Source organism: Malus domestica, chromosome 06 (genome assembly GCF_042453785.1).
Source record: "Malus domestica chromosome 06, GDT2T_hap1".
In the NCBI taxonomy this organism is placed as follows: domain Eukaryota; kingdom Viridiplantae; phylum Streptophyta; class Magnoliopsida; order Rosales; family Rosaceae; genus Malus; species Malus domestica.
The window spans coordinates 8,365,547-8,437,635 of NC_091666.1; the positions used below are offsets into that span (position 1 = coordinate 8,365,547).

The 72,089-nt window shown below is 37.4% G+C and overlaps 3 protein-coding genes, 1 long non-coding RNA gene and 2 other non-coding genes across 7 annotated transcripts in view; 3 read left to right on the forward strand and 3 right to left on the reverse strand.

Annotated features, from left to right (window-relative positions):
- Positions 1–3,756, reverse strand: part of LOC114820429 (uncharacterized) — a 5,572-nt gene extending 1,816 nt beyond the window's left edge. Inside the window, exons 1-2 of the mRNA XM_070823435.1 lie at positions 3,117–3,756; positions 1–2,075 (exon numbers count right to left, since the gene is read on the reverse strand). The exon at positions 1–2,075 is cut by the window's left edge and continues 1,816 nt beyond it. Coding sequence (XP_070679536.1) covers positions 188–1,870 — 1,683 coding nt within the window. The 5' untranslated portion in view covers positions 1,871–2,075; positions 3,117–3,756 and the 3' untranslated portion in view covers positions 1–187. The remainder of the gene's footprint in view (positions 2,076–3,116) is intronic.
- On the forward strand, positions 1,379–1,483 carry LOC139197271 (small nucleolar RNA R71). The gene has a single exon (XR_011582510.1). It is a non-coding gene; the product is annotated as a small nucleolar RNA R71 (small nucleolar RNA).
- A 4,633-nt stretch (positions 3,757–8,389) lies between the features above and the next one.
- On the forward strand, positions 8,390–14,162 carry LOC139196770 (uncharacterized). Its single transcript, XM_070823112.1, has 10 exons — positions 8,390–8,738; positions 8,920–9,041; positions 9,102–9,368; positions 9,474–10,851; positions 11,251–11,287; positions 11,833–11,945; positions 12,127–12,246; positions 12,877–13,018; positions 13,547–13,968; positions 14,032–14,162. The coding sequence occupies exons 1-10, from the start codon at positions 8,390–8,392 to the stop codon at positions 14,160–14,162; spliced, it is 3,081 nt and encodes a 1,026-aa protein (XP_070679213.1).
- A 29,904-nt stretch (positions 14,163–44,066) lies between these two features.
- Positions 44,067–46,049, forward strand: LOC139196771 (uncharacterized). The gene has a single exon (XM_070823113.1). The coding sequence runs from the start codon at positions 44,067–44,069 to the stop codon at positions 46,047–46,049; it is 1,983 nt and encodes a 660-aa protein (XP_070679214.1).
- On the reverse strand, positions 44,319–44,425 carry LOC139197272 (small nucleolar RNA R71). The gene has a single exon (XR_011582511.1). It is a non-coding gene; the product is annotated as a small nucleolar RNA R71 (small nucleolar RNA).
- Positions 46,050–67,550: 21,501 nt separating the features above from the next.
- Positions 67,551–70,742, reverse strand: LOC139197258 (uncharacterized). Of its 2 annotated transcripts, none has more exons than XR_011582495.1 (4): positions 70,601–70,742; positions 69,359–69,434; positions 68,563–68,662; positions 67,551–67,749 (listed from the first exon to the last, which is right to left on the reverse strand). It is a non-coding gene; the product is annotated as an uncharacterized lncRNA (long non-coding RNA). The 2 variants fall into 2 exon arrangements; XR_011582496.1 differs by having other exon boundaries at positions 67,551–67,754.
- Between the last annotated feature and the right edge of the window lie 1,347 nt (positions 70,743–72,089).

Sequence of the window (72,089 nt, forward strand, 5' to 3'; positions counted from 1 at the left end):
CAACCTTCACAATAACATCTTCAATGACTCCTCTAGGGTAGGTAATTGAACGGTCAGCCAATTAAATAATACTGGAGGTTGGCTTCAGCTCCCCTTCACCTAAACGTTTGAAAACAGAATATGGCATTAAGTTTACACTAGCACCTAAATCAATTAAAGCACTACTAAAATCACAATTTCCAATGGTTCAAGAGATAGTAAAACTCCCTGGATCTTTTTTCTTTGGAGGCAATTTATGTAACAAGACTGCACTGCATTGTTCTGTAAGAATCACTTTTTCAAAATCAACAAGCTTCTTTTTCTTTGTGCAAACATCCTTCAAACATTTGGCATAAGATGGAATGTTCTTGATTGCATCAATTAACGGTAGATTAATTTGAACTTTAGCCAAAGTTTTCATAAAATCTGTTAACTGTTGATCTTTAGCTTTAGGTCTCAACCTTTCTGGATAAGGCATAGGGGGCTCGTAAACACGTTCTGCAGTATTTTCGGATCTGTCTTGGGACTGCCCAGAATCTGCAGAAATTGCAGATTTAGTTTGGGGTAGTTCTGCTGCCTGTGAATTCCCAATAGAATTTTCATGTCTGTTGTAACTTTTGCCAGACCGTAGAGTCCGTATAGCATTGCATTCTTCTCGTCCTCTTGGATTAGGTACTGTTTGACTAGGAAATGTACCCGGAGCTCTTTCTGAAACCTGTAAAGCAATCTGCCCCATTTGTTTTTCCATGTTTTTCACTGCTGCCTGTAGATTTTGAATTTCTTGAGTGGTAGTATTTGCCAATTTTTCAATTGCAACCTTCCAAGCAGCCTTAGGTGCAGCAGGTTGTTGTACCTGCTGTTGAAATTGAGGCCTAGTGTGTTGTTCCTTGTCCCACCTTAGATTAGGATGATCTCTCCAACCTGGGTTGTAGAAATTAGAATACGGGTCATATCTGGGACGTGGAAAATTATTAAATGAATTAACCTGCTCTGCTGTAAACTCCGGATAAGCATCTTTATGTGGACAGCTCAAAAAATCATGATTTGTCAAGCTGCAAATGCTGCAGGTAGCTTGTAAAGGCTGCTGTACAGCAACCTGTGAGCCTGAAATTCTTTGTAATAACATGTCAAATTTTGCATCAAATCTTTCAAGCTTTTTCTCCATTTTTTCAATTTGTGCCGACACGTATGGTGAACCATTTGACATCTCAAAAACAGACCTAGATTGTGGCTGCTCAACTGCCCACTGTTGAGTATCTACTGCCATTTTTTCAAATAACAAATAAGCCTCTTGTGCATTTTTATCTTTGTACGAACCTCCGCATGAAGCGTTGACAAGAGTTTTTGTAGTTATATTCAAACCTCTGAAAAATATGTGCATTTGATCAGTAGTATTAATACCCGAATGTGGACATTTTCTAATCAACTCTTTAAACCGCTCCCACGCCTCGTGAAACTCTTCATTTGGTTTTTGGGCAAACGATAAAATTTGAGTTCTCATATCAAGAGTCTTAGAAGCTGGATAATACTTGTTTAAAAATTTTTCACTGAGTTGGGCCCAAGTTGTAATGCTTCCAGATGGGAGTGTGAGGAGCCATCTCCTTGCCTGATCTTTTAGAGTGTATGGAAACAACCGCAGCTTAATAGATTCGGTTGAAAATCCCGTCACCAAAATGTTTTTGCACCCCATTAAAAATTCTGCAATGTGCATGTTAGGATCATCAGATGACAACCCATGAAACGTAGGTAGAATATTCAACATGTGCTGTTTTATTTCAAATGCAGTCCCTTCCTCCACTGCCGGATATGTAATGCAACTGGGTATATTTGTGGTATGGGCAGTCAGTGAATCACCCAGGGGCAGACCTGCCTCTGGAATTACAAACGCCATTTTTTCTTTTTTGTGCAGGTCCCCAGGAAAGACTGATTGCAGAAATGTCTCTTGCAGAGGACGAACCCGCTGCAAATTTTGCTCCCTGCGTTTTCTCCTTAAATTCTGCTCAAGTTTTGGATCAAGTGGAATCAATTTCTGCACTATTGAACGGGTGCTGACCGTGCACAGATTTCTGAAATCTGTGCTGCTGTACTGATGTAATCTGTAAAAATAAAATAAAAAAGAAAATTAAATGTTTTTTTATATGTATAAACAACAATAACTAATTGTAAATCTGATTAGTAGGGATTATTTTAAATAATCCCCGGCAACGGCGCCATTTTCTTGATAGGATTTTTACTACTTATGTGAACAGGCTTAAATCTCCTATTTTACTTGCAAGAATCACAAGGTTATTGTAGTATAAACGGATTTCGCAAGGTCATCTCCACAGGGATTAATAAATAATTCGAACTAATCAGATTCCATTTAATTATTGTAAAGTAGAAATTGAAGTGATTGATTTTATAACTTAATTAAAATAAAAAACGAATTTAATGAATTAAAATAAACAATCTGCAATATTAGGACTAGAGAGAAGAAAACAGTTCTGAGAAAATCAAATTAAGACAGCACTAGGGTTCCACCATCACCTAGCAATCCTATGAATTTTTACCAATTACTTATAATCTAAACATGCCACTTTGAAGGTTAGATTTTCCTAATTCATATTCTACTTGGAACCTCCAACATAGAACGTATATCTAACATGCAACCCGTCCGGACGTTCGGATCAAATCTAAACATGAAAGACTCATTATGCTTTATGAAAATCCTTTAAAAAACCATGCAATCCTTAAGACGTGATATTCATCCTAAGAGAAATTACAATTATTAATCACAAGAAGCCAGCGTCAATTTCAGGGAACCTTCCGACCAAAATTGCATCAAATTACTTTTCTAAAGATCCTAATGGTGATCAGGCATTATGACAATTAGATAGTTTTTATCCCAGTGATTAACAACTCAAAGTACGCATGCAATCAATCATAAGAAATTAAATAAAAATCACATATTCATGCTAAGGCTCAAGGCTTCGCCCTAGCAAAATAAATTAGTTCCGCATATTCATAATTGAAATCATAGAAAATATTATTAAGAAAAGGATTGAAAACACCTTCAAGCAGAAAAAAAAAAAAAAGAGAAAAAAAAATTGAAAAGAAAAAGAAAAAGAAAAAAAAAAAAGGACGAGGGCGATGATTACCTTTGAGGGGCGTGTGGAGCTTCATTGTACCATCTTTTCCATGGCAGAGTTGTGGGTGTGGTTGGCTAAGGGTACGACGGGGCGATATTTTTCATTTTACGAGGCGATGCTGTGAATGAGCGGGTTGCGTGGGTTGAGGAAAATGGACGGTTTGTAAGAAAGAGAGAACGAAGGCTCTTGAGTTTTTGAGAGAACTGATAACATTTTCTGCTACTAAAGAGAGAGAGAGGTTGAATGAGTTGTTGTGAAATGGAGGTTTGAATGGTTGGCTGAGCTTGAGAGTTTTGCAAATGGGAAGAGATCCGCGAGAGTCTATTTGGTTTGTCTAAAGATAGAGAAGGTTTTTGCATTTTTGGGAGTAATGAAGGAGAGAGCAGAGATATGGGGTCTAAGAGAAAAAAAAGAGGGAGTAGAGATGAAATGGGGAAATGAGAGAAGACAATAGAGAGATTAAAAACCTTTTCAAATTTTCTAGAGAGAGGACGATGGGCATATGGGGTTGATATTAACCCTTGATTTGGAATCCTATGGAGCTTCTCTTTCCGATGCATGACAAGTGGGTGCATCCTCCTCTTTTAGGCTCCCTAGGACACGGTTTGAAGAGAGGGGAGAGAGCCGTTTGGGCTCTGTGTTTGATGATTGACAGAGACATCAACCTGACGCCAGCTGCACGCCACTTTGACACGGCATGCCCACTGCATGCTTTTCAAACAAAGGAATCCAATGTTCCTATTGGACTTTTGTTTGCGAGTTGGGCTCAAATACAAGCCAGGTGTTCTTTTCTCTTTGATTTTTGTTTTGTTTGTTATTTTATTTTATTTTATTTTTTATTATTATTTTTATTATTTTTTATTTCTTCTTATAGTGTTGTCGTTTTTTTTTAAAAGTGTCCACTAGATTTTTTGTGTTTTACTTTTAGTTTTCTTTTTGTTTCCACACCTTGAGGACAAAGTGTGCAATAAGTTTGGGGGTGGGAAAGTAAAATTTTAGGTTTTTAATTTTTTTTTATGTCAGTTAAAAGTTTTCATTATTTTTAAGTTAATATCCATATATTATTTTAAACGTTAGAACAAATGGACATGGTAAAGATTAATCCCACATTAGAGTCTTTGCTATTTATCGTTGCTTAGACACTAATTCATGAATTATACTTTGAACTTTGCACATCACACCAACATGGTTTGTGGGGAGTGAGATTGAAACACTTGCTTTTAGTCTAAGTTTATTTTTAATTTTTAATTTTTGTTTTAAGTAAAGTCAGTTATTATTATGAATAAAGTCATAATTGTCTCACCCGAGGTTTTGCCTAGTAACTGGGCCAGTCATGCCTAATCAGCAGTGATTCTCGCGTCAAACGGTAGAGTTTTGGCATGGGGCAGGGTGGTTAGTTGGTTTTGTAGCCTTTTCAACTCGAGTTAATAAGTCCTTAGGGGTGTTCTACACCTAGTGCCCTAAAGCCCTAGTGGTTTGGGAGTCATTGACCTAAAGCTCGCTGCATGGGTTGGATCGAAAGCTTAAGTAAACCGACATTGCACGACCACTACTGTTACTGAAAAAAAAAAAAAAAAAAAAGAGAAAAAAAAAATTGAAAAGAAAAAGAAAAAGACAAATAGTTATATTTAAAGTTAGTATGTGTGAAATAAAGAAGGACGAGAGGTAAGAGTTTTAGTCGAGTCTCTTTAACTATGTTGGTTCACTTTACACCAAAGGAAGTTTGTGAATTCTTTTCTAATTGATTCTAAATAGCTTAAACTATGTGGTGGGATTAGTTGGAACTTTTGAAAAGATGTTCTAGTTTTTCAAATTTGCTATGGATTGCAACTTTGAAGGTGAAAATTTTTGTCAGTTAATTTTAGCTAGTTAGTTTGTTAAGTTTTTATTTTTGTTTGAGTCTTGTTTTGCTTGAAGACAAGCAAAAAGATAAGTTTGGGGGTATTTGATGAGTAGATTTTATATTATATATTTTACCCTAATCTTAGTATATTTTGGTTAATATATTGGAAGAATTTTGATACTTTGAATTGTATTTTCAATATAGGACTTCCGACTTCCTCTGGAGCAAAACAGGATCAAATGGACGAATTTTGGAGTAATTCTAGTTGGAAGACGTTTGTGAGTCACTTAGCTTGATCGTATCAAAATTTGGGATTTTTGCACCAAGCGGTTATTTTCTGGCGATGAAATAAAGAAGCAGTGCGCAGTGCTGGAAAATGACGTTTTTGGGCTTAAATTGCGTTTTTGGAGCCCAAGATGACCTCAAATGGGTTCATGGCCTTCTAGAAAAGTGTTCAGAATATTCCAAACATTAAATCCAGCTATATTGGGCCAGTTTTGGATCAGCTTATGGGTCAAAAACGTGGCTGTTCAGATTTTGGACAAATTTTGCTAATTTTATTTAGGGTTTTTATTAATTTTAGTTGGCTAGGGTTTGTGGGAGGCTTAGCAAATATATTGCTTAGACGCTTTATTTTATGCAATATTGGAGACAGAGAGAAGTGCTAGGGTTTTGAAGATTTTCTGCTTGAAGGTGTTTTCAATCCTTTTCTTAATAATATTTTCTATGATTTCAATTATGAATATGCGGAACTAATTTCTTTTGCTAGGGCGAAGCCTTGAGCCTTAGCATGAATATGTGATTTTTATTTAATTTCTTATGATTGATTGCATGCGTACTTTGAATTGTTAATCACTAGGATAAAAACAATCTAATTGTCGTAATGCCTGATCACCATTAGGATCTTTAGAAAAGTAATTTGATGCAATTTTGGTCGGAAGGTTCCCTGAAATTGACGCTGGCTTCTTGTGATTAATAATTGTAATTTCTCTTAGGATGAATATCACGTCTTAAGGATTGCATGGTTTTTCAAAGGATTTTCATAAAGCATAATGAGTCTTTCATGTTTAGATTTGATCCGAACGTCCGGACGGGTTGCATGTTAGATATACGTTCTATGTTGGAGGTTCCAAGTAGAATATGAATTAGGAAAATCTAACCTTCAAAGTGGCATGTTTAGATTATAAGTAATTGGTAAAAATTCATAGGATTGCTAGGTGATGGTGGAACCCCAGTGTTGTCTTAATTTGATTTTCTCAGAACTGTTTTCTTCTCTCTAGTCCTAATATTGCAAATTGTTTATTTTAATTCATTAAATTTGTTTTTTATTTTAATTAAGTTATAAAATCAATCACTTCAATTTCTACTTTACAATAATTAAATGGAATCTGATTAGTTCGAATTATTTATTAATCCCTGTGGAGATGACCTTGCGAAATCCGTTTATACTACAATAACCTTGTGATTCTTGCAAGTAAAATAGGAGATTTAAGCCTATTCACATAAGTAGTAAAAATCCTATCAGGGGGTATTTGATCACTCATATATTTCATGCATTTATACCATCAATTTCTAAAGTCTTTGTGATGTTTTTGTTTTAAAATTGTGGCATTTTACCTTACCTTGTGTTAATGTACAGTTAATTTTGTTTTAGGATCAATTTCAAGCAAAATGGAATAAAGAAAATAGAAAAAACAAATAAAAGAATTAGAGGATGGCACACGGGACAAAAAGAAGTGGACGGATAAAAGAAAAGAAAGCAGGGAGTGGGGGACACGGACAGCACAAGCAGAGAAAGAAAAACAGAAAATAAAGAAGTGGAGGACACGGACTGAGTGGAAGAATAAAAGAAAGAGCAGTGGGAAGGCAGAATAATAGAAAAATCCCACAAAGGATGGAAAGAGAGAGACTGACAGGGGACTGATAGAGAATAATAAAAGAAAGAGAGCATGCGATAGAAGAGAAAAAAGAGTGGGGAGTGGAAAGAAAAGAGAAGGCAGGCGCAGGGAAGTGGGCGGAAAAAGAAATAAAAAGGAGAGGAAGAAGCAGAGGGCGCAGGAGCAGAGACGCAGCAGAAGCAGAGGGCGCAGAGGGAGAGAGACTGACGTGAGGGCAGAAGCACAGAAGCATGTCAGATCTTCTTTTCTTGGTTTTATCTTCTCAAACCCATGTTTTACTTTTGGTTTAATTTGAGAATAATGTGTAACTAATTTTTAGTAGTTAGGGGCTGTTTTGAAGCCCCGAATATGATTGTAAGTTTGTTGTGATATTTTGTTTGAATGACTTTTATGAAATGATGAAAATTGTTTCACTACTTATGTCATTGATAAATTCTTTATGTGTTTCTATGGATGCATACATAGTGAGCATATCTAGGATTTTAATGCTATGAATATATGTTTACCTGCCCTTGTTGAATGAGGACCTACATAAGTTCTAGAGTAGCACTTGTTAATTGTGGTTAACATGTGAACCGATTTCTAGGATAAATAAGACAACGCACTTACGATGCCTTGTGATGACTCAAACTCTTTTTATTCTTAATGATTTCTACTTGTTAAATCTATGAACACGCCATTCTAGATTGCATGTTAGGAACTAAGTTAAGTTGAAAACGCCATTCTCTTAACATACTACGTAAGAAAGAGTAATAGGTTGTGTTCTAACATTGAGCCAACTTGAGCATCTTCATCCGGAAATAAAAGGAATTTGAATGAAACATAACATGTTTGCATGATTATTTGGTGGTGGATAACAATTCCCCCTAACTCGTTTTCTTAACTTGTGAATTAAAATCTATTGGTATTATTTAAAACTTGTTGAGGTCCTGTTTTGTCCGATTTAATTTAAATAGCTAATCAACTCCAAAAATCCCAAATATTTGTGTGAGCATAGCTTGGTGTGTCTAGTTTATGTATATAACATTTCGTTGCATTTGGATAAGTGTAAGTTAGTCTAATAATTATTGTTCGGTGGCTGGTCAGTGGAGACAGCCACCCCGTTTTTGTGACATTTTAAGTATTTTGATAAAACAATCTTCTGCGGGAAAGACCCTTATTTTCATATGCTACAATCGATAAATTTTAGTGTTAATAAGGAAAATTAATAGGATATTTGTGTGCTACTTTGTGGTGTGTTTTTTTATGCCTACCAAATTTTGGCGCCGTGTCGCCGAGGATTGTTATTTCTAAATTACTTATTTTTCTATTGTTTTCTTTTCTTGTCCAATTAGTGTTTTTGTTTTTATTTCAGGTACTCTTTGTAGTACATGCATACTCGAAAGTCTAAGAGCATTGATCTAGCTTCCTACGATCCAGAGATTGAACGAACATTTCGAAAGCTTCAGAGAAAAATCAAGCAAAAGTGTGCATCGGTGTCTTTACCACCATCTTCTCCACCACATTTAAGTTCGGAAGAGGAGTAGGAACCACAAGAAGGCATGGCTGATAACCGTACATTGAGGGAGTTGGCAATGCCAAATACGGATCAACAACCATTGTGCATCATATATCCAAATGCAGAAGGAGGATTTGAGCTTAAGTCCGGCATGATTCACTACTTGCCTAAGTTCCATGGCTTCTCAACAGAGGATGCCAACAAGCATCTCATGGAGTTTCACGTGGTATGCTCAGGAATGAGACCAGCAAATGTGGATGAGGAGCAAGTCAAGTTGAGGGCATTCCCATTTACATTAGAAGCTAAGGCAAATGAGTGGCTTTACAATTTACCTCCGGGATCAATGAACACATGGAACCAGGTGAAGCACGCATTTTCCGGCCACAAAAGTTGTAAGCATAAGGAAAGACATATGTGCAATCCGACAACAACATGGAGAACCCTTTGGAGATTACTATGAGCGGTTCACACATTTGGTTGCATCTTGTCCTAACCATCAGATTTCAGAGCATCTTTTAATACAGTATTTTTATGAGGGATTGTATGGTACTGATCGTGTAATGCTTGATGCAGCAAGTGGCGGAGCATTCATGGACAAGACGCCTACTAATGCTAAGGCATTATTAAAGAACATTGATGGCAATACACGACAATTTGGAGGGAGAGATGAGCTACCTTTTAAGAAAGTTAACGAGGTAAGTGCTAATTCTAGTATTGAATTACAATTAGCTAACTTGACTAATCTTGTGCAACAGGTTATTGTGGCTCCAAAACAGGTGTGTGGTGTATGTTCAATGATGGGACATGCCACAGACATGTGCCCTTCGTCAATGGATCAAGGTGGTCTTGAGCAAGCTAATGCATTAGGAGGATTTCAAGGGCAACAAAGGCAAAAGTATGATCCCTATTCCAACAACTATAATACAGGATGGCGCGATCATCCACACTTAAAGTGGAACAATCAAGACAATGGACAACAATCTGTTCCCAACAACTATAATCGTCCGCCTGGCTTCTTTCAAGCAAGACCGCATGCACCATTTCAGCCTCAACAATAACAAGTTCCAAGTAAGTCTCTTGACGATTTAATTGCTTCTTTAGCTAACTCTACTCAATCTCATCAACAGAAAACAGACAAAGCAATTGAAAACCTTGAGCGCCAAATGAGTCAGTTAGCAAGTTTGATGGGGCAACAACACCAACCAGGAAGGTTGCCTAGCCAAACCGTGGTGAATCCAAATGCGGAGCAGATGAATGTTGTGACTTTAAGGAGTGGAAAAGAAGTTTTTGAGCAAGATGAGGCTTCAACAGAAACTGAAAAGTCTCCTAAAAATACAGAATTGAACAAAAAAGATTCTGATAAGGTAAGTAAAGAAGTTCAAAATTTATTTAACTCATGTGTCCCTATTCCTTTTCCTCGTAGGTTTATGAAGTCTAAGAAAGAGCAAACTGATAAGGAAATCTTGGATACTTTCCGGAAAGTCCAAGTGAACTTACCTCTTTTAGATGCCATAAAACAAGTGCCCAAGTATGCAAAGTTCCTTAAAGAGCTTTGTACGAACAAGAGGAGATTCAATGATCAAGAAACTGTGGCATTAAGCGAGGAAGTATCAGCTGTTTTGCAGAGAAAGCTGCCACCGAAGTTGAAAGATGCTGGTAGCTTTACCATTCCATGTGTAATTGGAGGCAAAGAGTTTGGGAGAGCATTGTGTGATTTGGGGGCATCCATCAATCTGATGCCATATTCAGTGTATGAGTCATTGAACCTTGGAGACTTGAAGGAAACAAAGGTAGTAATCCAGTTGGCAGATCGTTCAAATAGATATCCCAAAGGCCTATTGGAGGATGTACTTGTGCAAGTGAATGAGCTCATTTTTCCGGCTGACTTTTTTGTTCTTGAGATGGAACATGATCTTATGCCTACTGCACTTCCTCTTATATTGGGAAGACCATTCCTTAGAACAACACAGACGAAGATTGATGTCTACGATGGTACCTTAACCATGGAAATTGAGGGGGAAAGCGTCAAGTTCAGAATCTTCAATGCTATGAGGTATCCTAGTGAATTAGAATCTTGTTTGTCTATTGATGTGTTTGACTATTTTGTGCAGGATTGTTTTAATGAAGGTGTGGGACAAGATAATTTAGAGAAGGCATTAGTGCATAGCATTACACATGGAAATTTTAATTATTCAGAGCACATTGAAGAAGAATTAATCCAAACAGTGGCCTCTCTTGAGTCTCTTTCACCAATTCGTGGTAAGTGTTCTTCCCATTTTATTTCTCTTCCTACTTCTAACGAAAAAACTCTTCCTTCTGTGATTCAGGCACCCAAATTGGAGCTTAAACCAATTCCTAAACATTTGAAGTATGCATTTTTTGGAGAGGATGAAACATTACCAGTCATCATATCGTCACAACTGACAGCAGAAGAGGGGGAAAAACTGATCCGGGTACTGAAGGATCACAAAACTGCCATAGCTTGGAGCATTGCAGATATCAAAGGTATAAATCCAGCTACATGCATGCATAGGATTCTGTTGGAGGAAGGTGCAAAACCAACAAGGGAAGCTTAACGCCGTTTAAACCCACTCATGATGGAAGTCGTAAAAAAAGAGGTTATCAAACTTCTTGATGTTGGCATCATATATCCTATTTCAGATAGCAAGTGGGTAAGCCCTATCCCTATATCAAGCCCCGACGGCCCTTTGGATCAACGACGTCAACAAATCCGCACAACTGTTTATCCCAAGATCAAGCCCCGACGGCCCTTTGGATCAACAACATCAAATCTACCCATTACAAAGATAGAATCAGAGGCTAAATTTGTAGAAGAGATTGTAACCCCTAAATCATTAATACAAATATTATTTTGTACACGTGTTCTTGTCTTGTTCATCGCAGGAATTTCCGTGTTTACAGAAGTAACCCCAAATATATGGTAAGCCCAGTTCCTCCAATATTCTTATTACATTGATTGCTTCAGCATCTGCTTCAATGTCTGTTTTGCGATTATAGAGCAAAGGAGAGCTACACTCTACCGAAGAAGAGATTATTGCGATCGGCTCAAATAATTAAGGAGCACGATGCTAAGCTAGGCGGCACCTACCAAGATATGACCTCTCAATAGTCTCGAAAATTATATTTTGGAACTCTTGCATTTCGATACTTCTCTTTCAAGATATATTTGTCTGCCACCGTACATAGAAGAGTTTTCTTGAAAATATGTTGCTAAATCTCACACCTCACACTAGTTTCTCATCCCTAAACGATCTGGAGTCACAGTTGTTAAGAATGAAGCTAATGAGCTAATGCCTACACGTGTGCAAAATAGTTGGAGAGTATGTACAGACTATCGAAAGATAAATAGCACCACACGCAAGGATCACTTTCCACTCCCATTCATTGATCAAATGTTAGAAAGGCTAACTGGTCATTCTCATTATTGTTTTCTTGATGGCTATTCTGGGTATAATCAAATTGCAGTTGCTCCGGAGGATCAAGAAAAGACGACTTTCACATGTCCATTTGGCACATTTGCATACCGGAGGATGCCGTTTGGACTGTGCAACGCCCCTGCCACATTTCAGAGGTGTATGGTAAGTATCTTTTCTGATATGATTGAGAAAATAATTGAAGTGTTCATGGATGATTTTTCAGTTTATGGTGATTCTTTTGATACATGTCTACATAATCTGTCCCTAGTTTTAAAACGTTGTCAAGAAACTAATCTAGTGTTAAATTGGGAAAAATGCCATTTCATGGTTTCGCATGGATTAGTTCTAGGGCATATCATATCTGAAAAGGGAATTGAAGTTGATAAATCTAAAGTAGAACTTGTTAGTTCTTTACCCATCCCTACTACTGTCAGGGAGATTCGTTCTTTTCTTGGACATGCAGGTTTCTACCGTAGGTTTATGAAGGACTTCTCAATAATTTCTAGACCCTTGTGTCGTTTACTCCAAAAGGATGTAACATTTGATATGAATGAAGAGTGTGTGGTAGCATTCAATAAGTTTAAGGAGTTGTTATCCACGGCTCCTGTAATCATGCCACCAGATCGGAGTTTACCTTTTAAGTTAATGTGCGATGCTTCAGACTATGTTGTTGGTGCAGTTCTAGGGCAGCGTGTCAACAAATTGCCACATGTCATCTATTATGCATCTCGAACACTCAATGATGCACAGTTGAATTATTCAACAACAGAGAAGGAACTTCTAGCTGTTGTATTTGCTTTAGAAAAATTTAGATCTTATCTGATTGGGACTAAAGTTATTGTGTTTTCTGACCATGCAGCTTTGAAGTATCTACTCACAAAAAAAGATGCAAAACCACGACTCATTTGATGGATACTTCTGCTTCAAGAGTTTGACTTGGAGATCAAGGATAAAAAAAGGAGTGAGAATGTTGTAGCAGATCATCTTAGCCGACTTGTGCATTCAAACACAAAGGAAGATCTCATCCCTTTACGTGAAAGTTTTCCAGATGAGCAACTGTTTTCATTAAAGATTACTGACCCTTGGTATGCAGATATTATCAATTATAAGGTCATCAAAAAGATTTCGGATGATTTTACACGTGCTCAAAAAGATAAGCTTGTCAAAACCGCCAAATACTACGAGTGGGATGATCCTTATTTGTGGAAATATTGCACTGATCAATTGATTATAAGGTGTGTCCCCGAATCTGAGTTTAAATCTATTCTAACTTTTTGTCATTCTTATGCATGTGGTGGCCATTTTGGAGCAAAGAGGACAGCCCTGAAGGTGTTAGAGAATGGTTTTTATTGGCCTAGTTTGTTTAAGGATGCGTACGAGTTTTGTGCAACATGTGATCGTTGTCAACGAACAGGTAACTTGGGCCCAAGAAATCAAATGCCACAAACCCCTATTTTGGTTGTTGAGATCTTTGATGTGTGAGGCATTGATTTCATGGGACCTTTTCCATCTTCAAATGGTTTTCTTTATATTTTATTGGCTGTGGATTATGTTTCTAAATGGGTGGAAGCTAAAGCCACCAAAACTAATGATTCAAAAGTTGTTTCAGATTTTATTAAGAGTAACATCTTTGCAAGATTTGGAATACCTAGAGCAATCATTAGCGATGGAGGGAGTCATTTTTGCAATCGAACATTTGAAGCGTTGCTTAGGAAGTACAATGTCACACATAAGGTGTCTACACCTTATCATCCGTAAACTAGCGGTCAAGCAGAAGTATCAAATCGTGAGGTGAAGCAAATTTTGGAGAAAACTGTGAGTCCTAGTAGGAAGGATTGGAGCATGCGCTTGAACGATGCATTGTGGGCTTATAGGACTGCCTATAAGACTCCTATTAGAATGTCCCCATTTCGGTTAATTTATGGGAAACCATGCCGTCTTCCAGTGGAGTTAGAGCACAAAGCTTATTGGGCGATCAAAGCCTACAACATGGACATGAGTGTTGCCGGAAAGCAAAGGAAGCTTCAATTAAATGAATTAGATGAAATCCGGAATGATGCATACGAGTCTAGTCGAATATACAAGGAGAAATCAAAGGCATTTCATGACAAGATGATCTTAAGGAAGAGCTTTGTCATTGGACAGAAAGTTCTTCTATATAATTCTCACCTTCGGTTATTTCCAGGTAAGCTTCGTTCTCGATAGGTTGGTCCATTTGTTATAACAAATATTTTTCCTCATGGTGCAGTGGAAATCCAAAGTGCAAAGACCGGATACATGTTCAAAGTGAATGGGCATAGACTCAAGCCATATTACAAGTCTTTTGCGGAGCATGATGTGGAGGTTGTACCTCTCCAAGAACCAGTTCCCTTTGGATGATTACTCTTGGTACCGTCTGGCTGCAGACGTAAAAGCAAGCGCTTATTGGGAGGCAACCCAATATTTTTATTCATTGCCTTTTTCTATCATTTTCAATTTTCTTGTGTGCTAAACTGAATTATTTCTTTTCTTTGTATTTGGGTTATGTCCACCCTTGGAGTTGATTGCAGAATTATAGTTTGGGGGTCATCATTTGATTTTACTGCAAATTGGGGAAGTTTTTAATCCAAATGTCGTATCACTTCAAGTATCACCTTCCATTCGAAGTTCACTTCCATGCCATGGAACCTAGGGGAGTGTGACTGGAGGCATCGTCCGGCTGCAAGACGTTAAAGAAAGCGCTTCTTTGGAGGCAACCCAAGCTTTCTATCTTTCATCTTTATTTTGAATTATTTTAAATGTTCTTGTTCTGTTTTTCTCTTGTTTTCTGGTTTTTGTGTTTAAGTCCTACTTGTGTTCCTTTATGCAGGTAATGATTTTGCAATCTCTACCATAACTTCTTGCAAGGTAGTTTTACATTCATAAAAACGAAAGGAACATTAAGCATATAAATACAAGAGGGAGCCTTCACAAAGGCTGCTTAAGAGAAGTCTCAGTAGTCGGCGGAGTTTCAGCAGTCGGCGGAGCTTCAGCAGTCGGCGGAGCCTCAGAAGGATGAGGCATCAGAGGTTGATCATTTGGAGCTTCATTACGCGGTACAGTCCCAGAAGACGAAGGTAAATGCTGTTGGAACAAACCCACAAACCGCTGATGATCAAGTAAAATCTGACCATCAGATTCCTGCATCTGGTCAATCTTCATGTTTATAGCATAATTATGTGCGAGCCTGTGCAATTGTTTATTTTCATGCTTAAGCCCTCTAATCTCCTGCTTGAGACTCATCACTTCATCCGCCAATGATTCAACTTGACGGGTTCGGGCAAATAGGCGTTGGGCCATGTTGGACACAGAACCTGCACACTGCACACTGAGAGCCAGAGATTCCTTAACAGCCAACTCATCAGACCGTTTGGCGAGTAGTCTATTATCTTTGGGAGTGACAAGGTTCCTGGCCACCACCGCAGCTGTCATATCATTCTTCATCACCGAATCCCCAACGGTAAGGGGACCTGTAGGGGATATGAAGGATGGGCGCCATATGTTGTCTGGAGAAGGCGAAGCTGCCTCTTCACCAAGGTTCAAGTCAAAACGACGGTCGGAAGGGCCAGACATTTTTTAGAGGTGTTAAAGAAAGAAGAGGTCGGACAAGTCAAGATCGTAGAAATGCAAAGAGGGAGTTTTTACAGGCAGAAATTCAAGTGTGCTTTGAACGTCCTGCATACCTCTATAAAAAGTAACACGCGATGGGATTTCAGAGATCGAAGAGGCGAGCTCAGAAATCGAAGAGGCCAACTAAAAAAATCAAAGAGGCGCTAGCTTTCTCAAAAGCTGAGCTTGCTCAGAAAGCACGGCAAATCTTCTTTTCTGGATTTGTTCGCACTTGTCACATGCAACCTCTGCACTCGACGGAGCTCAGATTTCGAAGAGGCAAGCTTAGAAATCGGAGAGGAATCTGCTTTATCCAGACGTGTCAGCATCTATCACATGCACACTCAGCTTACGGAAATCACGAGCAATCTGTCGAAGATCTCTGGTAAAGTAGAAAACACGTGAAGTTTACTATTCCATCATCTAATGGTTGCCGACAAGAGTAAAAGAACAGTACCGGTTATTATTTCCTATAAATGTCGACCTGCACCCTCCATGGCAAGGCAGACATACATAACCTTCCATCATCTCCGAGAATGCCTTTCCACCACACCCTCTCGAGTCACTCAGTGTTCCTTATTACTTGGGGTACCTCTGCAAACAACCCATCCAAAGCAAAAGTATTTCATATCATGAAGGTTGAAAGCAAGAGTATCTCATATCATGCTTTCTCCCTGTCCTTCTCCTTGTCTTTGTTTTACGACAAGGAGAAAGAGAGCAATCAGCCAGCACTTGGTATTAATCTTCCGATCTGGAGCCAACTGCCTGGAACCCCTTCCTGATTGCTTACCTAGCCTTGCTCTCGAGTACTCATCTTCATCATCTTGTGTTTTCTCTTCGTCTACCACATCTGCCTAGGGGACAAATAAGGGAAGTGAAAATGATACCTCGAAGCATGTGGAGACAATTTGCCAATTCATCCTCAGCTAGGGACAAGGAGAAAGAAAGCAAGAGGTGGGCACTTGGAAATATTGAAGAAAGAAAAAGACCAATACCTCTACCTCGTGCCAAACCGCCGTGCAAAAGAAACAAGCAGAGAAGAATGCAGACTGCACAATTCAGAGTTCCTTGGTTTCAAATCAGACTCCGAGATTCGCCTACACAAATTGGTGTGTTCTTTCCTCTTCTTTATGTGTCTTTATTTCATTTTATATTTCTTTCCTTCCATTTTCATGTCTTATTGTTCAAAAATTTCTTTCATTATCATTGGGGACAATGCTATAATTAAGTTTGGGGGTGGAAATATATTTCGTTAGTTTATTTCTCTATTAAAAAAAAAAAATTTGCATTTTTATTGTTGTTTGTAGCTACTTCTCAATTCAATGATGAGATTTGATTTTAATTTCCTTCTTACTTTCAAGAAAGTCTAAATTCTTTTCGTTGTCTTTGTGTTAACGGTGATTTCCAGAAGTCAACTTGAAAAATAAATGTGCCTAGTCTTGTCAATGTGAAACTTGAGCATGATTTAGCATTTCATATGTGAATCATGTGAGATTATGTAAACCTTGTGAGTTTTTGAGCCTATACATTATTGAACCATTATGCATCAATCTCATTCCTTCTTGTGCGTATGATCTCACTGTACATGTATCTCTAGAACTTGCTTTATACTACTCGATTCATTAATCAATTCATGTAATAACTTGGAAGTGATATAGGCCATCTTTGGATCATTTGAGCCTTTCATGCCTACCTTATATGCTATGTTTATCCGTAGTAGCCCATTGAGCCTTTAACTAAGCCATTTCTTTGTTAGCCACATCTCTTTACCTTGCTCCAATATTGGAGTTGAGCCCATACACAAAAATCGATTCCTTATTGTTTTGAGAAAGTATTACATGGGTTGTGCTTTTGGGGGTTTCATTTATGTAGAAAGATGGATGGAGCATGTGTATTACAATGAAATGTGAATTTGATGGGTGATGTAGCTTTTGCAGATTTGTTTCTTTCATATAAAAAAAAAAAAAACGAAATATATGAAAATTGGAGAGTGTTGATTTGTTGAAAATGTGTCGGTAGAGTATAAAATTCCTTTTGAAGTTAAATTTGGGGAGTAACAGGTGCTCGAAGTTGTATTATTTTGCTTTAAATTTGAGGTGGTGTGATATTGAGGTGTTGGAAAACTACCAAAGTGTACTTTCTCAAAATTTTTGATTTCCATATCCTTTCTTTCATTAGCCTATCACCTTTAGCCCCATTACAACCGTAATAAAGTCCTATTAATCCAAGGTATTACTTAAATATTGATAAGCGAGTTAGGTGGACAAGCAAGCATATGGCGGCATGTACAATGAGATCACTTGAGTGAAACACATTAACCAAAACTTATGAGTGAATGAGCGTATGTCTTGTGAGAAGCTCACATGTTTGCATATGATGATTTAAAGGAGCTTGGAATTGCATTGATGTGGCTAGCTCACACATGGCTTTTCAACGTTTTGTTTGAAGGAATTTTGGTTAACTATTGGATGATGTTTTGAGCTCTTGTTACTTACTTCTTGGTTGTTTGTTTCATGATTAGCACTTATCTCTGAAATCGAATTTGAGAAGTTGGCTACTAAGTTGTTGAATCTAGTCTTAGTTGAGTGGTGTTGTTTTGTGTTTTGTTTTGCTAGAGGACTAGCAAAAATGTAAGTTTGGGGGTATTTGATCACTCATATATTTCATGCATTTATACCATCCATTTCTAAAGTTTTTGTGATGTTTTTGTGTTAAAATTGTGGCATTTTATTTTACTTTGTGTTAATGTGCAGTTAAATTTGTTTTAGGATAAATTTCAAGCAAAAGTGGGGTAGACACTGAGCAATAGAAAATAAATGGGACAGAAAGTGAAGGACACGACATAAAAGAAAAGAAAGCAGGGAGTGGGGGACACGGACAGCACAAGCAGAGAAAGAAAAACAGAAAATAAAGAAGTGGGAGGACACGGACTGAGTGGAAGAATAAAAGAAAGAGCAGTGGGAAGGCAGAAAAATAGAAAGAGAGACACGAACTGGTGGCAAAAAGAAAGAAAAGAAGAATAAGTAGTGCGGGACAGCAGAAAAAAAGGGAAGTGAGAGAAGCAGGAGAGTTGACGTGAGAGAGAAAGAGCACAAAGGACAGACGGATAGAAATAGGTAGAGAAGGACAGACGGAAAACAGGAGGAAGCCAGTGCGCAAGAAGCACACGGCACAAAAGCAGAAACAAGCAGAGCACAGAAGCAAAGACGCAGAAAACTGTGCGGAGAAAGAAAAAAGAAGACGAGGCACAGAGAGCAAAGCTTCACTCTATTTTCTTGGTTTTATCTTCTCAAACCCATGTTTTACTTTTGGTTTAATATGTGAATTATGTGTAACTAAATTTTAAGTAGTTAGGGGCTGTTTTGAAGCCCCGAATATGATTGTAAGTTTGTTGTGATATTTTGTTTAAATGACTTTTATGAAAGGATGAAAATTGTTTCACTACTTATGTCATTGATAAATTCTTTATGTGTTTCTATGGATGCATACATAGTGAGCATATCTAGGATTTTAATGCTATGAATATATGTTTACCTGTCCTTGTTGAATGAGGACCTACATATGTTCTAGAGTAGCACTTGCTAATTGTGGTTAACATGTGAACCGATTTCTAGGATAAGTAAGACAACGACAGTACTTACGATGCCTTGTGATGACTCAAACTCTTTTTATTCTTAATGATTTCTACTTGTTAAATCTATGAACACACCATTCTAGATTGCATGCTAGGGACTAAGTTAAGTTGAAAACGTCATTCTCTTAACATACTACGTAAGAAAGAGTAATAGGTTGAGTTCTAACAGTGAGCCAACTTGAGCATCTTCATCCGGAAATAAAAGGGATTTGAATGAAACATAACATGTTTGCATGATTATTTGGTGGTGGATAGCATGTCCCCTAACTCGTTTTTCTTAAACTTGTGATCTACTCAAAATCTGTTTCTGTACTATTTGTCCGATTTAATTTAAATAGCTAATCAACTCCAAAAATCCCAAACATTTGTGTGAGCATAGCTTGGTGTGTCTAGTTTATGTGTATAAAATTTCGGAGCATTTGGATAAGTGTAAGTTAGTCTAATAATTATTGTTCGGTGGCTGGTCAGTGGAGACAGCCACCCCGTTTTTGTGACATTTTAAGTATTTGGATAAAACAATCTTCTGCGGGACAGACCCTTATTTTCATATGCTACAATCGACAAATTTTAGTGTTAATAAGGAAAATTAATAGGATATTTGTGTGCTACTTTGTGGTGTGTTTTTTTATGCCTACCAAGTATCCTAAAGTGTACCTGCTTGATCTTAATGTACTCTTTTGCCTACGATTAGGAGCATTTTTTCCTTTGGGTTTTTGCTACGTAACAAGGTTTAGGCGAGGCACCCATTTTGGGTTGACCATATCCCTGATGATGTCTCGTAAACATTTCATTTGACTTTGCATTTCTCACGCATTTTTCATTAGACTAGGGGCTTTGTCCTTACCCAGGTTTTACCATAGCCATTGAGTTTTTTGTGAGACTTAATTCCATTTGCAAGTTCTTACTTTACATTGAGATTAGCGTGTTCCCATAATTAGTGTCGACGAGTCGGCTTTTTTAACTCTATATGATGCCGAATCTACTTGAGTATTTACACACTCAAGGGGAAGTGTTATAAACATTGTATTTAAGGGTGATTATGTAAATCCTAGATAAGATTTGATACTATTTATTCTTTCCTATTAGGACTTGTATCCCTTGGTGGAGAATGAATCTTCCCCCTTATTACTATAAATAAAGGCACTGCATAAGGGGAATAACACATCCTCTATGCAACCCTACAAACACGTCTCCCCCTTGTCAAATTAAAATAAGCTACGACAAATGTTTCACTTTTTTTGTCTTCTAACTTTATATATATAAAGTATGTGCTCTTATTATCTTCCGCCAGAAAAACCGAGTCAAATTCCAAGTGTCGCATTTTCACTAGTCATTCGAGAAATTAAAACAAATAAGAGTAGTAAAAAGCAGCAGAGCAACGAGATTTCCTGCCATCCACCAAAAGAACCAACTGCACGAACTTTAACTAGCTCCGTTTCGTTCAGAGGTTCCATAGAGTAAAAGAAAAACAGTGCATTTAATTTGAAAAGAAGAGAAACAATGGCAGATCAATTGACAGATGATCAACTGAACATACTCAAGATCCCACCGAGGAGGAGTTGGATCAATTTGTGCAGCAGCTGGGCAGTGAGGATGGGAATATTCACTGGGATAAATTCGTCGAACTCATGGCCCAGACAATTTCTGCATTAGCAGGGCAGTGAGGATGAGAATACTCACTGGTATAAATTCGTCAGTTATGGCCCAGATTATCAACCCCAAGTGACCACTCTCACATTATTCTAGTACAATTGTCAATTTAAATACTCGCATTTTTGTCAAGTTATTGACGAAAATAATGTGTCAATATTTATAAGATATAAATATATTTATTTCTTGATAACTAATGTGTATAATAAAAGGGTAAGTTTATCCTCCGATAAAGGTTTAATGCAATTTTGTATTCCTCCTTATTGAAGGATTATGATTCAGCTTAATTGTAAACTAATAATGTTTAAGTGAATATTGTGATCATTTCATTTTTAGCATCAATTTTCATATTGTGCTTGGGATTATGACGAACATATATAGGGGAATTGAGCGATGAACACAATTAGGTGTTTAGTAAAATGTATTTGTAAAAGTGCCTTTAGGATAAAAAGTTGTGATAACCTTATAAACCTATCAAGTTGCAGATGATACTACTGGGCCCCCTAAAAATGTCATATGTTCTTACCTTTTCTTTCAATTAATCGACAATTGTTATCCATGAATGGATAAGCTCAGGACCTCCTCCAACAAAATCGAGGCGAGACTCACTCAGACTGAATAATATACTAGTGTGTAATGTGCTTACTTATGTTAAGTATTTGATATGGGATTTCATAGTACGTAGTCTTTTAAGTTTTTAATTCATCACTAAACTTACAATATTATGTAGTATTAAATCATCTCACTCGATTAAATAAACGAATCTTGTAAAGATTTCAAACAATTGACAAAAAACAGAATGAAACAACTAAAGCACTCCCGCTCCCAGTAATCTAGCTTGGTAGATGCCCATGCGTACATAAACATCCAAGTTTGTGTTGGATTTAAATAGACATTGGTTTTACCATTTAGTGCTACGGTCTAGTGGAATTCCTTTACACTTGTAAGTGAGAGTTCCTAGGTTCGATTCTCATCAAAGGTGAATTTGATCCATATTATTGCTAGCACATTGTAACGCTAAGTCCCCCTTTTAGGGCAGATAATATCGTTTTGTTAAAAAATAAAAATAAAAATAAAAATAAAAAATAAAAAAAGATTTTGGTTGTAATCAAAGACTTGAGAAGGAAGAAATCCTATAGTCAGTTTAAAATTAAGTCTCTCATGGCTTGTTATTGTTTTGTTGTGTTGTGGTTTGGTGGTCTCATAGGACAAGTGTATGCAGCAGATTACTGTTTTAAACCAAAGGGCTTATATGGCCCTTAAGTAGTTGGAACTTGTGTGGTGAAGGACAATTAGGATAAGCTTGTATGGAGGCATCCAGCGTTGATGAAATATGAAAATATATGTGATGTGTTGCAGCGATTAGCACCTCCACATTCCTTCTAAAATTCTTTTGTTCTTCCCATCTAGTACTACGGTCTAGTGGTATTTTTCTTCACTTGTAAGTGAAAGGTCTTAGGTTCAAATCTCGTAGATAGCGAATTCGATACCAAATTAAGTTGCTCATTGTGTGACTTTCTCGAACTCCCCATCCCCTTAGTGTAAAATATATCGTTGTACTTAAAAAAAATTATTTTGTTCTTGTTCTTCGAATCACGGAAATACATCACACAAAATACAAACAAACATTTCAATAATTTATCATGGGCTCAAAGCTGATCAAACAAGATTGGGCGTTTCGTGTTCGAATCTCTGAAACCAAAAAGGAGGAAACAAACCCGGATTTCAATGAACTATAGTTGTCGATTCAAGGTCTCACATGGCTACTTCTAGCAGTGGAGGAGATTTCAGGGCTCCTATCTTCAATGGGTCCAACTACGATTTTTGGTCCATCAAATGAAGATCATATTCAAATCACACGATTTCTGGAAGTTGGTGGACAAGGGTTTTGGAAACTCAGAAACGGAACATGATTCCAGAGATGAAGAACAATTGTCTATGAAAAGGATTTTCAAGTTAAGTGAATGAAACCAGAGATGCAAAAGCTCTTGGTATCATTCAAGGAGCAGTCTCAGATGAGATTTTTCCTTGAATCTCAAACATGGAGACCTCCAAGGTTGCATGGCATGTTCTACAACAAGAATTCCGCGGTGACAAAAAGGTTAGATCAATGAACCTACAATGTTTAAGGAGAGATTTTGAGTATACTAGAATGAATGATGGTGAAACTCTATCCTCTTACTTGACAAGAATCTTGATATTGTGAACCAAATGAAAACCTATGGCGAGGAAATGTTAAGCCAAAGATTAGTGCAGAAGATTCTTATTAGTCTGCCTAAATCTTATGATTCCATTGCATCCATTATATAGGAAACTAGGTACGTTGATACTATTGAGGTTCATGAGGTGATTGGAATATTGAAGGGCTATGAGCAGAGATTGTATGGGCACTCAAAAAACTTGGCTGAGAAAGCCTTTGCTAGTCTTGGTGTGAGCCATTGAAAATAATTATAAGGCTCATGGGAGCAATTCAAACTAAAAGAAGGTTTGGAAAGGAGAAGGCAAGAAGTGGGATAACAAGTTCACTCTACAGACAAAACAAGAAACATGTGGTGTTTCTACCAACACCAAGTGTACGATTTGTGATAAAATACACTATGGTGTCTCTTGGTTCAAGGGAAAACCTAAATGTACCAAGTTTGACAGGTTTAAGCTTCTGGAAAAAGATTGCAATCCAAGAGGAATCCAAGTTGTGAACTATACACATAGGGCAAAATAATAAGTAAATGTCTTCTATGCTTGTAGAGTGACAATATTGGACAAGAAGAGGGGAACTTGGTATATTGAAAGTGAGTGCAGCAATCATATGACAGCACATGAATCATAACGTAGGCAATGTTCTGACGAATCTGCACGAGCAGACGGAGCGGGGGCAGGAGTAGTATTTATGTCACCACAAAGACAAGTACTACCCTATTCCTTCTGATTAAGTGAGTTGTGCTCCAACAACATTACTGAGTACCAAGCATTGATTATTGGACTCCAAATGGAGATAGACATGGAAATCACAACGCTAGAAGTGTATGGCGACTCCAAGCTCATAATCAATCAACTCTTGACTGAATATAAAGTGAGGAAAGATGATCTCATCCCATACTTCTGGCTAGCAACTCAACTGCTACAATAGTTCGAGGCTGTGACGCTAGAACATGTGTCAAGAAAAGAAAATCAAATGGCGAACGCTCTTGTTAACTTAGCCTCAAGTATGGCGCTAGGAAAAGACGAAGCTGCAGACGTGCCAGTTTGCCAAAGACGGTACATCATCTCAATACTTCCAGTCGACACTGAAGAGTGGAAACAGTCAATGATCGACTACTTGGAGCATGGAAAGCTTCCGAATTATCCTAGACACCACTCTGAAATACTTTGACGAGCACTTGGCTTCCTTTGCTACAAAGGAACACTCTACCAACGCTCTTTTGAAGGGTACTTCTAAGATGCCTAGGTGAGGAAGAAATCAATCAAGCCATGGAAGAAGCACACTCAAAAGAATGGATTGCTACTGGCCAAGCATGGTGAATGATTGCCTGGAGTACGCCAAAAGGTGCTAAGCCTGCCAATTCTATGCCAACTTCATACATCAACCGCCTGAACCATTACACCCTACAGTTGCTTCATGGTCGTTTAATGCATGGGGATTGGACATCGTAGAACCAATCACACCTAAGTCATCTGTAGGATAAGCCTACATCTTAGCTGCAACGGACTACTTCTCCAAGTGGGCTGAAGCCGTATCGCTAATGGAAGTCAAGTAGGAAACTGTCATTCGTTTCATCAAGGAGCATATCATCCATCGATATGGTGTGCCTCGACACATCATCATTGATAACAGAAAACAGTTGTCCAACCGACTCATGGACGAGCTCTGTTAGAAATACAATTTCAATCAGCACAAGTCTTCCATATATCATGCTCCGACCAATGGTCTTGCGAAAACATTCAATAAAACGATGTGCAATAGGACAACATATAGGACTCCTACCCAAACTATACCTTATTCTCTCGTATATGGTGTGGAAGATGTTATGCCGCTTGAAAGTTAAATCCCCTTACTAAGGATAGTTCTATAAGAAGCCTTGACTGAAGAGGAAAACGCAAAGCTATGACTTCAAGAGTTGGAAGCACTCAACGAAATGAGGCTCGAAACTCAACAACACTTGGAATGCTACCAAGCACAGCTATCCAAAGAATTCAACAAGAAGGTTCGCCCAAGGTTTTTCTAAACTGGAGATCTTATCTTGGCATTACGAAGGCCCATCATCATAACTCATAAAACAAAAAGCAAGTTCACATAAAAGTGGGATGGACCTTACGTAATACAAGAGGTCTACACAAACGGCGCCTACCTAATCATGGCAGCAGACAACTTAAAGATCGGCCCTATTAACTATAGATTCTTGAAGCGCTATTACCCCTAAACTAAATGCTCAATGTTCCTCACTTATATGAGCGTAAATTGCATAAGGCACAATGCTCCTCACCTGCATGAGCCTAAACTGCACACAACACCAAATACTTCTTGCCTGCATGAGCCTAAACTGCACAACAACAATGCTCCTTGTTTGTACAAGCTTGAAATGTGACACCCAATGCTCTTTGTTTGCACGTGCTTAAAAAGCGACACTTAATGATCCTGGCCCGCAAGAGCATAAACTATGTACAGCAAATCACCATCAAAATCATCATCAAAACCATTAAAAATCCATCATTCCTTTGAACTATGTCATGACTTGATCCCTCATCAACTGAGGGTATGTGGGTAACTTGAAATTGTGAATACTTTATTTCTTTAAAGGAAAAAGTTGGCTCCAAAGCCTTATTACAAAAAAAAAAAAAAAAAAGGCTTAAAGTACAAGGAAATGAAGACACTACTTGAAAGCTATGTCCTTTAAACTACGACAACGATTTTCAAGTAAGCTTTCCAAAGTCTTCAAAATCTCCACATCGGTGGAAAACAAGGTGGGCAACTCCATAGTCATGCCTTTCTCTTGCTCTAGGCGTGAAATCTCCTTTTGATGCTAAGAAAGTGCAGTTTCCTACTCTGAGAGAACACCTTGAAGTCATGATGCTTCGATTTCCAACTGCTCTTGATCTCAAACCAACGCTTCTGGACGCACCTGGACGGAAGCTAAAAAAGTCCATATGACTTGATAACCTTTCAAAGTAGTTAACTGAGAAGACCGAACTTGGGCAATTGATAAGTTTATTGCCATAAGTTGTTGAGCTCTAACCACTGGATTCAACTTCTTTGAGGAAATAGCATTTAAGGAAGAATACTCAGTTGAGGCAGCCATAAGTTTAGCCATTTTGACTTTCAAGAGAGAAATCAACATTAAGGTTGTCAATCGCTGAAATAAGCTTTGACAAGTCATCCTTGATCAAGGCAAGGTACTCAATGGGCACTTTGAAAACTTCTCAATATGGCTTTTGATATCTATGGCTGCTTGAAGGTTGATATAATGGATAAGCTGCTCAGTGCCACTAAGGTTCGGCCATCTTAGAGAGATCTCAAAGCTAGCTGGCAAATATGTTGGACGGATGACAGGCTCTTGCATACCTTTATCTACACACAATAAACTTGGGCAACTTGGCGGATTGGGAACAAGCTTTGCACCGGGCAGATCCCTAATCTCCTTGTCTATAGGTAGATTGTCTCCAAATAGCATCTACGTAAAGGAATGAATGCCCATGTTCGCCAAGTCAAAAGAACAAGAGGGCCTAGCCTAAAGAAGGCAAAGAAAGGTGTTAGAAACAAAACCTAAACCAATGAAAGTAGAGAAATCAAAAGAAAAAAGAAAATACATACATCTTTCTCAAGTGATGCATGGCTATCAAATTGAGGAGGCCAAAACACATTCTTCTTCTTATGACGAAAATTGACATCATTGTCATCCTGAGCACTTTCAACCGGTCGCTTGTTAAAAACTTGTTGACACTGCTGCAAAACAAGCTCATCTTCGTGTGAGTCAACTTCGTCACTCGCCTCTTCAGAATCATCCGAAAGCTGAGAAGACAAACACTAATGTTGAAAAGCTAAGGTCGTAGGTCCATCTTCCAAAAGAGCTGCGCTCACACAAGCAAAAGGTGTCAGCTATGTAAGAACTATAGAACAACCCTCTCTCAGTGCATCATTGCTTGAATGGGAAGAATTGGTATCACTTGTCGTCCCCAAGTCTTCACGATGTACCTTTAACCACCAACCTACGTAGGCACGTGTCACTAGATTACTCTTGAGCTCGTCCTTAGCTGGCAGGGTGATAGAAGCATTTGTGCATACATGGGTACAAGACTCCCAATGTATATACATGGCTTGCAAGGATTTCCACTGTCCGTTTTCCTTCAACTTGCCTAACATATATTGGACAAAGCCAAACTGCCTGTTGAAATTGTGAAGACTATACATCGGTCTCTTTGCTGCAAAGAAACATACCCCAAGCGAAGACTTGTAAGATAAGATAAGTTTAAGAAATGAAGGTGTTAATCATCCCTGAAGCCTCGCCATATTGAGCCAACCCTTACTAGATGATCCATTCTCAAACCTTCATAGCTTCTAAACAATGCCAACGCCTGCAAATCCTCGAGGCTTTTTGCATAAAGCACGCCAATGTACTTTGTCATCAAAGGCCCCCGCTTGGCCGAAGTTTATGAAGAAGGCCCCAGCTTGGCCGATGTTTATGAAGAAGGCCCCAACTTGTCTAAAGTTGAAGAAGAAAAATGAGTGCCAAAGTACTCACCTAACCAACCATACACATAGTGGTAGAGAAGTACTACAGCACGATCTTTGGTATTTGTCGAGTTTGAAACAATATTCAAGCCATCATAAATATTAGCTAAGACTGGAATAACAAGGTTGAAAGATTAACCTGCATCCATCTTGCTAGCCACTTTGAAGACTCTGGGGCAGATAAAGCTGACGTCATCTTTGGGGAAAACAAACTTACAAAGCCAATAAGCTAAGAAAGCAGCTAGGTAAGATTCTTTTATGTGCTCTGAAGCTACGACAAGATCCTCAAACGCTTTCAACTCGGTAAGGGCATGACGCCTAGCTGAACCAATGACACCTGACAGGTCTGAGTCTCTATTTGGCTTAGTGGTCTTGTTGCGGCCACTTTTCTTCGAATGCTTCATGTACTTCATAGCATCCCAATACCAAAATCGAGTCCATGAAGAAATCTTCACGCCTGACTTACCTTGAGCCTCCTGGGAAAGCTTGTGACATGCCCAAAACAAATAGCTGCAACTCACTGGCAATTCTCAACTATTGTGATGAGAAAATTCATGCACGCTAGGAACAACCTCGTCGTAAAACTTACCCTGGATCGGCAAGCCTCCTATCTTATAGAGATCCCAAAGTGAAATCGACATCTTCCCTTGTGACGTGTGAAGCGTGTTGGTCACTGAACATAAATACTCAAAGAATGCATGGAGGACAGAAGGATGGTGATCATAACTAAATAAAGATGTGTACATGGCATGATAAAGGTCCAAGTTGGTAAGCACATCTTCAAGCCACTCTTAATAAAACTCAGCAAAGACAGCCTCTCTAGTAGTAGACAAGATGCCATTCCAAGTCATAGTTGCACTACGGATGCGATCACCAAGAAGGTCAAATGAAGCAAGTGAATTGTCATGAACATGGTACGAAGGATTCAAGATAAGAATCCTCAAGGTACACGCCTTCTTCTTCATATTTGGTCGACCACAATCTGTCACCTCCCAAGATATTTTAGAAGACCACTACTTGATATGCAACGAGTTGTCTTTTGCAAGAAGAACAAGTGCCTTAGGGCTAGTCAATGGCACATAAAAGTTTCAACGTCGTTACCCTATCTTGCGAGTTGCCTTCCTTCACAAGAATAGTGATGGTATTGCTCTTAAAGTACTTGAAAAATGCCATGGCTGCAACAGAAAAAATAAAAAATAATAAAAAGGAGAAAAGACAACATAAGAACAAGGTAGGATGGCAAGAAAAAAAGAAAGAAGAAAAAAAAAAGGATTGCTTAACTAAAGAAAAAGACATGCGAGACAAACCTCATGAGTGTTGAAGGATGACGATGACAAAGTCACAACAATGAAAAGAAATCAATCACCAAAGCTTGAGCAGCATAGCAAAGAAGGCAGCTACAAGACAATCCTTCAAAGCGCACTACAGTTGCAAAGAAAACCAAAATGATACGCAAAATCACTACGCAACCCCGCAGTGATTACACAAGCAGTTTCGTACACTGCATGGCAATGTCACCATTGAGGGAAACTGTGACCAAAAGGCAATACACACTGTAACTTCACTGCAATTTTTTGCATAGCACCACACGGTAAAAAGTGACACGCTGCAACAAACACCAAGCAGCAATTACACATGGTAGCAGCAATAAAAAGGGCACAACAACAAGCAAAGTCAATGTACACAGCAAGGATTGTAAACACTAAAATTCCTAAAACAAACGAGACAAGAACACGTGTACAAAATAATAGTTTGTATTAATGATTTTGGGGTTACAATCTCTCTCAAATTTGATCCTCTGATTCGATCTCCGTAAGGTGTTGATTTGTGGATATGTGATTGATCCAAGGGCCGTCAAAGCTTGATCTTAGATGAACGATTGAAAGTTTCTTCACGGGCCGTTGGGGCTTGATCTTGACGGTTGATGAACGAATCTTCAAGGGGGTTTTGGGCTTGATCTTGAAGAATAGTTGTGCGGGTTTCTTCAAGGGCTTTTGGGCTTGATCTTGAACGTTGATAGAGGTCTTCAAGGGCTTTTGGGCTTGATCTTGAAGAACAGTGATGAACGGATCTTCAAGGAGCTTTTGGGCTTGATCTTGAATGAACGATTGAATGTGTGGATTTGTTGATGTTGTTGATCCAAAGGGCCGTTGGGGCTTGATCTTAGGATGAACGGATGATGAACGATGAACACTTTCTTCAAGGGCCGTCGGGGCTTGATCTTGAAGGAGGATTTGACGAAGAACGAAGAGAGCTTTCTTGATCCTTCGGGATTTACTTGGGAGTTTTAGAGTTTCAAAGCTTCAAGGTTTTGGTGTGATGTGAATTGGTTATGAATTGGTCTCCCAAAATGAATTCTTTGGCTTCCTATTTATAGAATTCCAAAACTTGATTTTTGGATTTAAATAATCAGATGAAATAAATCATTTCTGCCAAGTGTTGAACGTGTCATGTTTGATGACTTTTCTGATGATTCTGGATTTTTTGTTCAGTCACATGCTATGTGTAAAATTTATGTCACACGTGAACGTTGAAATTTTAATTATTGATCAACATTTATTTCACCGAAATTTCGATGTCTACAAGGATATTGTGACAAAAACACACACCTAATTGTCTTATAAATAGGGTCAATTGCTTCCTAATGCTGTAAGGGAAGTACATACCAAATAGCGTAAGGAAACTCAAAAGAACGAAGCAAATTCCAAGCAAAAAGGGCAAGGTGATACACGGCAATAAAGGGGAAAATGCTGTTTTTCCTGCAACAAAAAAAAAACATCAAAAGAAAAGAAAAGGAAACAAAGAAATAAGGAAAGGGCTACAAAATTTCCAAAACATCAAAGGAAAGTACTTTTCCTTGCCAAAATACAAAAGGCAATCCATCCAAAGCAAGGACAAGCCTTCAAGCTTCCTAAACCAAGAGTGAAAATACCCCCTTGGCTGAAAAAAAAAAAAAGAAAAGAGGAAAGGAAAAAAAATGCAAATCCTACTTACCCAAGGACAAGCAGTAAATCATTCAAAAAACCTTGAAGGAAATCACCAAAGCTTTCCAACACTTTGAAGGAAATCACCCTCATTACCAAAATTGAAAGAGGTTCCTACCTAAGGAAGGAAAAACAATTTTTTCCTACAGCCACATGGAAAACAAATTCAAAATATACCAAATGTATTTTGTCAAAATTATGGAAAAATCAATACGCACAATGAGTATGTGCCGATTTATCCATTTCCAAAATTTCTTTCAAGATCAAGCCTCTATGGCCCTTGAAGAAAAGATTTCATTTCATTCAAGATCAAGCCTCTATGGCCCTTGAAGAAAAATTTCATTTTCATTCAAGATCAAGCCTTTATGGCCCTTGAAGACAATTTTCATTTCATTCAAGATCAAGCCTCTACGGCCTTTGAAGAAATGTTTCGTCCAAGAAATATGCCTCAATGGCTCTTGACAAAATTCATCACTTCAATTCAAGACCAAGCCTCAATGACCCTCGAAGAAATGTTTTGTCCAAGAAATATGCCTCAATGGCTCTTGACGAAATTTATCACTTCAAATCAAGACCAAGCCTCAACGGCCCTTGGAGGAATGCTTCGTTCAAGAAATACGCCTCTACGGCCCTTGAAGAAGCAAACTAATTCAAGATCAAGTCTTGACGACCCTTGAGTTAGAACATTCACATTCCAGGACTTGAAAACACATTTCCTACATGTGATAAGCACATGCCTACAATGCGCCTTGAAGTAGGGGCATTTGTAGACATGTAAATTTCGTTGCATTCGTTACATACAAATAATGCATCATAAAGCTCCACGTGGCATATGACTCATCACAAATGGACAAGTCATCAATGATATGTGGCATAAATCAAGTAAAGGAAGCTCAAAACTTCCCCAAAATTTGGCCAAAAGGAACAACTCTCCTTAAACTCGGCAAGGGGCCTAAATTGCTCCCAAAACCTAAAAGAAAGCTGAAGCATCTTTACAAAACAAGCAAGAATTGAAGATTGCTTGCAAAATAAGCAAGACAACCCTATAGATTTCAGCCAAACAAGGGAAAGTGGCTGAAATTAAGACACAAAACATGCCTAAATTCCCCCATGGATGAATCAAGACACAAATCAAAGCCAAATCCATCCAAAGGTATGGCTTTGGAAGTCTATAAATACAAGGTCCCCAAACACAAATGGGGGTCAACAATTCTACATCAAGAAGAATCTCTGCACCAAATCTTTGAAGACTAATGCGCTGCCAAAGCTCTCTTCAAAGAATGCACAACCAAAGCTGAAGCTTTTTTTTGACAAAAGCTAAAGCATTCCCTTGAAAAATCAACAAGCACCTGTGCCAATTCCTTTAAGACTTTGTTGCAAGCTCGAAACTTGTAACGATGTTCGATTCAAGATCAAGTCGCCAAGACCCTTGAATCAACTAAATTCTACATCAACACTCCCTTTGCTGCAGCCCTAAACCTAAGGTGAAGACTATCCAAGCGTTGTTCCAAGCTCAAAACTTGAAGTAATCGTTCAATCGTTCATCCGTGATCAAGTCATCGTGACCCTTGGATCAACAACCTACGCATCTACATCAAATTGAAGACTAAATCACATGAAAATTGTAAACATAGATTGTAGCCCTACAAATTCATCAATACAAATCTACTTTGTACATGTGTTCTCTTTTCATTCGTTACAGAATTTTCGTGCTTACTGTGATCTTAAGATCAAAAGGTTGAGGAGTGATAGAGGAGATGAATACACTTCACTAGAATTCAAGGAGTTATGTTAAGAATTGGGATTAGAAAAGTAGTCAGTAGTTGCCTATACACCATAACAAAATGGTTTAGCAGAAAGGAAAAAAAGGACTATGGTTGAAAAGGCCAAGACCATGTTACATGACAAAAAAATGCCACTTTCCTTTTGGGGTGTGTAAGAAAAAGGCCATTGGATCTCATCCAGATCCTTTTTTCTAGGATACTAGAGATCTTCACATCCTATCCATTCATCAAACATCGTGCGGCCAAAAATCATTTTGAATTTTTTTTATTTGAAATTAAACACAAACAGTACCAAATGAAAATTGGCCAAACAATGTACTATGAATGGATAGGATGTGATCTTCACAAAAAAGATCCGGAGAGGACCCAAATCCCATGTTGAAAAGGTTGATAAGATATTTCATATATAATCGCCCTACAGTTAGGGCAAAGGTGTTCTTGAATTTGAGCAACTGATGGAATGTGGTCCTGAAGCTTGTGAAGCCAATTGGTAGGTGTATTGAAGAGGTTATCGACCTATCTTATATAAAGAGAAGATTGACATTCCCTTCATTAGCTATCTGTTGGCCTGAAGGTAACCATTTAAATCCACAAACTTCCTGCTAGTGACCTGCATAGGTTCCAACAACTGGGGAATCTCAATCTTACATCATTGTTAATAATTCTACCATTCAATCCTCATGTAGTTAAGATGTGCTTATTCTGGGGCAAGGAACCTACTCTTGCTTGGTGCCCACTTCTATGTTATTCATTTAGTTGGGATAAAATCTCATAACTAGACCTAAGAATTGTTCAAACCAACGACAATATGCTGCTCATCAGGAGCCCAGCTGATGTATGTAATTGGACCCTCTTCGTTATTGGTAAGATTTTAGTATTTGCAAAAGTAGGGTTAAAACGTTTAAAATACTTGCAAGAGAACAAGGTAATTGTAGTATAAACCGCTTAAACAAGGTTGTTCTCCATAGAGATTATTTAAAACATTTATGTAAAACCAAATCTTAATTAATTATTTAAAACAAAGTTTTGAAAATGATTGATATTGTGACATAAGTTATTAAAAAAAGGAAAAATGACATATAGAGTACACTTTTAATACTTAATTATATATTGAGACAACACTTTTTAAACATTTCAAGGAGACAAAAGTTAATACATGTGAAAAATGACATCATTGCCTTTTTTTTCTCTAGAGTGTAAGTTACAATATTACCCTTTATAGTGGAAAAGTCTTTCTCACACTTATGAGACAACCCGTCTCTAATTATTATATTTTTCTCCCCAAGCGTGTAAAGTGATGGTAATGCCCTCATGGTTTAGTGATGTGGATGTACATATGTAGTTTTAAATTATTATTTCTACCATCGTAGTTAAATTGTACTCGACGTCACGAGTGCATTGACGAGAGTTAAGGCCGAATTGGATTCGTAACGAAGAAGTTACGAACAAACGAGTGTGTACATGGGTAGAAAAATATTTTTATGGGTTAGCTATACCTTACCCACCAATTACCTTAGTTCCTAATTTCTTTGGACCAATTAAATAAAAAATCTCTCTGCTTTTTCCTTATGCCCAATCACGCACTTACACACCTTCACTCTCTCTCTTCTCTCATACATTCTTCTTCTTTCTTCTCATTTCGTACACCCAAGCCACCCTTACCTCAGAATCATCATCAAAACTCACAAATCGAACTAGAAATCACTACCATTGCACTCACCTCGACCCCACAAACTCATTGGTACCTTTAGGTCGAGGAATAGATGTCGACAATTCGAGAACTCGCGAGCTCCGGCGAGGAGTATTTTTCTACATCGTGATCGTGGTCTTTTTCTAAGGTTTAAAGGCTCGAGGTAGGTCCTAATCAACTTTATAGGGACCCTGGATTAGTTTTGGAGCAATTTGAACGTTGGGATAGGCAAGAACAAGGAGTTGCAGGTTGGCCGGTTGTTCCAAGCTTTATTTCGACCACTTTCTGTCAGTTTTAGGACCTCAAATAGGTAAGATTTTGTTCTTCTAGTTGAGAGCTTCAAATCCATATAAAATTCATGGAATTTGGTTGAAAAATGATGAAGATATTAAAGTTTTAATATTTTCCAGAAACCGGCGAGGCAGACGGCGGCCGGTGGGGGATTCCGGTGAAGCCACCGGAGAAGGAGGAGAATATTCTGTCAACTTTGACGGAATATACTAACGGCGTCACGTAACTCCGTTAGTTTTTTAAACGCAATATTCTACTATTTAACGAAATATTCCCTAACGCTGTTAGGGATTTCGTCAGCGTGTCAGGCATGTGCGTGCGCGTGGTTGGCGAGTGTGGTCGTGCCTTGGCCGGTGCGTGAAGGTACGTGAGATGTCAGAAAATTAATCCAAAAATATCATGGTGTTCGTGCTGTTGAGTAGGTCACGTTGGTATTTTCAAACACCCCATTTGAGCAACGTATAAGAAGTTATTCCTAGGGTATGTGTATGTGCTTTAAAATTAATGTAAAATTTGTTATTTCACTTATAGGTGAGACGTACCCTGAGGACGAGTGTGGTCAGGTGAGACTTCGGGGCTACAATCCTGCTACTTATCAGTGAGTGGGCTTTTCTTTTCTATTTATGTATATATGATTATGATTCCCATAAATTGTTTTAAAGGAACGTATATTTTAAATGCCATGTTATGTGTGCATTAAGTGTTAGTATTGCATTAGTATAGCTATGCATAGTATTGGATAAGGCTGCAGAGGCTCAGGTAAGCTTTAGGTGAGTACATCATGATGGTAATGGTTGTGTTATGTGTGGTTATACGTTGATGCATTTTGAGCTCATTATCCTGCACCCCGATGTTAGTGTTCCTGCCCGTGGCTAGGGCACAATCCTTCACATGATGTTCTCCTCCCGCACTGAACGCTCACTTTGGATCCAAGTTTGGTACACAGCCCTGTCGTACAGACCACAATAGGTGGTTCCGACTCGTAGGTGACCCACGATTATTCACACAGCCTTCACGTGATCGTAGCACTTGAGCATATTTATTTACACCCAGCCCCGTTGTACAGACCACAATAGGAGGTTCTGACTCATGTGCAGGCATACTTGATGAGCTATAGATTCAGCGGTACAGGTCATATTAGGTGACTTCGGCTGGCATACTATTTTACATTGATTCGTATCACCTGGCTTACACATTTTATGGTTAAATATCTTGACATGGCATATCACTGTTTTCACTACTTCTAAGCATTATCTTTATGTACGTACGTGTTATTATTTTTTGGAAAATTATACTGGTTTTACAGTGAGGGGTTAGTATGTTCATAAAGACAACTGTGTTTTCAAAAGCTTTGTTTTTGCCCACTCACATTTTCTGTTTTTCGCTCCTCCAGGTTCTAGGTAGCTGGTCATCCTTGGTGGCTCACGAGGACTTTCATGGCGGTTCTGACATCTCTATAAATAAGTAGGGATCTTTTCCCTGTTTGTATAATTAGTACTTAGTTGGTTTGACTGCACTTTCGTTTACCTATGCTCTAATATTTGTATAACTTGCTTGGTCACCTTCACTCACTTATATTATCTTAGTTTAGATAAGTTTGGATTTAGGTTTTTATTTATTTGCATTTCTTTTATTATCACTTTTGTTGCGCATTTTGGCTACGTCACCCTCACGTGACGGCCAACACGTCTCCACCTCAGTCGAGGTGTGTCACTTATATGTCTTTCTCTCACTTTCTCTCTTAAGAAATATTGGTTCCACTTAATTATTCAAATTAATGAATGAACTTATGGATCTATAACCTCTACCCAGTTTACCATCCCATTCCCATTCCTAGTTGGACAATTAAAATTCCCATCTAGTTTTAATTATTTGTTAGATGGGTATAATTCCCTTCTTTTTTTCCCTTTTCAAGTTCAATGTGCCTTGAAATTGGATTGAAGAATGTTCTTGCTGCTTTATAGTATGTGATATTCAAATCAAACACGATTTATCACAGATAACCTTATATTGACCAATTTAAGATGAGTTTCAAATAAAACAAATTCTGAATTAGAAGACCTTTGCCTTGCTTCTCTCCCCCAAAATTCTATTGTTTTATTTCAACTTGTGTTGACGAAAAAAAATTCTATCAAAAATTTGAATTTGTAAAATGAAAAAAATAATACAAGAATTGGATTTTGCAAATGAAATTTACCGAACACACCTGCGACTTAATAAACCAAAAGATGATTTAGTGAACTTTTGTAGACATTGTCATTTATCGAAAATGGGTTGAAATGATTTAGCAAAAATGTTGAAGATGGTTTGAACTGCTGCAAAAATAGTCAAATATAGCTACTGTGAATTAGTGAACTTTTTATGAGATTATTGCTTGTTCTTAAATTATCAATATTTGTGAACTATGAACTGTTTTGTTTGGAACAAATATCTTCTTTTGGGATATATGATTGTTCATGATTACATAGCTTTTAGTACTCAGTTTATCATGAAACTTTTCATCCTATATGTGCTTATCAACTGTTTGTTGTTAAGATTGTGTATATGGATATTAGTTTGGATATGGTGATATGCAATAGAGTAAGAATATAAATTAGAACTCTAAAAGGTTTAAATTGTGATTTCATTGGTCTTTAGTGTCTACAATATCGATGAAGACATTAAATTTAGCCAACATTCCAATTCTCACTGGTGGGAGCAATTAGAAGAAGTGGAGGAGGCATATCAATTTGTTATTGACTCTTAATAAGATTGATATAGTAATTGACAACCCTAAGCCAATTTTCATTGATCAAAAGCACCAGGGCTGAGAAGTCGGATCATGAGAGATGGACAAGTGCTAATAAGGTTACATTTTCTATGTTGGAAAGTGGCATGACTGACACAATCAGAGAAGGAATCAAGATACCTGATTTGATTATAGACTACTTGAAGGCAATAGAGAAAAAGTTTAAACAGTCAGAGAAAGCTGAACTAAGTCAATACATGTCCTTGCTTACAACCTATAAGAATGAGGGTACTAGATCTATCAGGATCACATCATGAAGATGACAAATGCCGCAGAAAAGCTACATTCCATGGATGTGAATATTGGTGAAAAGCTACTGGTCATTGTGATTCTCTAAGCACTCCCTTCCAAGTACAGCTAGCTAAAAGTATCCTACAATACATAAGATAAGAGCTGGGATATTGATGAACTGATTGCACAATGCATGCAAGAAGAAACTCAATAAAAGCAAAATAAGATTACAAAGAGATTAAGGAAGTCAATTTTGTGCAATCTAGAAAAGAGAAGAAAACTTTCAACAATGGAGGCTCTTCTGGTAATAGAGATGGTACATTGGTAGGTACATTGAGTCTGGGCAACAAAAAGGGCCTTTTGCACTCTATTTGGAGAAGAATGGAACAGTAGCATAATACACAACACCTGAAACACCTCAATAAAATGGAGTCTAAGAGAGAAGGAATAGGTCTCTCATTGGCATGGTTAGAAGAATGATGACATGATCCAAGCTACCAGGGTTTTTATTTGGAGAAGCTTCGAAAACTGCAAATTATATACTGAATAAGGTTCCAAGCAAAGCTGTTTCTTCAACACCATTTTATTTGTGGCACAACATAGTACCTAATTATAGGTATTTTCATGTTTGGGGTTGCAAAGTTGAAGCTAGGTTCTACAATCCTAGTGAAAGAAAACTAGATCCAAGAACACAATCTTTTTACTTTATTGGTTACCTTGAGAAGTCAAAAGGATATAGATTCAATATTCCTCAAGGTCACACTCGAATTCAAGAGTCACAAAATGTTGTGTTCTTAGAAGATTAAGATAGTTATGACTTATGTAGGGAAAATTTTGTTTTTGAAGACATTGATCAGATTCATGAGCATCCTATACAAGTTGACTGCAATCCAATCTTGTTGTTTCCTCAGCCAATGTCCACTTACATAGAAGATTTGACTGCTAAAATGGATTCTGATGTTAGCAACACTATGGAAAATAAGCAGTCTGCTACAATCATAGATACTGTCACATAACTTAATCAACAAGAAGCAATGGAAGTGCCACCTCAATTTGAGCCAAGAAATCACCTAGAATTCGAAAAACAATAGTTGTCAATGACTATGTTTATTTACAAGAAGCTGAATTTGATATAGGTAATGTTGATGGCCCACTTACATACACTCAGGCGATAAAGAGTTCTTAATCAGTCTTATGGAAAAATGCAATGAATGATGAATTGGATTCAATGTTCAAAAACAATGTTGGACACTAGTGGAATCTAATTCTCATATTAAGCCTATAGGTTGCAAGTGGGTGTATAAAACTAAGGGAGATGCTCTTGGTGGAATTGAGAGATACAAAGACAAATGATTTATTCAGAGAGAAGGCATCAATTACAATGATACCTTTTCACTGATTTCTTCTATAGATTTAATGAGGTTTATTATGTCTTTGGTTGTACATTATGATTTGGAGCTACATCAAATGGATGTGAAGACAGCTTTTCTCAATGGAGACTTAGAAGAGGGAAAGAAAATATGGTATGCAAGCTCAATAAATCCATATATAGCTTAAAATAGGCTCCAAGGCAATGGTATTTAAAGTTTGATCAAGTTTTTGCTTCACAAGGTTTTGTAGAAAACAAATTAGATAACTACATATACATCAAGTTTGCTGGATCAAAGTTCATTTTTCTGGTGCTTTATGTTGATGATATTCTTCTTGCTATCATCTCAAAGTTGCTACAATACCAAAAGAATGCTAAGTAAGAATTTTGAGATGAAGGACCTTGGTGAAGCTCACTATGTTCTGGCAATCGAAATTGTTCGTCATAGACAAATGAGACTTCTTGGCTTATCTCAGAAGGGCTATACTGACAGAGTGCTACTTAGGTTCAATATGGAAGATTGTAGCAATGGTCAAGTACCAATTACAAGGGAGATATGTTTTCAAGAGATCAATGCCCTAAAGACTGATTTCGAAGTTTAGAAGATGCAGTCTAAACCTTATGCTTCCATGGTTAGAAGTCTTATGTATGCAACTATTTGTACATGGCTAGATATTGCCTTTATTGTAGGCATGCTAAGTAGGTTTCAATCAAATACAAGATAAGCACATTGGGTAGCTGCTAAAAAGGTTTTGAGATAGCTGCAAAGAACTAAGGATTATATGTTGGTTTATGGCAAAGGTGATTTTCTAGAACTTGTGGGATACATTGACTCAGATTTGACAGGAGATGTGGATGATAAAAAGTCTACAGGGGGTTATATCTTGATGCAATGGAGGTGCAGTCTCACGGAAAACTGTAAAACATGTCTCATGGAAAACTGCAAAACAAATTGTCATTGCTACATGATGAACCAATATTTATACTATATTTTCCCCCTTTTATATATTTCTATTCTTGTCTAGTTTAGTTGGAAGTTTTAAGTTTTGTGATAATTTTGCCATTTTGTGTTTTTAGGAGCAGCATGATCAAGTTTGATGGAAAAGTATGCAAACGGTGAAAGTTTTGAGTGATTCCAGTTGGTGCTGATTCACAAGAGATTGAAGCTGATTCCTAGCCAATTGTTCCCAATTTAAGAATGAAGAAAGCAGACATTTCAAGCTTTCTAAGGACATCTCTCATTCATTGAAATCTAAGGACTTTTGGTCTACCAAACGTTATGGCCAATTCTACCCACTCTAGCTAATAAAATAAGAAAGCAAATGCACCTTGAGCTTTGCTCTATCATCAGTACTCGGAAAAAAATTAGTTTTTAATTCCACTCATTGGCCTTTAGAGCAAAGAAAAAGCCCAGAGGAAAAAGTGGAGAGCACAATTTCCCACTCCATTAACTAATAAAATCTGGCGACGCACGACAACGGATAAGTGGGTAGAAGACGAAAAGATGGATGGGAATTTTCTGTGAGTGTGTAGAGCACGGCAGAGGGAGTGGGATAGCAGGGAAAAGCGGAATGGTACAAAAACATAGGGATGGTAGAGAGCAGAGGGCAGAGAGCAAAAAAGAGGAAAAAGGGAAAAAGGTGTCGTAGCTCAAAAAGGAGAAAAAGAAAAGAAGATGCAGGTTCCTCTCTTCAAGGGGAAGATGATCAGTGGGCTCCTTTCGTAAAAAAAGGGTTTTCTTTCTTTGATTTTTAATGGATAATTTCTTATGTATTAAAACAAGTATGTGTGACTAATTTCTTTTTTGCTAGAGTGAGGCCATGAGCCTCGACATGAATACGTAGATTTCTCTTTCAATTGCTTAAGTGTTGTTACATGCTTGCTTTGATGTTTTCGATCACTGAATTAAACTATCTATGTGTCTTGATGTTTGATCACCATTAGGATGCTTAGAAAAGTCATCGGATGCAATTTTGAACGAATGTCACGTTAAAATTGGTTATGCTTCTTGTGATTGAGGATTGTAATTTCTCCTAAGGTAAATATCATACTTTTAGGGATTACATGGTTTAACAAAAGGATTTTCACCAAGATTAATGAATCACTCATGTTTATATTTAATCCAAATGTCATGGATAAATTGCATGTAGTGGCATACGTTTTAGCTTGAATGTCACAAGTAAAACATACACAAGGAAAACCCAACCTTCAAAGCAAGTGTGTTTTCAATTTCTTAAGCAATTGGAAGAGCTATGTAGGAGTATTGTTTGTAAAGGTTGAACTCTAGCGCCTTGTCAATCTAAGTTTCTTCAATTATTTGTATTATCTTGAGTTTCTAGATTTACTTGTTTTGTTTAGTTGGATCACTATTCCTATAAGCCAATTCCCATTTTAGATATTTGTTTAAGTCACGTACAGTAGTATTTTGTTTCGTCAAATTAATGTAGTTCTTAGAGTTAACTAAGTTAAATACACAAAAACTTGTAAATTGTTTATATCATTCCCTGAGGAGATTGACCTTGCTTGAGCCATTCTATGCTACAAACAATTGTTCTCTTGCAAGAATTTTTTATGGTTTAACCCTTGTTTTACAAGTGGTAAAATCGCTATCAAGAAATTGGTGCCGTTGCCATGGACTGTGCCAACAGTTCCCGAGCTTTTGTGTTTATTTTGCTTATGCTTATGTTTATGTCTTATTTTTATTAATCGTTATTAAAAATATAATAAAAACAGCAATTAATTTAGTTTAGTTTCGACCTTTGATTAAGTGTAGTGGATGGGTGGTGTGAGATTTTTGTCTTTGTTTAACTAACTAGTGGTTGCCAATTTGCATAAACTGTGTTTTTGATTCATCTGGGTTTACTTACTTTCTTCCCCCTTTTGTTGTTTAGTTAGTTTCTGTTAAGTTTTATTTTATTTTATTTTTATTTTTATTGTGGCTTAATATTTTTATTGTGTGTTCATGTGTAGTATATGGTGATTGGAACAAGGTCCAAAGATAAGGTGCTTGCTCCTTACGACCCTAAACCAGAGAGAAGTGAAAGAAAGTTAGCTAGAGAAAGATATTTAGCACAAGACTCAAACCTTTGTGATACCTTTCTTAAGGATTTGTTCCATGATCTTGAGAGCAACACATCTATTTTCCAACCTTTAGCCCTAGTTGCAAACATGGCCCTAGCCTTATCTGCAACAAGTCAACCTTTAAGGAATTCATTAGCAGCGAGAGTCAATGTAGTGTACCTGTATTGTATATCCAGATGTGGAAGATGGGACAACCTTTGAAATCAAACCTGACATCCTCAACATATTGCCGTCTTTTGATGCGTAAAATAAGTTAATACACAAAATTAAACCCTCTTTTTATCAAATGTAGTAAAGTATGTAAGTAGGGATCGTTCTAGGCCGGGGATTAGGAGGGATTGCTAAACACTTGAAAACTGACTTAAAAACATAAAAACAAAATTTAAAACACTAAACTAGACTCAAAGAATGCAAAACTATACTTTAAAATACTTAAACAGACATAAAACTCAAAACAGCAACCTAATGACTCAAAACTGCCTAAAAACCACTTTCTGGGCAGTTTTGAGAACCTAACAAGAACTTGGACGAAGTTGGATGAAAACTTGAATCAAAACACTTAGAAACACAAATCAAAACACTTTCTAACTAATCTAAGACTTCAAAATAAAGGGGGATTTGTTTTGGACGAAAATTGAAAACAAAACAGAAACTTTAAAACAAAACAGATTGTAAAACGTTTTTGGATGAAAAGGATGGATAAAAGGCTAGTTAGGAGGTTCTTCTCCACACATGACACACTTGCAAACAAAATGATTTTCAGTTGTTCTTTCAATAAATTATGAAACTCAACACCCCAAGTTAATTAGATACGCTTAAATTAACCTTCAAGTTCTCCTTAAGTTAATGAATTGGATGGAAAAGCGCATACAACAATTCAAAGCATTCCTCAAAGGTTCCTTACGTGATGAGCACAATAAAGATACAATCAAGAATCATGAAGCACAATGAGAACTATAAGTGTTGACGAGGCATTCGTTACTATGATGAGCATGAAACTAGTGCCAAGAATTCATTCAACGCGATCGTTTTCAAGCGACCTTCACTACTTGTGATTATAAGATTGTAACTATTAGGTGAAACTCCCTCATAATCTAGCATCATATTCATGCATGAAAACTAAGCGTGCACTCTCAATCAACATACACAAATAAGTTATCAATCAAATAGATGAACGAATTGAATCCGCAACTTATGAAATAACAACTGAATGTAATCAAATCATATTGCAAGCATGTACATGGTTTCGAATCACCCCCCAACTAAGGGGGTTTAGTTCCTCATTCTTGCAATACAAAGATACATAAAATTAGACATTAAAATCAAAGGAAAGAAAACACCTAAAATGCTCCAACTTGGAAAGCAAGTGCATCAATGGATCTCCCTTCCTCCTTGTTGCGGCATGAAGCTTGTGGACAGATTTTTGGGTGGATTTATGGTGTAGAATGGATGGGGAATGATATGGAGGGGTTTAGGGTGAATGTGGAAGAGTGTTTGATGGTTGGAAGGTGGTGGAGAACTAGGCAAAGAGGGTGGAAGAAGGTGGAGTGGCTGTTATGTTTTCTAGGCACTAGAATGGTGTTTTTGGGGTGTTTTGCTTCCTAGGGTGTGTATGGACGAATTTCTGTGATAAAATGATGAATATGGGGGATTGTCCTTTGGCCAAGGGGTGTAAACATGTATTTATAGGCCCCAAAAACCTTAGAAAATCAGGTTAGGTTAAGGATGAAATGCATGGTAATTTGTGTGTGTGGTGTGCAATGGTCCAAGGGTGAAAATGAAGTGATGATGCAAAGTGTGAAGGGTAAAATGGAGTGGTCTTGAAGCTAGGGAGCATGAATGATTGTGTACATTGCATAGAGATGGAAAGGGAGGTGAAAATGTGTCAATAAATGGGTCAAAGGTGCAGCAACATGTGGTACACAAGGCATGGGATTCCAAATGTGAATGATGGAGCATCAATTGGTGCATGTAATGGATGTAAATGTTGTCTAAAATCTAATGAGTGAAGGGAACAAGAGGTATCAAGCAATTGAGTGTAATAATTAAATGAATTGAAGCATGAAATTAGAAATTATGTAGGGGACAAGAGTGATCAAGCATGGCATGGAATCCAAAGGGAATTCTATGTGGTTTGCATGGCAAGGAATGCAAGTTGGGGTGACAGATTTTTGGGCTGTTTTCTTCATCTTTTGGACCATAATTCTTCATATTCTTGGCCTCTTTAGTTCTCAAATTCGTCCATCCACTTGGCCCATGCATTTGCTATCCATTCCAAGCCCGAAACATGCTCCAAAGGCCTCCAAAATGCATCTTCTTGCATACTTTGTACTTAGAGTCTGAAAACACACGAAAATGACTTTAAACATTAAAATAACTAAGGAAACACGACATAAATGCACAAGAACAAGCCAACTAAGTCGCATAAATATGCTCTTATCATCTTTTCATGGGTTGCCAAACATTGATCCCAACATGCATTTGGCTGATTTTGTTGAGGCATGTGACAACACCATAATCAGAGGTTTCTCTTCTGAAGCTATCAAGTTATGCTTGTTCCCTTTCTCTTTGAAGGACAAAGCCAAGGCGTGGCTACATTCTCTCCCTGCCAATAGCTTTACAAAGTGGACAGAATTACAAGAAAAATTTCTCAATAAGTTTTTTCCCTCTTCCAAGACTCTTGCACTCAAGAAAGAGATGTTGACTTTCGCTCAAAAGCCAAACGATTCTTTCCATGAAGCTTGGGAACGGTATAATGAGACGTACACAAAATGTCCTCATGCTGGGTTTGATTCTAACCTTCAAATGAACATCTTTTATGATGGTCTCAATGCCACCACCAAGAGTCAAGCGAATGCATCTGCTGGAGGGTCGCTAATGTCAAAATCAGCAAGGGAAGCATTTGAGTTGTTTGATATGATGGCTTCTGAATCCCAACAATGGACAGAAGAACAAACACAAAAGGGGAGAGTTTTCGAGATTTCTCAGAGTCCTACTAATGTTTATGCCCAAATTGCTAAAATGGAGAAGAATTTTAATGCCAAGTTTGTTGCCTTAATGCAAGTCTCTTCCATGCTCAATGCCCAAGAAGCTTGCATCATTTGTAATGAGACAACTCATGACATTACTCAATGCCCCAACAAGGATAGCTACCCTGAGCTTTTGCAAGAAAATTTGAATATGGTGAATAATTTTATTAGACCCAGGACTGACCCTCATTCCAATATATATAATCCTGGGTGGAAGAACCATCCCAATCTTAGTTGGGGTGGCAACCATCAGCAACGTCAATACCAACAGTCTTTCCAATCAACTAGTGAGATTAAGAAACCATCTTTTGAAGACCAAATGTCGCAGCTAGCTCAACATATGTCCGCTATCTCTAATAGCACCAACAATTTTGTCCAATCCACACAATCTAGCATTCAGAATCTCATGGCATCAGTGGGAAATTCGGAGACTCAAGTTGGACAGCTTGCTACCATGTTCAATGAAAGAAAGAAAGGAAAGTTCCCGAGCCAACTTGAGAAAAATCCAAGAGGGATGGAGCATTGCAAAGTCATACGGACATTGAGAAGTGGCAAGAGCTATCACAACAGAGAAGTGGTGCACTATGAAGCCGAAGTGGAAGAAGAAAAGCTTACTGAAAGTGCACCATTGGCTGCAAAGTCTCGGTCAAGGGCTGTTTCTGCAGCAGGTATTCCAGATCCTAGCACGAGTGACAAAGTGCAATCTCAACCCAACTTTGATGTAAACAAGGAAAATGGTCTTGGCAGTTTATTTGCACCTTCTGACAAGCCACCATACAAGCCACATTTGCCATTTCCACAACGACAGCAACAACGTTCCAAGGATCAACAATACATTGAATTCATGAAGACGTTGGCTAAGGTTCAAATCAATTTGCCCCTATTAGATGCTATTAAACAGATACCATCATATGCCAAATTTCTGAATGAGCTATATTCTAAAAAGAAAAAGTTCTTGGAATATGAAAATGTGATTTTAACTGAGCAATGCAGTGCTATCCTCTTACATAAGCTACCATCCAAGAAGAAAGATCCGGGAAGTTTCACCGTCTCTTTTACTATTGGTAGTCTTGATTTTCATAAAGTATTGATTGATTTAGGTGCAAGTGTTAACCTTAAGCCATATTCTGTTTTTCAAAAATTAGGTGAAGGAGAACTCAAGCCCATATCTGTGAGTCTTCAATTGGCAGATAGGTCCATGACCTATCCTTTAGGTATTCTGGAAGATGTGAATATTAAAGTGGATAAATTCTATCTTCAAGCTGATTTCATTGTAGACATGGAGGAAGATAAGGAAGTGCCTCTCATTTTAGGCCGACCGTTCATCGCTACTGCCCGAACACTTATTGATGTGGAAGTAGGTACTTTAACCTTAAGAGGATAGTCAGTTGTATTCAAACTCTTTGAAGCTATCAAGTGTCCTCTTGAACCTAAAGAGTGTTTTTGTGTTGATGTTTTGGATGTGATTGTGCATGCAAACTTTGCCTCACAATTGTCTAACGATGAGCTGTTAACTTGCCTCACCAACCATGATGCTTCTTTATCTATGGAAGAAAATGTGGTGGACTTCATTGCTACATTAGATAGTGCACCAATTCATAATCCAAAGTGGTGACATGTTTATGAAAGCCTTGAAGTTCCTAAGCAGCCTCTTCTTCCTTCAAGTAAGCAAGCTCCGAAGTTAGAGCTCAAGCTACTGCCAAGCCACCTCAAGTATGCTCATCTCGGGGTGAACGAGACCTTGCCTGTTATTATTGCTGCTGATCTTAGTGACACAGAGGAAGAGAAATTACTGAGAGTTCTTCGCAAGTATCAAGATGCTCTGGGTGGACACTCGCTGACATTAAAGGCATTAGTCCAGCTTTATGCATGCATAGAATTTTTATGGAGGCTAGGTCTAAACCAATTGTTGAAGCTCAAAGATATCTAAATCTGATCATGAAGAAAGTTTTAAGAGTTGAGGTGATGAAGTTACTCGATGCAGGTATCATTTATCCAATCTCGGATAGCAAATGGGTGAGCCCAACTTAAGTGGTTCCAAAGAAAACTAGTATTACTATGGTGAAGAATGATAACAACGAGCTTGTGCCTACAATGATGACCACTGGATGGCGAATGTATTTTGACTATAGAAACTCAATGACACCACCAGAAAGGATCATTTTTCCACTGTCATTCATTGATTAGATGCTTGACAGACTACCCGATCATTCTTTCTATTGTTTCTTAGATGGTTATTCAGGGTACAACCAAATTCTAATTACCCCTGAGGATCAAGAGAAGACAACATTTACATGCCCTTTTGGTATATTTGCATACAAACGAATGCCATTTGGATTGTGTAATGCCTCTGCCACTTTCCAACGATGCATGATGAGTAATTTTTTCTGGAATGGTTGAAAATATTGTTGAGGTTTTTATGGATGACTTTTGTGTCTTCGGTGATTCTTTTGATATATGTTTGGATAACTTATCCTTGGTTTTGGAAAGGTGCAGGGAGACTAATCTTGTGTTAAATTGGGAGAAATGTCATTTTATGGTTAAGCATGGCATTGCGCTAGGACACCTAATTTCAAGCAAAGGAATAGAGGTCGACAAGGCCAAGATTGAGGTGATAACCAATCTGCCACCACCCACTTCTGTGAAGAATGTGGGATCTTTCTTGGGACATGCGGGCTTCTATCGAAGATTCATCAAGGATTTTTCCAAAATCAGTCATCCTCTTGGTAATTTACTTGTTAAAGATGCTACTTTTGATCTTGATGCAGCTTGTCATGAAGCTTTCAACAAATTGAAGGATCTTCTCACATCAGCGCCAATTATAATAGCTTTGAATTGGACCCTTTCTTTTGAGCTCATGTGCAATGATTCTAATTATGCTATGGGTGCTATCCTTGGTCAGCGAAGTGACAAGCTCCCCCATGTTACATATTATGCTAGCATGATGCTCAGCTGAATTATGCCACTATGGAAAAAGAATTACTTGTAGTGGTATTTGCTCTTGAAAAGTTTCCATCGTACTTAATTAGTGCTAAACTCATTCTATATCCAGATCATTCTACTCTGAAATGCTAAACTCATTCTGTATCCAGCATTATTGTCCACAAGGAATGCTGCATTCTCCAAAATGTTGGCTCAAGTTATCAAGCTCAAGGTTCACCACCTTGATTATCATATCATATCTATTCGATTGGATAATGCTAGAAAATTATTCACATCTAAAATTTTTTATAACGGTTGGGGTTAAAGTTGAACATCACATACCCCATGTTCGCACCCAGAACGACCTGGCAGAGGCATTAATTAAGTGCTTACAAATGATTGGTCGATCGTTGGACATATGTATCGAGCTCCCGATCGCTGCTTGGGGTCATGCAATATTGCATGTAGCCACATTGATCCGCCAGAGGCATGTTGCAACCTAACCATATAGCGCCCTTTAGTTGGTTACTGGATACAAACTCGACATATCGCATCTGCAAGTTTTTAATTGTGCAATGTATGTGCCAATTTCGCCGCCCTTACTTACAAAAATGGGGCTTTAGCAAAGGATATGTTGGATATGATTCTCCTTCAATTATTTGTTACTTAGAACCTTTGATAGACGATCGATTTATTGCTCATTTCATGGACTATCACTTCTATGAGACCGTCTTCCCATCGTTAGGGGGAGATAATAACATCACTGTTCTTGACGAATGATACTAATTATCGTGGACGACTCCCACTTTGTCTTATTTAGTTCCCTGCACTTCTCAGTCTGAAACTGAAGTGCATGGCATACTGGATCTCGATAGCGTAGCTCAAAGCCTGCCAGATGGTTTCACAGATTTAGCGCGAGTGACAAGATCATATATTCCAGCTGCGAATGTGCCTACAAAGATGGATGTACCAAATGCACGACAAACTTCCCTTCTGGAGACCCAAGACTCCAATTGGGTTGATCCACGTACATTAGCAGCTAGCCAATCCTCTGCCCCTACACAAAAGAGTGGCAGACTACTTGGTTCAAAGGATTCACACCCCCAGAAAAGCAAACCCACGGTACAGGCCTCTATCAAGCCTACAATGAATTCAACTGTCGCTTACTCATTCTATTCAACTCATGGGAAAATTATAGATTACAGAAGTGTCATTGAAGAGACGAATTGACCTCTTGAGAATCGTGAGATATTGGTCCATTATGCTAGATTGGATGATGTTTGGTGTAAAAATGAGATGATCATCAATGATGCATTAGCATATGCAGTAGCTACTAAGATCATGTTGAGCAATGACACTAAACCCCATTTTGTTAATGAATGTTGACTTTGAACTAATTGGTCAAGTTGGAAACATGCAATCCAAGTCAAACTCGATTCACAATGCGAAATGTAAGGTGTTTAGACCTTTAGCTCCTACTTCTCCACATGTGAAACCCGTTGGCTACAAGTAGATTTTCATTCGGAAGCATAATGAGAAGAATGAAATTGTGCGTTACAAACTCGTCTTGTTGCACAAGGCTTCTCACAACACCCCAGGATTGACTGACAAAACTTATTCACCCGCTATGGATGTGATTACTTTTCGCTACATCATCAGTTTGGTTGTTTTCGAAAAATTGAACATGCAACTGATGGACGTAGTTACTGGGTATCTTTATATTGATCTTGATACGAAAATTTATATGAAAGTTCCCGAATGACTTACATTGATTGGATTAAATATTTTAAAACCCCGAACCATTCTCTTAATTTGGCTAAGGCGTTCACTTTACGGTTTTAAGCAATTTGAAAGAATGTGGTATAACCGTCTAAGTGAGTATTTGACTATCAGGGATATGTGAACAACAAACTATGCCATTGCGTGTTCATTAAGAAGTCACATTGTGGTTTTACGAGTGTTGCAGTTTATTCGATGACATGAATCTCATCGGAACTCCTAAAGAGCTTGAGAGAACTGTGGCACACCTTAAGTCAGAATTTGAGATGAAAGATCTAGGAAATATTCGATAATGTCTCGGTCTTGAGATAGAGCACCGTTCAAATGGAATCTTAGTACATCAATCAAACAACACCCAGGTGTTATGCCGGTTTAACGAGGATAAATTGATGCCTTCGAGTACTATTTTGGAACCCAAAGTTCCTTATCCAAGTGCGGTAGGTGCTTTATTATACTTAGCTCAATGCACTAGACCTGACATCTCCTTCGTTGTTAATGTTTGGCGAAATACAGTAATGCACCGACGTGATGACACTGGACTGGTGTTAAAGACATTTTATGTTACCTTAAGGTTAATATGGATCTCGGCCTGTTCTATCCCTATAGATCCTCGAGTGATGCCGCCCCCACTTACCATGAGTCAATTTCAACCGTGTTCATTATGGTGACGCATGATACTTATCTGATTCGCACAAGGCACGCTTTCAAATAGGTTACGTCTTTACCATTGAAGACACCACAATATCTTGTAGGGAAACTAAATAAACCTTATTTGCCACTTTGTCTAACCATGTTGAAATTCTCACCTTACACAAAGCAACTAAGGAATGCTTCGAGCTGAAAGCAATTGTGGGCCATATTTGAAGCTCATGCGATCTTTACACAGTTGTTGACGTCTCGATGTCGATCTATGAAGATAACGTAGCATGTATTGAACAACTCAACAAGGGTTACATCAAAAGAGACAACACCAAGCACATTGCGCCGAAGTTCTTCTTTTCACGTCAACAACAAGAACATCAAAAGATTAAAGTCATGCAATCCATTCACAAGATAATATGGTCGATCTCTTCACCAGATCACTACTGAAGGTGACGTTTCAGGAGCTTGTTCAAGGAATAGGTATGCGTAAGTTGTAACATTGTTAGTTCTCTTTGGAATTATGTGAAACTCAACGGAAGTATCCTGAGCATACCTGCTTAATCTTAATGTACTCTTTTTCTCTATGATTAGGAGCATTTTTTTTCCTTTTGGTTTTTGCTGCCTAACAAGGTTTTGATGAGGCACCCACCTTGGATTGATAATATCCCTGATGACGTCCTGTAAACATTTCATTTGACTTTGCATTTCTCACACATTTTTCCTTAGACTAAGGGTTTTGTCCTTAATTGGGTTTTACCATAGCCACTGGTTTTTTTGTCAGACTTAGTTCCATTTGCAAGTTCTTACTTTACTTTGGGTCTAGCGTGTTTCTAGAATTAATGTCGACAAGTCGACTTCCTTAACTCTATATGATGCCAAATCTACTTAAGTATTGATGCAGTAATGATGGCTAGTTCATTTATGGATCATTGAGATAAATTGAATGCTTAACAATATTAAGTAGGACTTAATAAACTTAAATCCATAATAGCTTGGGGCGTTTTTTTGGCTGCTCATAATTGCCAGGACTTTTGAATTTTGAATGTAAGTTACAAATTAGTGATAAAACCCACCTCTTGCTGGAAGGTTAGTGAGTTGAACATTGTTATTGATGATTGAAATATTCAGAGAAGTTTCTCAATTTGTGCCTTTCTCTTTGTGAGATTGTTTTTTTGTTCTTCTAGTTGTCTATGTTGTAGGCTGGTACTAGAGACGGGGCTTTAGGGTTTTCAGGTCTCTCCTCGCACTAGGAGATAGTGGACTCTATCTATTAGTTTTCTTTCTTCATTTTATTTTTATTTTTTCTAGCTGCTGCACCCTGCATCAATTGGTTATCAGAGCTCAGTTTACGTTCTTCAGGATGTTTCCAAGGCAAAATGTTCATTCCCAAGGAGATGAAATGGAATAAATCAAGCAATCTTTGGTTCGACATGACAATCAGTTTGCAGAAATGATGCATATGATGGAGGAAATCAGACTTCGACTTCCTGATAATCCGCCACCAAATCGTTGAGAAAGACAAAACATTCCACCACCACCAGAGGGTTACGAGGAAGATTATGAAGAAGAACTTGGAAATTTTAATCCATTTGCGGGTTTTAGGGCACGAAGGAGACCATATATTCCCCACAGAGCAGCTGCTTCGGTGATTCAAAATAACAATAATCGCTGGGATTCAGGGTTCAAATTTGAAATCCTCAAGTTTTATAGTGAGATGCAACGGATGATCTCTTAGATTGGTTGACAACAGTAGAGGATACCTTTGATTTCAGGTAGGTTCCAGAAGACAAAAAGGTGGGATTGGTAGCCACTCGTTTACGAGGAAGAGCATCAGCTTGGTGGCAACAAGTTAAGGCCTTTCGGATTCGAAAGGGAAACATAATGTTTGAAACATGGGAAAAGATGAAGAAATACATGTGTACTGAATTTTTGCCTCACAATTACGCTAGATCTTTGTATATGCAGTTACAAAATGTTTAGTAAGGCAATAAGTCAGGAGTTCTTATACGGAGGAATTTTACAATCTGCTTGCATGAAATGACTTGGATGAGATCGATGACCAATTGGTGGCTCGTTACATTGGTGGATTGCGCCAAAATATTTAAGAGACACTTAAACTATATGATCCTTATAGTGTATGCGAAGCATTTCAAAAGGCTCTCCAAATTGAGAAAGAAAGTAGTCGACGGAGTGCTTCTTCATGGGGTTCTACAATAACAGGCCCTCCAACAGCTTTCAAGCCTATTGTCCCAGCACCTACTGCCCCAAAAGTCATTTCTAGTGCAAGCTTCAATTCCAAGAATGCTCTTACTTTTTGTGGAAGGTGTAATAAGTGTGGTGAACTTGGTCACAAGTCCAGTGAATGTCGAAAATCTGATCGTTCAAGTAAAAACTTGTTTGTTGAAAGCGAAGACACAAATGATGATTTTCATGATTTCTCACAAGAAGCAATATATGACGGTGATGAAAATAAAAACCTAGAAGAGATATTACATGGGGACCAAGGGGAGGCTCTTCTACTTAAAAGAGTTTGTTTTACTCCACGCAATGAGGATGGTCATTGGTTGCGTAGCAACATTTTTCATTCAACCTGCATAATTGGAGGGAAGGTTTGCAAGCTTATTATTAATGGTGGGAGCTGTGAGAACGTAGTGGCAGAGGAAGCAGTGCAAAAGCTTAAGCTTGAAACAAAACCACATCCAAATCCTTATTAGCTCTCTTGGTTAAATCGTGGCAATGAAGTAAAGGTTTCCAAACGTTGTCTGATCCATTTCTCTATTACTAACAAGTATAGAGACAAGGTTTGGTGTGATGTGATTAACATGGATGCTTGACATCTTCTTTTAGGGAAACCATGGCAATATGATCGAAATGTTTCCTATGATGGGCGGAAAAATCCCAACAATTTTTCGTGGGATAATAAGCATATTGTGCTTGCTCCTTCTAAGGATTTTGAGCCTAAGCAATCTAATGAGGGTTCTAATTTCCTTACTAATCATAATTTCATAACTGAAATGAAGCAAAGTGATGTGGTTTATGTGCTGGTTGGCAAAGAGAAAGGGCAGATTGATAATCCAGTTCCAAAATTAGCTAAGCCATTGTTAAAAGAATTTGCAGATGTGATTCTGGAAGATATTCGAGATGGTTTACCACTATTGCGAACGATTCAGCACCAAATTGACTTGGTACCCAGATCGAGCCTTCCAAAGAAAGCACACTACCGGATGAGCCCTACTGAACATGAGGAGTTGAGGCGATAAGTGGAGGAGTTGCTCACAAAGGGTTTTATTCGGGAAAGCTTAAGACCTTCTGCGATTCCTGCCTTGTTGGTGCCAAAGACTAATAAGACATGGAAGATGTGCATTGATAGTCGAGCGACCAACAAAATCACAATTAAGTATCGATTTTTTATGCCAAGATTTGATGATCTTCTTGACCAACTATGCGGTGCCATCGTATTCAGTAAAATTGATTTGAAAAGTAGGTATCATTAGATACGCATTAGAGAGGGCAATGAATGGAAAACAGCTTTTAAAACCTGAGAATGCTTATATAAATGGTTGGTCATGCCATTTGGGTTGACTAATGCTCCGAGTACTTTCATGCAAGTTATGAATCAGGTACTTCGGCCTTTTATTGGAACTTATGTGATGGTACATTTTGATGACATTCTTGTCTACAGCACATGTCATGCCTTACATGTTCAGCACTTGCGGGAGGTATTGTTTGCATTGCGAAAGGAGAAATTTTATGCAAATTTAAAGAAGTGTTCTTTTATGACTGATCATGTGTTGTTCCTTGCATATATTGTATCTAAAGATGGAATTTCTATGGATAATAAAAAGGTTGAAGTAGTCACCACATGGCCTATGCCACAATCCATACATGATGTATGAAGTTTTCATGGATTTGCCTCATTTTACAAGAGGTTTATTCCACACTTTAGCATAATTATGGCTCCAATCGCCGATTGTATGAAAGGTGGAAAGTTCTCTTGGAATGGAGAAGCAATAGTTGCCTTCAATCAAATCAAGAAAAAGTTGAGTTTGGCTTCGTTGCTCGTGTTACCTGACTTTTTAAAAGTTTTTGAGCTATCTTGCAATGCATCCAAGATTGGGATTGGAGCTGTTCTAAGTCAAGAAGGGATGCCTATTGCTTATTTCAGTGAAAAACTGAGTGGTTCAAGATTCAATTATTCCACATATGACTTGGAATTCTATGCCATTGTTCAAGAATTGAAATATTAGAGGCACTATCTAATCTACAAAGAGTTTGTTATGTTCTCTGATCATGACTCTCTGAAGCATATAAACAGTCAGGAAAAATTGTAAGCAAGGCATGCTAAGTGGGCAGTATACTACAAGAATTTACATTCGTCTTCAAGCACAAAGTCGGTGTGCAAAATCAGGTTGTAGATGCCTTGAGTTGGAGGAGATATTTACTTGGTTCGATCAGAATTCAAGTATTGGGGTTTGACTCTTTGAAGGATTTATTGAAAACTGATCCTTTCTTCTCTACAATTGTAGAAAATGTTAAGGATGGAACTAGAACAAATTATGTTTTGCATGAAGGGTTTCTCTTTAAAGGAAATCAACTTTGCATCCCAGAGTCTAGTTTGAGATTGAAGATCATACAAGAGTTACATAATGAAGGCCACGTTGGAAAGGACAAGACCTTTGAGCTTGTTTCTTTCTCTTATTTTTGGCCTACCATGCGTAAAGAAGTATATCATTTTGTGGAACGATGCCGAATCTGTCAAGTTTCCAAGGGCAAGGTGACTAACGCTAGATTGTACATGCCATTACCCATTCCATCATAACCATGGGTGGATATAAGCATGGATTTTGTTTTCGGTTTGCCTCGTACTCAGCGTGGTGTAGACCCCATTTTTGTTGGGCTGAACTTATCTTGCGATCTAATTTTTCAGTTGAGTACACATAGGCTTAGCCAACACCAAGGTAAAAGATGATTAGCAATCCCACACATTCTTACCTTATTATGTTAATGTTGTTTATTGTAAATAATGGTATAGGTAACAGATGATAAATCTCCATGAGTAAACTTAGCCCCGAACTATTATGTTCAAGGACGAAGCCAAATATCTATATGGATGGGAGCATCCTCAAACAACAAAGTCAAAAATTGAAAAGCTCAAGAATTTATTGAACAAACACTTATGTACTAACCGATAAGGTTCTTTTTGTACAATATATTACAATATCACTCGACACGCGCATTTCCTTAATTACCAATACCATTAAATATCTCTTTATAAAAACAATCTGTTATTACTCATCCATTGATCTCCGAACCAATTTTTCATTCAATTTTTCAAAAATTTTATAGCTGAAACTACTCTATAACATGAGATTCCTATATGCATTATGTGTTTTTGATAGTTGTAGTGTGTGTAAGTAGGGATCGTTCTAAGCCGGGGATTAGGAGGGATGCTAATCTACACAAATTTAACTCAAAAACACAAAACTAGACTCTAGGGACTCAAAACTGACCTGATTGACTCCAAACAGCACAAAACAAACAAATTAACTCAAAACAGGAATTAAAGGGTGATTTGGACGAATTCTAAACTTAACTTGACTCAAAATACCAAAGGGGGGTTGTTTTGATGAATTTAAGATTAAAACTAAGTAACTTGCATACCAAAAGGGTGAAAGGCTAGCTAGAAAGCCCTTCTCCACACATGACACATATGCATACAAATCGATTTCCAGTTATTCGTCCTATAAACCATGAATGACAATGTCCCAAGTTAACTGTGAACTGCACAAATTAACCATCAGATTTTCCTAAATTCATTGAATTGGACTCAACGACGCAACCAAATTATTCTTATCAAGCTTCCTACATGAACTGCATAATAGCGATACATATCAAAGATCATGACTAGCAACAAATCCCTGCATGCAAACTAAGTATGCATCCTTAATCAACACACAAGAACAAGTTATCAATCAAACAGATAGGTAAATTGCATTCACGATTTATGAAACAATAACCGGATGTGATCAATTCATATCACACATATGTTCATGGCTTTGAATTCACCTCTAGCTAAAACGAAATTAGTTCCACATGTTTGCAATTAAACAAAGACAATTAAAATTAAACATTGAAAACAAAAGATAGAATACACCTAGAAACGCTCCCACAATCCAAAGGTCTTGAATGGTAGGCACGGCTCCAAGCTTCTTCTTCTCCTTCCTTCCAAAGCTGCGGCACAAGTAAGTTTTTCTGATTTTAAGCTCTTGTGTGTGTGGTACTCCGAATGGTGCGGCAAAGGTGTATATATAGGGCAAGGGCACGACACCAAGGTTGTAGAGAAAAATGATTAGTTGTTAGCATTGTTTTAGGACTCCTAGAAATCAAATAAGAAGTGATTTAATATGAAAAGGAGTCCCCCTTGCAGTTGGAAATAAGGTAGGATAAGATTATGATAGAATAAGATAAGATAAGGTTAGTTTGAGATAAAACAGGACTGGATAAGGTTTTGGATAATCTTCCTTCCTTTTAGTTGATTCGTTATCTTCTTTCATCCATATAAAAAAAGATCAAAATTTTCTTTCTAGAATAAGTAAGCATCTCTTATAACAACAATGAAAAAGATAATACAACAAACAAGAACAGCATTCAGTCTTGCTAATTCTTGTTAAATTCTTGTTAAGATAAACTTATTTGCAAGGGCCATGTTATTTGACACAAAAAAAAAAAAAAAAAAAAAAAACTAACTAATGAAAAGGGCTTGGAAACTTTGAGTTTTAACCAAAAGAACAAAAAGGTATTGTAAGTGAAGAGTACCAGGAGTGACTTTTTAGAGTAAAAATGTCATAACGTTAAAAATGAACAATACAAGAAGTGTTTTGTTAAGACTCAAAAAAAAAATTGTCGAAAGAAGACCTTTTTCTTGCAGTGAACGATGATACGAACAGTTGGTACAATGTCATTCACATGTGCAAAGGAATACTTGTTCCTTTCTACAATATTCCCATTTCCTCTTTTTGCGTAATGCTATTGGCCACCAACCCCAACCCCAAGTAGCTAGTAGAGTGTCATTATACAAACGAACTCTTCCCCGACTATCATTGGCAACCAACACATCCTAAACCCTAATTTCAATCCCAATTCAATCCACAGACCATGACTCAAAATTCAGTAACTAAAATTAATCAAAGCACAAAAGTAAAACACGTGCAAAGGAAGATGAAGCAACAGGACAACCAAGAAGAAGAAAAACAACACCACTTCAAAGTTCAAATAAAAAAGGTACAGCTTACATATAAACACTACAAAAAAAATCCTGACGAACGGATTTGGTGGGGCGAAATAAAGTTTTCATCACCAAGGTTTTACTCGACAAACTTTCGTCAGGGAAAAGTTGTAGCTGAAACTTTTACCCGACGAATTGTAGAACTCCATCAAGCAAATATGGTTTGCCCGACAAAACACTTCGTCCAGCGAAGTGCGTTAACCGATGTAGCCTAACGAATATTACTTACCAAAGTGGCAGTATTTCATCAGGTTTTCAGAAATAAAAAAATAATGTGCTGAATGAAAACTTCGTCAAGCAAGGGATTTAAAGAATAAAATAAAAAAATAAGGAGCTTTAATGAAAAGAGTTTGAGCTAAGTTTAATTTAACCAAAAACCATCCTATATTATTATTTAATAAAAAAGACTTCATATTTAATTATAAGGACAAAACTAATCTATATCAAGCCCTACAAACATTGAACAAACATGGACTGAATAAAAAGGCCAAACCGAAATAATTTGTTTTTCCAACCCTAATACGAGCATATTTATGTGACTTAGTTAGCTTGTTTCTTCGCATTTACTTAGTTATTTTCTTCTTATTAGAGTGTTTTAAGTTATTTTTGTATGTTTGTAGGTCCAATTGGCAAAGTTGGCAAGAAAGTGCATTTTGGAGCATTTTAGAGCAATTTTGGGCTGGAATGGATTGTATGCATGTGGAGCTTAAGGAATGGACGTTTTTGAAAATTAAATGAGGCTATGAATATGTTCAAGAGTTGGAGAAATTAATTCAAGACTTGGAAGATAAGGAATCAACTAAAGTCAAGCAGTGCAAAAAGGAAGGAACCTTATCTTAACCAACCTTATCCAAACTAACCTTATCCTAATCTTATATTACCTTGAATCAGCTGCAAGAGGGGATTGTTTTCAGTTTAGGACACCTAAATACCTGGTTCTAGAAGCCACAACATGTTCCTAAAAAGGTGCAGCATGTTTTATCCTTGTCACTTCTGGAAACCTGCACATATACCCTTCTAGAATCCCTATAAAGGTGGCGCCTCCTCCCTCTTCTAGAAGTTCTAGAAACCTGATAATCTCTTTCCCCCTTGGTTTCTAAAAGCCTTAACCTTTTCTTCCTAGGATTGTGCAAGCCTTTTCCCTTCAGAAATTGTGAAAACCCTAGCCCTATAAATGTATATTTTTGCCTCATAATTCATCACCACCCCCCATATATTTCTACACCACAAACCACACACATAAGAGCCTAAAATAAAAAATTCATACCTTGTGCTACAGCCTTGAAGGAGAGAAGACTTTGTTGTGGCTTCCATTGGAGAAGAGGAAGGTTGTGCCGCAAGCTATTTGCAACCATTGGAGACTTTTAGAGTTCTTTCTTCCCTCATTTCGTTTCCATGTTTATTTTTCTTTGCTTTTCAATTATTATGAACATGAGGAACTAATTCCTTTTTAGTTAGAGGTGAATTCGAAGTCATGGACATAAGTTTTATATGAATTGATTACCTTCATTTATTGTTTCGTAAAACATGAATGTGAGTTACTTATCTGCGTTATTGACAACTTATTCTTGTGTGTTTATTAAGGATGCATACTTAGTTTGCATGCAAGGATTTGATGCTAAAATATAAGGGAATTTCACCTAATCGTTATGAACTTATATTTCTTAGTGGAGATTGCTAGTCGCAATCGTTTTAAGTAAATTCTTGGCAGGAGTATCATGCAGTTCATAGTTACGAATGCCTTGTCAATGCCTATGATTTTCATACAACTTAATGATCTTTGATATGTATTTCTATCATGTTGTTCTTATAGGGGATTTGAGAAGAAAATTTTGGTTGCAATGCGATGTCCATTCAATTCAATGAACTTAGGAAAATCTAAAAGTTAATTAGTGCATTCACAATTAATTTGGGGCATTGTCATTCATGGTTGAAAGAAACAATACTGGAAATCAATTTGTATGCATATGTTTCATGTGTGGAGAAGGACCCTCTAGCTAGCCTTTCACACTTAAAAACACCCAATTTCGTGTCTAACCTGTTTAGTTTATGCAATCTGTTTAGATTAATTAATTTCGTCCAAATCAATCCCCCATTTAATTAAGTGTGTTAGATTAGTTAGAAACGTGTTCAAATCTATCCAATTTAGTGTTTTGAGTCTTACTAGTCTTAATTTCGTCCAAATAACTCCCTAGAGTCTATTTTGAGTCTATTTGCTAGTATTGTGCTATTTAGAGTCTGTTTAGTGTGTTTTGAGTTTTTTGTCTAGTTGAGTGTTTCTAATTCTAGTTTTGTGTTTTGAGTCACATTTGCATAGATTAGCATCCCTAGTTAATCCTCGGCCTAGAACGATCCCTACTTTCATATACTACAGTTATCTTAATGGGTTTAATTTGTGTGTTAGAATATTTCACATCAAATTTTGGAGCCGTTGTTGGGGATTAGCAAAATTGCTAATCTTCCCCTAGTTATTGCCATGTATTTCCCCTTTGCTTCTATTTTTGTTTGTCTTGTGTTTCTAATTTTGTTTTGCTTTGTTTTCTTTATTTTAGGTACTAGGTTATGACTCGAAGTTCTCAACCTGTTCGTGCACACATATTAGAGTTTGATGGCGACTTTGGATGAACTTTGAGAAGGAAAATGAAGTTGCCATAGCCCAATCCACCTTGTTCTAGCTCTGAATCCGAATCTGAAGTTGAAATTGAAGAGGAACAAGACATGGCTGCGGACAATCGAACAATCAAAGAACTTTCAGCCTCGGGATTGGACAATGTCGTGCCTCTTTGCATTCAATACCCTACAGCAGCCCAAGGTAAGACCGATGAGTTCGAATTGAAGTCTAGTTTACTGCATCACATTCCCAAATACCATGGGCTGTCCATGGAAGATCCAAACAAACACTTGAAGGAATTTGAAGTAGTGTGCTCGAGTATGACACCAATCAACATGGATGGGAATATTTTGAAAATGAAAGCCTTTCCATTCTCTCTTATGGACAAGGCTAAAGGTTGGCTTTATGAACTAGCATCTGGAACTGTCACTTCTTAGGAAAGCATGAAGAGAGCGTTTTTAGAGAAATTCTTCCCAACTTCAAGAGTTATTCTTTTGAGGAAGAAGATTAGTGGAATTCAACAAAACCAAGGAGAATCGTTTTCAGCATATTATGAGCATTTCAAGATGTTAGTTGCATCCTGCCCACAACATCAGATAAATTAGGAGCTTTTAATTCAATATTTCTACGAAGGACTTCTTCCAATTGAGAGATAAATGCTTGATACTTCAACGGGAGGTGCTTTGGTTGACAAGACTCCAGTTGCTGCAAAGATCTTAATTGCAAATCGAGCCTTGAATGCATAACAATATGAAGGAGTTGGAGGAAGAAACCCCCCACGGCAGCAACAATAAGTGAATAAGGTAAGTGCAATTTCTGAAATTCAATCCCAATTGGCTAATCTCACTGTTCTTGTATCACAGGTTGTTGATGGAACCAAAATGCAAGATGCGGCAGTTTATGGTATGTGTTCTATGCAAGGACATCTCAATGATCAATGCCCTCAATTGATAGGGAATGGAGGATGGGAAAGTGCCAATGTCGTGGCCTATCAAGGCAAAATCAGCCACGGAATGATCCATACTCTAACACCTATAATCTGGGCCGAAAAGATCACCCAAACTTCAAGTGAAGGGAGCATCAACAACCTCAACAACAAGGAAGATATAGACAGCCACCTCCTGGGCTCTATCAAAGGCCATTCATACCATCACAACTTCCAACACAATATGCCCAATCAAACTCAGGTTCGTTATTAGATAATGATAAGCTTCTTCAATTACTAACTTCATTAACGCAGGGCCAACAAAATCAAGCCAAAGAGATGAGCGAAGTGAAGAAGCAACTTGGGCAGATGGCGGAGTTCATGGGGAAATTTCGAGAAGAAGGCAAACTACATAGCTCAACCATTGTCAATCTAAAAGGAGGTTTTGAAACTGCCAAGGCTATCACTTTGAGAAGCGGTAAAGAGATTGGAACAAAGCCAAACACATCCACATCAAATCAAAAAGTGGACAAAAAGCTACTGCTCGAGGAAGATGAAGTGGACAAAGCCATGGTAACGGTGGAACAAACCTTACCGCAGCCTCCCAAGGCCTCTAAACTGTCACTTTTAGGTAAGGTTGTTCCAAATTCGACCCATTCCAACCTAATTCCACCAAATGTGTCTTTCCCTCGCAGGTTTATGCAAACTAAGAAGGGAGAGAATGAAAAAGACATCTTAGAGACTTTCATGAAGGTACAACTCAATATCCCACTTCTTGATGCAATAAAGCAAGTTCCAAGGTATGCTAAGTTTTTAAAAGAGCTTTGTACAACAAGGAGGAGGATTTCGAATAAAGAAGTGGTTCAGGTAAGTGAAAATGTCTCAGGTATTTTGCAAAGAAAATTACCACCTAAATGCAAAGATCCAGGTAGTTTTACAATCCCTTGTGTTATTGGAAATACCAAGTTTGAACATGCCATGTTGGACTTAGGTGTTTCCATTAATGTCATGTCATACTCTATTTATGCATCTATGAACTTAGGAGAGCTTAAAAATGATGGTGTTATAATTCAATTAGCCGATCGTTCTAATGCATATCCAAAGGGAGTTTTGGAAGATGTTTTGGTGCAGGTTAACAACTTAATATTTCCAGCAGATTTCTATGTGCTTGAGATGGAAGATTCAGCCCATTCTACACCTTTGCTGATCCTACTAAGAAGACCCTTCATGAAAACAGCCTGCACCAAGATAGATGTGTTCAAAGGGACATGAACAATGGAACTTGATGGCGAGATTATTGATTTTAATATTTCTGAAACTATAAGGTATCCTAAAGATGATCATTCTTGTTTCTCTATTGATGTATTTGATTCTTTGGCATAGGATTATCTTGATTCCTTGAATGAGGATGCCCTTGAAACAACCATTGCACAAGGAATTGGGCTTAAATCCAATCTAGCCAAGCCTGTCCTTGTAGCAAATGCCGAGATGGTTGTTGCCCTTGAGTCATTACCACAACATGTTGGTGAGCCTCCAATCCTAATTCCAATTCCTGTCTCTACTAACAAGTTGTTACCTTCAATGATTCAAGCACCCATCATTGAGCTTAAACCATTACCGGATCATTTAAAGTATGTCTTTTTGGGAGATAAAGAGACGTTGCCCGTCATAGTCTCTTCATCACTCACGGCAATGGAGGAGGAGAAACTGATTCGGATGTTGAAAGAGCACAAAACAACCATTGGATGGACATTGGCAGACATTAAGGGACATTGGCCGACATTAAGGGACATAGCCCTACAACTTACATGCATCGCATACTTCTAGAAAAGGGAGCTAAACCAACTTAAGAGGCTTAACGCCGACTCAACCCTCTAATGATGGAAGTTATGAAAAAAGAGATTATCAAGCTTCTTGATTGTGGAGTCATCTACCCGATTTTGGATAGTCGTTGGGTTTCACCGGTTCAAGTTGTTCCCAAGAAATCTGGAGTCACCGTGGTGAAGAATGCAGAGAATGAACTTGTGCCCACTCGGATCCAAACAGGTTAGAGAGTTTGTATTGACTATAGGAAGCTCAACGCCACCATAAGGAAAGATCAATTTCCTTTGCCGTTCATTGATCAAATGCTTGAAAGGTTAGCTGGTCATTCTTTTTATTGCTTTCTTGATGGTTATTCGGGATATAATCAAATTGTTATAGCTTCAGATGATCAAGAAAATACTACTTTTACTTGTCCATTTGGTACTTTTGCTTATCGTCGTATGTGATTCAATTTATGTAATGCACCAGCCACGTTTCAAAGATGCATGGTAAGTATCTTTTCATATTTTATTAAGAAGATCTTTGAAGTTTTCATGGATGATTTTAGTGTCTTTGGTAATTCGTTTGATGGTTGTTTAGATAATCTCACATTAATCTTGAAAAGATGCATCAAAACTAACCTTGTTTTCAATTGGGAAAATTGTCACTTTATGGTAAAACAAGGCATAGTTATAGGTCACATAGTTTCAGCAAAGGGAATTGAGGTTGATAGATCAAAAATAGATCTTGTACGCTACTTACCCTCTCCCACTTCAGTGAGAGAGGTTCGTTCTTTTCTTGGACATGCAGGATTCTATAGGCGATTCATCAAAGATTTTTCAAAGATTTCCCAACCTCTATGCCAACTCCTACAAAAGGATGTGCCATTCAAGTTCGATGATGAGTGTGAGAAGGCGTTCAATCACCTCAAAGAGATGCTAACTTCGGCCCCTATCATAGTCCTACCAGATTGGAGCCTTCCTTTTGAGCTTATGTGCGATGCTTTAGATTATGCATTAGGGGCTATTTTGGGACAAATGAAGGACAAGAAGCCACACGTGAATCCAGCTGCAAGAGGGGATTATTTTCAGTTTAGGACACCTAAATACTTGGTTCTAGAAGCCACAACATGTTCCTAAAAAGGTGCCGCATGTTTTACCCTTGTCCCTTCTGGAAACTTGCACAAATACCCTTCTAGAATCCCTATAAAGGTGGCGCCTCCTCCTTCTTCTAGAAGTATTAGAAACCTAATAATCCCTTTCCCCCTTGGTTTCTGAAAGCCTTAACCTTTTCTTCCAAAGATTGTGCAAGCCTTTTTCCTTTAGAAATTGTGAAAACCCTAGCCCTATAAATATATATTTCTGCCGTATAATTCATCACCACCCCCCATATATTTCTACACCACAAACCACACACATAAGAGTCTAAAATCAAAAATTCATACCTTGTGCCGCAACCTTGAATGAGAGAAGACTTTGCCGTGGCTTCCATTGGAGAAGATAAAGGTTGTGCTGCAAGCCACCTGCAACCATTGGAGACTTTTAGAGTTCTTCCTTCCCTCGTTTCGTTTCCATGTTTATTTTTCTTTGCTTTTCAGTTATTATGAACATGAGGAACTAATTCCTTTTTAGTTAGAGGTGAATTCGAAGCCATGGACATATGTTTTATATGAATTAATTACCTTCAGTTATTGTTTCGTAAAACATGAATGTGATTTACTTATTTGCGTTATTGAGAACTTATTCTTGTGTGTTTATTAAGGATACATACTTAGTTTGCATGTAGGGATTTGATGCTAAAATATAAGGAAATTTTACCTAATCATTATGAACTTATATTTCTAAGTAGTGGAGATTGCTAGTCGCAATCGTTTTAAGTAAATTCTTGGCAGGAATATCATGCAGTTCATAATTATGAATGCCTTGTCATTGCTTATGATTTTCATACAGCTTAATGATCTTTGATATGTATTTCTATCATGTTGTTCATATAGGGGACTTAAGAAGAAAAATTTGGTTGCGATGCGCTGTCCATTCAATTCAATGAACTTAGGAAAACCTGAAAGTTAATTAGTGCATTCACAATTAATTTGGGGCATTGTCATTCATGGTTGAAAGAAACAATATTGGAAATTAATTTGTATGCATATATTTCATGTGTGGAGAATGACCATCTAGCTAGCCTTTCACCCTTAAAAACACCCAATTTCGTGTCTAACCTGTTTAATTTATGCAATCTATTTAGTTTAATTAATTTCATCCAAATCAATCCCCCCCTTTAATTAAGTGTGTTAGATTAGTTAGAAACGTGTTCAAATTTGTCCAATTTAGTGTTTTGAGTCTTACTAGTCTTAAATTCATCCAAATAACTCCCTAGAGTCTGTTTTGAGTCTGTTTGCTAGTATTGTGCTGTTTTGAGTCTGTTTAGTGTGTTTTGAGTTTTTAGTGTCTAGTTGAGTGTTTCTAATTCTTGTTTGGTGTTTTGAGTCACATTTGCGTAGATTAGCATCCATAATTACTCCTCGCCCTAGAACCTACTTTCATATACTACAGCTATCTTAATAGGGTTTAATTTGTGTGTTAGAATCTTTCACATCAAACCCTACCCCTAACAAACCTCATTTTGTCAGCTAATTTTGTTATAATAAACTTCTCTTTATTTACAAATATGTCATTCTATCAGTCAGTTCCTTCTCTTTTTCTATTTTTTTTTTCCCGTTGACTCTCTTTCTTTTTTTTCTTGTTTTCTTCTTGCCCCCACCCCCCCCTCTCAGCAAGGCTCCTGGAAGGGACGTCTTTTTCATAGGCTTGAGAAACCCATGAATTCCCACTTTCTTTTATTTTAAGGAAAACTAATGAAAATGGCTTAAAAACTTTGAGTTTTAATGATAGGACAAAATAAAGGGTAAAGTGAATAGTACCAAGTTTGACTTTTTAATGTAAAAATGTGGTTTTTCGTTAAAGTGAACAATACCGTGGGCTTTTCGTTAAAACTCCCTTTATTTTATACTAGCAATTTGGCATTTTTTTTAGTATTACATAATTACTGTTTTGTCCTCTTTATGTAAATATTGTATATCAAAAGTGAAGGTAAAATTGGAAAAATAAGTATAAAAAAGAGGGTAAAATAGGAAAAATAAGAATATGGTTGTCATTTTGTCAAAAGGTACAAAATTACTATTTTGCCATCCTCATGTGAATATTGTGTATTCAAAAGTGGGGGCAAAATTGGACAAAGTGGGGAATGAACAATTTGTCTTAAGAAGTGCATATTTTTTTTAATATTACATAATTATTGTTTTGTTCTCCTTAAGTAAATATTGTGTATCAAAAGTGAGGGTAAAATTGGAAAAATAAGTATAAAAAATGGTAAACTAAGGATATGGTTGTCATTTTGTCAAATGATATGGTTGTCACTTAATAGTTTATGTAGTAGAAGATCTAACGGATGTATGATATTACAATAAATTCACAACTTTGTGTACAACATTGCAATGTTTTAAATATGATGTACGAATTTCCAACCCAAACTTAAGGGTGCAAACTGTACTACCATAATTTTATTTTATTTTATTTTATTTTTTATTTTGAGAAAATTCAAACAATATTTTTAGTTTAGGTACTAATGGAAAAGTCAACTAAAATCATTTTATATATATAACCATATTTTAAAATAGTTACATGATTGCTACTCAATATTAGTAACTTTTCCGACGACTAGGGGTTGGCTGATGACTTTGTCATATATTCAGAAAAACAGACCACGAAGTTGTAATTATTTAAACATTCATCTCATTTTATCAAATTCATCAAAGTACTAAAGATAAATAATAAATTTACTTACATCCACCTGGTCCACCTAGACTCTGCCAAGGTGCTAGGCCTTAATCTGCTACCCGACTAGCGCTTAGCATCTTTTAGAATCATGAGAAGTAGTGTTTGTTTTCTTCAGTTTCATAAATAGTGTATAATTTTGCAATAATTCCAACAATAGTGTGCGTTATTTTTTGTTCAAATCCAAAATTAGTGTATTCTAGTTCCATATATAGTGTTTATTTTGTTACATTTCATACATAATGTGGGTTATTATACTGTAGTTCTAGAAATAGTGTGAGTTAGTTTGTTTTACGCTAAAAAATAGTGTGGGTATAATGATGTAGTTCTAGAAATAGTGTGGGTTATTTTGGTTCACTTTCAGAAATAGTATGGGTTATTATGTTGTAGTTCCTGAAATAATGTGGGTTATTATGCTATAGTTTCAGAAATAGTGTGGGTTATTTTGGTTCACTGTTAGAAATAGCCAGAGTTACAATGCTATAGATCCAGAAATAGTATGGGTTATTCTGTTGTAGTTCTAGAAATAATCTGGGTTATTTTTGTTCACTTTCAAAAATAATGTGGGTTATTATAATGTAGTTCCAGAAATAATGTGGGTTATTTTGTTTCGCTTTTAGAAATAATATAGGTTAGTTTGTTGTAATTCAAGAAATCATGGTTTTGTTATACTTCAAGAAATAATGTTTATTTTGCTCTATTTCATAAACAGTATGAGTTATTTTAGTTATGTTTCATAAATAGTGTGAGTTTATTGTTGTAGTTCCAGAAATAGTATGAGTTATTTTGGTTCACTTTTAGAAATAGTGCTAGTTATTTTGCTGTAGTTATAGAAATAGTATGAGTTATTTTGGTGTAGTTTCATAAGTAGTGTTTATTTTGTTACCTTCTAGACACATTGTGGTTTTTTTTTGTTCATTTCATAAATAGTATAAGTTTATTTGCTATAGTTCCAGAAATAGTGTGCATTATTTTGTTGTAGTTCAGAAAATAGTGTCTTAACTATTTTCATTGTTGCAGATGGAACAACGAAAAATGTTTGGGTAAAGAGTTTCGCTAATTGATGTTGCAAAGTATGACTGTCGAGTTCTTCAAAAGGGAAGAGTTAATGAAAATCTTGCTGTCCTCTACCATTACATGAATCTATGCGAGTAATCTAGAGAACAAATGATGCTTAAAGATAAATGAGGACATAGAAATAGAATGGTAATAAACACAAACATCTCTGGTGCTTTGAACGGATTGTGAAGACCATGGGCACTTGGACAAGCTCTCTACAAATGGCTGCACTAGCAATCCAAAAACATTTGTTACGGTACACATACACTGACATAGAACAGGATACTTGTATTAACCAAGATGGTGCTCAGTTGCTCAATATATATTGTGGAAATTTTCAGGTCAACGGGCCGAGGGCCCACTCTAACAACATCAATACTGTCCCCACTTAACCACATGCACAATCCTCAGGTGTGGGGTTTTATCACAGAAGGCCTCGATGTTAGTTAGAGTGGGGTAATTCTATTTAAAGTATTCTTTCTCCTTCCCTCTGTCCGATGTGGGACAATTGGTTTCAACACTCCCCCGCACGTGAGGCCCCATTTATGGGTCACACGTGAAATTCCACACATCGGCAACCACGTGGAGCCATTTTGGGACTCACCTAATCGCGCGGGGTCATTAGGGACCCACCCAAACACGTGGCATCTTTGGCCTACGTGGACAATCACGCATGGCCAATGGGGACCCACCTAATCACGTGGCAGTACGGGCCCGTCCCCTGGCTCTGATATCATGTGGAAATTTTCAAGTCGTTAGGCCGAGGGCCTACTCTAATAACACCAATACTGTTCCCACTTAACCACCTGCACAATCCTCAGGTGTAGGGTTTTATCACAAAAGGCCTTGATGTTAGTTAAAATGGGGTAATTCTATTTAAAGTACCCTTTCTCCTTCCCTCTGTCCCATGTTGGACAATTGGATTCAACATATATGCACTCTACAAAGGAAATGATAGATTTGTATAAAAAAATAAATAAATAAATAAATAAATAAAAACCGAAAATGATACTTGTATTATACAAGCTGCAAGCATACCTTAATTCTTGTTTCATCAACTAAACTCTAAGGAATGGCTCCCCATTTAAAGATTCCAAAATAGTGTTCCATCTATTAGCGTTCTTCCATTTACCCTGCACTGGAAAAATACAACATTTGTTTTTCAATAGATTTCAATACTTGATTTTTTTTGTCCCCGTCAGTTATACGAAAGGTCCATACACCATTTATAAAAAAGGTAACATAGAAAATACTGTAAAAAAAAGTTGATTTAAGGAAATACACTTAACAAATCCGGTTATAATCGTTCAAGTTTTTAGTCTCCAGTTACACCTCCAAAATCAATTACTGTTCTAAGTGCAGAGCACTTTTCGTGGGTACCAATTTCCACTGGCAAATGACCCTTCAAAATTTTAATGGTTTACCAACAGAGTATTTTGTTTGCTACTAATTAAATGAAGTATACATCAAATAAGGTACAAAAAAAAGGGCAGGAAAAAGTTTAGTTCAATTGCTTTCAACCTTGAGTCATTTAATTACGAAAATTAAAGAAAGCACCGCACTAGTCTATGGAACAAGAAAAAGAAGAAGATTTAAGTAAAGAGTGGTAAAAAGATGATACCTAAACCAATAAAAAAAGTCGCTTATTGGTCAAAGTAATAAGTGAAAAGGGTGCGGATGTGAAAGCAGCCTTCAATTCTTAAAGGGTTGAAGAATCAAACATCCCAAAAAGATCACACAGCCAAAATAATTTTCTCATAAACTAAACGGTAAGCAGTAACCAGCCTCAAAAATAAAAAAATAAAAAAATAAACACAAACTCAAACAAACAGACCATGAGCCTTGGTTTCTTCATGAGGGCATGCGCCGAAGCTTTCTGCCATGGAAAAACTCCCACTTGGGCTCTTTCTCTGCAAAATTTTAAACAAGAAAATAATCACAACATATATACACACACGCACACACACATATTGGTAATTCAAGAATTGTTTGGTTGATATCAATCAATCAGGGGAGGGCAGTGGCGAAGCCAGGAATTCTTGGGAGGAGGGGCGAAATTTAAAAAATTTAGGGTCCTGAAAAAATGTGAACATTCATTCGAGGTTTAAGTCTAGGATTTGCAAGAAGATTGTTTGAACTACCCGTAGGAGAATTTGCACTAACCGAAATATTCAAAAGAGGATTTGGACTACTCAAAATAGTCGAAGAAGGGTTTGAACAACAATATTATTTGAAGGATGATTTAGCACCGTTTCTCTTTGTATCGTCCTATTACTTAACTATATAATTAGCAAAGTTTTAAGAGATGCTAAGCTCTAATCGGGCAATGGACATGACTTTACACTAAGGAGAGGACCTAGGCAAATTTGAATAAATTTATTATATACCGTATAAATAATTGTCTATTTATTATATAGCTTATAATATCCAAAAAATATTTATTATAAAACATATAATATATAAAAATATTGACAAATTTTCTTTATTACAAATCAAAGCAGGTTAGGTGGTGCCAATTGATTGGCCAGTATTTAAAAAAAAAAAAATTGTAATTAAGAAAGGTCACGTGGGGTGAGCTGGGATGGGAGAGAGAGAAAGTCTCTCTCTTCTTCCTTTCTCTTCTTCTTCGTTAGAACCAGAGTTCCAAAACTTAATTTCAGTCTCCAGAAGCTGCAAAATGCAGATCTTCGTTTCTCCTTTCTTTGGCCTAGGTTTTTGGAAAATAAGAGAGCACGCAATCAGCCTTGTTGGGATAGAGCAGGGACATCCAAAAGGCCGAAAACCACGCAATCAGCCTTGTTGGGATAGAGCAGGGACATCCAAAAGGCCGAAAACCAGACGAAAATTCATCATTTTCGACGTGACAGGAGGGGCGGAACCATCGCTCCTGGGCTTGATTTCCAGCGAGGGGAGAGACGGCTGCCACTCCTTGTCCTCACGTAGTTTCGCCACTAGGGGAGGGGAGGATCAAAAATAATCAAAAGGGTAGGGGAGCACAATTATCTTGGGGATACGAGAGAAAGATGGAAGAAGATGAAGGATTTGAGGTTATGGAGGCTATGGCTTGGTTTTGTACCTTTGCTTTTTGGATCTGATTATCTCGAGATTTCAGCCATGTTTTCCCTTCGCTTTGTGCTAGGTGGTTGCATCTCTCTCTCTCTTTTTCCTCATCATCGTCTCCTATTGGAACCTGAACCACAAGCATAAAGAATTCCAGGTTTTTCTCGTTTGGTACTGATATTGAACAAGAAAAATAACGCCATCTTCAACAGAAGGATTCAGAGGGCTGAAATAGCCCTAAAATCGTCTCTAACTGAGGGCTAGGCCAGAGAGCTCGGGAATCTAGGAGAGCCCCACGGAATTTCAAAGGGCCAAAGGGCTGGCTGCTTTCGGCCAGCCAGCCAGCCCCGGGCTGGCTATTTTTTTTTATAGTTTTCCTATTATTGTTGGTTATAACCGACAACATTAAAGAAGGATTTTTTTAATATTGTCGGTTATAACCGACAGTAATAGGTATTCATAGGCAAATTTTTTTTTATTTACTATTAGTGTCGGTTATAACCAACACTAATAGTTTGAAATTTTTTTGAATATAACTGCTAGCTGAGTCAGGTAGCCGTTGGGGGTTTTTTTTTTTAATTTAAACATTTCTTTTCTTTTATAAATATGGTGAAGTTTTTTCAATTCCTCACTTCATTTGCAATATTTCCTTCTTCAATATTTTTCAATATTTCCTTCAATATATTTCTCAATATTTCCTTCAATATTTCCTTCAATATATTTTCCAATATTACCTTCATCTATAATATTTGTTTCAATTTTTCAATAATTTCCTTCAATAATTTTTCAATAATTTCCTTCATTTTTTTCCTATAACTTATATGTCACAAAATTTGTTTCATATTTTTTTTAAATTCCATTTTTTTCCTATAACTTCTATTTTACAAAATTTGTTTCATGTTTTTTTTAAATTCCATTTTTTTCTATAACTTCTATTTCACAAAATTTGTTTCATATTTTTTTTAAATTCTATTTTTTTTCCTATAACTTCCTAAGTCATTATACAAGATTAAATTAAATTAAGTAACATGAAACAACATTAAACAATATGAAACAACATTTAAGTTGTAGTTTTTAAATAATAAATTATGTTTGGCCCTATGGCCCTTTGGCCCTCGGTTGGAGATGGTTTTTTGTGAAAGGGCTAAAACGAGCCCTTTGGCCCACTGGCCCTCGGTTGGAGACGGAGGCAAATATGGCCATGTACTGTTCATTAAAATATTAATATCTTGGAGAATCTTGGAGGGCCAGAGGGCTAAAACGAGCCATCTGGCCAGCCATCGGTTGGAGATGACCTAAAGGGAGCAGATGGAAAAAATCATATAGTTTTGCATGTTGGAGATCGCTTACGATTTTGACAGAGATGGAGATGGCTCAAAATTAAGTCGGGAAGTCGGGTATGTGGTTTTTACATAGTGACAGAGCTGCATTGCGAAATTGGAAAGAAAAAATGGAAGGTTTCTAAGGCCATCTCCAACCGATGGCTGGCCAGAGGGCTCGTTTTA

Excerpts from the sequence above, each read along its gene's own strand:
- LOC139196770 (XM_070823112.1), top strand. The coding sequence starts at position 8,390 with ATGGCTGATAACCGTACATTGAGGGAGTTGGCAATGCCAAATACGGAT. Across the intron at positions 11,288-11,832 it reads GAAGTAACCCCAAATATATG|TTGCTCCGGAGGATCAAGAA; the intron begins GTAAGCCCAGTT and ends ATCAAATTGCAG. Across the intron at positions 11,946-12,126 it reads CCACATTTCAGAGGTGTATG|TTCTAGGGCATATCATATCT; the intron begins GTAAGTATCTTT and ends CGCATGGATTAG.
- LOC139196771 (XM_070823113.1), top strand. The coding sequence starts at position 44,067 with ATGCTCTTATCATCTTTTCATGGGTTGCCAAACATTGATCCCAACATG.